Source organism: Aythya ferina, assembly GCF_964211825.1.
Source record: "Aythya ferina genome assembly, chromosome: Z".
NCBI classification, from domain to species: domain Eukaryota; kingdom Metazoa; phylum Chordata; class Aves; order Anseriformes; family Anatidae; genus Aythya; species Aythya ferina.
This window is the reverse complement of record NC_140299.1, coordinates 55,877,922-55,950,010: the sequence shown is the minus strand read 5'-3', so window position 1 is coordinate 55,950,010 and position 72,089 is coordinate 55,877,922. Positions and strand designations below refer to the sequence as shown.

The 72,089-nt window shown below is 36.5% G+C and overlaps 1 protein-coding gene across 3 annotated transcripts; it reads left to right on the top strand.

The window, feature by feature from the left end:
* Window positions 1–18,266: 18,266 nt before the first annotated feature.
* CHD1 (chromodomain helicase DNA binding protein 1) lies at window positions 18,267–70,283 on the top strand. Of its 3 annotated transcripts, none has more exons than XM_084503517.1 (37): window positions 18,267–18,726; window positions 20,514–20,718; window positions 34,844–35,048; window positions 36,162–36,266; window positions 37,472–37,539; window positions 39,639–39,788; window positions 40,080–40,348; window positions 41,832–42,057; window positions 42,890–42,990; window positions 43,229–43,407; window positions 44,494–44,621; window positions 45,172–45,388; window positions 46,004–46,093; window positions 46,922–47,112; window positions 47,956–48,144; window positions 48,466–48,628; window positions 49,916–50,068; window positions 50,471–50,542; window positions 51,802–51,951; window positions 52,503–52,651; window positions 52,923–53,019; window positions 53,108–53,203; window positions 54,169–54,345; window positions 54,509–54,669; window positions 56,037–56,078; window positions 56,794–56,924; window positions 57,355–57,493; window positions 58,258–58,408; window positions 59,416–59,538; window positions 59,883–60,020; window positions 62,171–62,434; window positions 62,848–62,988; window positions 64,301–64,479; window positions 66,156–66,252; window positions 67,223–67,280; window positions 68,308–68,518; window positions 68,735–70,283. In XM_084503517.1, the coding sequence occupies exons 2-37, from the start codon at window positions 20,666–20,668 to the stop codon at window positions 69,096–69,098; spliced, it is 5,427 nt and encodes a 1,808-aa protein (XP_084359643.1). In that variant the 5' UTR covers window positions 18,267–18,726; window positions 20,514–20,665; the 3' UTR covers window positions 69,099–70,283. The 3 variants fall into 3 exon arrangements, with proteins under 3 accessions (XP_084359643.1, XP_084359645.1, XP_084359644.1); XM_084503518.1 differs by lacking the exon at window positions 18,267–18,726 and adding an exon at window positions 19,424–19,698; XM_084503519.1 differs by lacking the exon at window positions 62,171–62,434 and having other exon boundaries at window positions 18,268–18,726.
* Window positions 70,284–72,089: the final 1,806 nt, after the last annotated feature.

Here is a 72,089-nt window from a genome sequence, read left to right as displayed (position 1 = left end):
GTCACTTAAATTAAATTAAATTGAAGTACAGTACTACAAACTTAAACATTTTCTTTTTTTTATACAGCTGAATACAATACAATACAATATCAGCCAATTTTGATAAATCCATACCTTGAATTCCATTCCCAGCTGAGCTTGTATTCTCATGTACACAGAACTATAAAGTTTTACATGAGGTTTTAATAAAAAAAAAAAAAAAAGAGGTTTAATTTCTTTGAATTTCTTATACAGTTCTTACAAGGTTGAAGGATTAATACTGTTTAACTGTGATGCAAAGTAACAAGGAGAAAGGAACGAAAGGTCATCTGTCACATTAGCAACTCTGTGTTTTCATTCAGCATTTAACTTAGCTCATAAATAAGTCTGATAAAGCCAAAGCTCTAGTTCATGTCTATTACCTTGTGTCTGGAAAGATCTCAATTCTGTGAACCTGCAGTAAGTATTCACAAGTCAGATCCATCTACTCTGTCAAAGTCTCATCAACAATAAATTTATGTATATGAAATTCCTGGAAGATTACGCAACATAGGGCAGAAGAGGCCATTCATAGCTCATGAAGCTGCTCAATGTGATTCATGCAACCTACCAAAGACAGTTAAATTTCCACTTTGATGCAAACAGTATATGCAACGATTCTGAAGCTTTCATCAAGGCTTGTGCCTGCCCTACATATGCACCTGCTATACCCAGTAAATATTGAGCTACTTGATTAACAAACACTTTTAAAATGATACATAGGATAGTTGTTGATTACTAAAAAGAAAGAATTTTTAAGACGATTAATCTGTTCTTGCCTAATAAAAGGCTGCATTGTCTCAATACTAAATCAGTTCTGAAGGTCACATTATTCACATAATAAATTGCAAAGAAATCTTTGCAAGCTGTTATATTATTGTATTTTTATACCATCATTTTGATTTGCAATTAAAATGACAATGTTTTCAACATAGGCTGATATTTAATACAGAATTTCTAATATGGTGAAAACCATTTGCTCTCATTCCCCTTTTTTCAAATTTGCTTTCCTTCCTCCCAGCTCTTATATATATGCAGAGAGAGAGAAATAGGGAGGGAGGTGGGGAAAAAGGGGAGAGGTCAGGGGAAGGGGGGGGGGAGAGAGAGAGAGAGAGAGTGAGAGAGAGAGAGAGGGAGGAAAAAAAAGGGTGGAGAAAGGGGGAGGGAGGGAGGGAGAGAAAATGTTTACCAGTGAAGCAGAATCATGCCAACTTAAGTGGCAGGAGCTAAAGAATGACACACTTGGGAAGTAAAAATAGATTAGAGTACAGAGGAGGGGGTTGGTGTTTATTTATCTTATACATCAACTTCTTCACATTTCTTCACATGAAAGAAATAAATGAATGATTCAGTAAAGCAATTTTCCTCATATTTTGCACAATTAAAAAAAAAAAAAAAAAAAAAAAAAAAGAAAAGAAAAGAGAAAAAGAAAGAAGGAAAGGAAAAGAAAAAAGAAAAACATTTTGAAAAATTTCTGTAGGAAATGTAGTATGATATGTGTATTTTTAACAAGTCATTAGCAAGCAAGTACTAACTAACAAATCCAGAATGAGTGAGGCAAGAAGAAATTTTATAGGTGCTAATAAATGTGAAACTTCTTGCTGAGTCTGACCTTGATTTCCAACATTCATTAAAACTACACCTCTTTTAATCTAGGGTCATAAATTGTAAGATTTTTTTTATTTTCCTCAGATAGATACAGAGAGGTTCAAATTTTCGTTGTTTCAATGGATTTTTTGATAGCTCTGTTTACATATACAAAGATTCTTAGTCCTCTAGACCCTCATTTATTACATGTACTTCACCAGTACTTAGTGTTTATTATTACTAAAGCAATACTTTCAAAAGACTGTATACTTCAGTTACAACAACAAAAGAACAAAGTTGAATATCTGATGGAGATTGTTTTTATTTTAGAGATTGCCAGAATACCTTTTGTCTAAGGCTTTCTTACTTGAGTTGCATACGATCATTCAGTCATAAGGTTAACCATAAGCAAGGCCTTTCACTATCACGTTTTTAAAAATGTATAATAGCAAGTACCAGCTATGTAGTTTACATTATTCCACTAGAAAAATGACTGCTTCAAACAAAATTGTTAACTTTGTTTTGGCACAGTTTTAAGTTTCAAATAATGCTTCAAAACATTATAATGATACTCCACCCAACACTGCATAACTTGTAAAGAATAAAAAGCATACAAAGACTTTCCATGTATAATTATTGATTTAATTTACACTGTTAATGCCAACAGCATTTTGACATATATCGTACTTTCCTATCATTGATCACAATTTTTACTAGTTTTCCTAACAGAAACATCATTTTCATAACATCATTCAGATAAAATCAAGCCTTCACACAACTTTGTAAACTCAAAATCAATATTTGATTTTGAAGAATATTTCTTCAATATTTGAAGAAGAGTTTTAAAACACAGAAATGCTGTCTAGCTGAAATTAGTTTCCAAGTAAATTTCTACTAAACAACCAGCTACCTCAACAAATTCAAAAGAAGGCTACCTAATAAAGAAACTTGTCTGCATTAGATAAGGCTGAGTTTTCATTTCAAAAAATCAATAATGAAAAATTTTTACTAATTCAATGAATCTACGTTTTGCTATTTTATTACTAACAATTGCATTTCATCTTGCACACACACAGAAGTGCAAGAATGCACTGAGTAGAAGTTTGCACAACAGATACACAATAATCAAGAATCCCTAAGTGAAGGATTATTATGTTTAATTTAACTACAGCTTCCCAAAGTGGAGCTGTTGCACAGTGGAATTTTTTTACCCCCATCTTCCCATCCCCACCAAAGAAAACAAAAAGCAACAGCAACTCCACTTCTGAATCAGATACAGAAAATAATTGAGTCAATATTTTAAGAGTCCATTGAGGATTCAAAATATAGATTTCCTATTTCTTCTGATGAATCTTACCTTTCCCTTTCTTACACAAAGAAATAATATCTATCTATCTATCTATCTATCTATCTATCTATCTATCATTTATCTATCTATCTAATCTATTTCCTGTAGCTGTCTCCCTAGCATTCTTTCTTCCAAAAAGAAGAAACTATGTCATTTTTTGGTTCATTTTTGGAGAAGACAGGCTTTATAAACACAGAGAAGAACCAGAGTTAATATAATCTTTTGTAAGCAACTTCCAGCAATGTTCCCTTTTGCACCATATATCGAATTTAAAATCCTGGATCCTTTAAAGACATGAAAGAATTAATGTGCATTGAAGGAAGAAACATTCACCTTGAACAAAGGTGAACAAAGAAACATTCTTCTTGAACAAAGATACATGCTATTTCTCTCATTCAAAAGCTGTGCATAGGCTCCTAAGCTTTTTTAAGGTGCTAATAACAATAATAATAATACACTGCAAAAGCAAATACTGCCTAGAGGCATAATGACTTTAAGGCATATTTATTTAGATTTACACAAGCATTTGTAACAAAGCAGTTCAGTTCTTCAGTTTGCTTGTTATAAAACAGTATCTTCATTTTCCAACATCAGTATTCTTGTTTTGGAATGATAAGTTGTAAGAAGCTTTCTTAACCTCACATGATTCTGGTATACCAAGTTGAAAAGATAAAGCAGTTTTAAGATATGTGATTTTATAGATCATAAATGATTTATATGAGAAATCCTAAATTGCATCTTTCTGAAGGTGAATCTTTGCTGTCAACCACAGGACGTCTCATACCATCAACGAAACATAATCCACCTCTATTCTTGTACTCAAGAAAAACTTGCTTAATTGACAGATTAGTCTAAGACAGCTGTGTGATCTCAAGCAATTCACAATCACTATCTTGCCACTTTCATAAATACAACTCAGGAATTTTCTCATAGCTACAGAATGTACCAAAGCAAGAGACATGCACATATTTCTCTCTATATCTTGAAGTACTCTGTCTTCCCTACAAGTCTTAACATTTATCTCATTTTGGAACTCAGGGATAAAATTTAACAATATGCAGAATACGTAAATAGTTTTCTCCCCTTGAACATTTGCTGCCTTAATACTATAAAAATCAGCATATATTTTAAATGACTTATCAAGTTGCTCAGGATACCATATGAAATGAAACTGAAGATAACACTCATTTTAAATAGTCATAATTCTTAATATTGTCTAATTATCATTTACAGCCAAAAAGGAATAAATTTAAAAGCACTATTGCAATATTGGACTTATATTTCCTGGACTGTTATAACAGTAATTATCATTTTATTCTGATCTCAGAGGTTTTTTTTTTTTCTTTTCTTCAATGAAGTTTAACATATCTACTTTGCCTACTGCAAATTCAATAGTACAATTCAATAGATTTTTTTAAGCAAACTTGGCATATAGAGAAGAGTCAGACCAGAATCTCTGTATTTAAAGTTTCTATGTACAGAAGCATGTGGTAGAACTCCTCATGTTCAAAAGTAACTTCTATCAATCAATAAACAAATTGAGTGAACGTGTAAAGTGAGCCGTCTCATTTAAACTTAATTTCAGTTTTTATATTTGTAATAATGGTGACAAGCGTCATGATACTATATGCTGCAGATAAAGATCAGGGTAATCAACTAATTGGGTACTAATGGTTTAACATCAGGGAGTGGATTTTTAAAGAAAGTAGTTAGTAGTTCACGCATTTAGTCATATTACTATATTCTCTACCTCTTCAATGGAAATATATGTGTATATATTTACATGAAAATAACTTACTTTAATAACAATTATCCCAAAACTGTGGATATACTTCAGTGGAATTTCTAATATATATATTTGTCTATGAATTTCTCAACTAAAAAATAACATTTAGGATATCTGTATATACTTGAATCTGATATCTTCTAAATTTAATTTATCAGTTACTCTAAATGATTATGAGTGCTTACAGACATATTCACATATTGAAATGACACAACACTGCTGCTTTACCCAGTATGGACAGGAATGTCTAGTATCTGCATTACTGAAAGCTCTCAATTCAAAAACATGTAACAGACAAATGTACAAATCAATATAAAAGTATTAATTTCCTGTGATACTTCTCTTTAAAAAACATATCTTCTTGTTTACTAAACTTAATTAAGTCAAGTCATATGCAAGATTAAGTGATCTTAGACAACCACTATGGCTTCACCAAGGTCAAATAGTGACTGACCGATGTGGTGGCCTTCTGTGATGGAGTGACTGCATTAGTTAACAAGGGAATACCAAACAAAGTAATCTACCTGGACTTCTGTAAGGCCTTTGACATGGTCCAACATGACATCCTGATCTCCAAAATGGAAAGATGCAGATTTAATAGGTGGACCATGCAGTAGATAAGGAATAGGCTTGAAGGTCACACCCAGAGAGTGGTGGTCAATGGCTCTATGTCCAGGTGGAGGCCAGTGACGAGTGATGTCCTTTAAGGGTCTGTCCTGGGACCAGTACTATTTAGTATCTTTATCAACAATATAGACATTGGGATCAAATGCACCTTCAGCAAATTTGCAGATGACACCTAGCTGAGAGGTGCAGTTGATACAACAGAAGGACATCCAAAGGGACCTGGACAAGCTTGAGAAGCGAGCCCACAAGAACTGCATGAGGTTCAACAACGCCAAATGTAAGGTGCTGCACCTGAGTTGGGGCAATCACAGACATAAAGACGGACTGGGAGACAAATTCATTGAGAGCAGCCCTGCAGAGAAAGATTTGGGAGTTCTAGTGGATGAAAGGCTTGACATGAGCCAGCAGTGCTTGCAGCCCAAAAGACTAACTGCATCCTGGGCTGCATCAACAGAGGGGTGGCCAGCAGGTCGAGGGAGGTGATTGTCTCCCTCTATTCTGTCCTTGTGAGGCCCCATTTGGAGTGGTGCCCCCAGGTCTGGGGCCCCCAGCAGAAGAAGGATGTAGATCTGTTAGAACAGCTCCAGAGAAGGGCCACAAATTTGATCAGTGGGCTGGAGCACTTCTCCTATGAAGAAAAGCTGAGAACTGGGGCTGTTTAGCCTAAAGAGAAGTCTCCAGGGTGACCTTATGTCAGCTTTTCAATACTTAAAGTTGTCTTATAAAAAAGAAGGAGGAAGACTCTTTTCTTGGGTAAATAATGATAGGACAATGGGGAATGGTCTTAAAGTAAAAGAAAGGAGATTTAGATTAGATGTTAGGAGGATTTTTTTCACTCAGAGGGCTGTGAGGCACTGGAACAAGTTGCCGAGAGAGGTTGTAGATGCTCCAGCCATGGAGCTGTTCAAGACCAGGTTGTATGAGGCCTTGGCCAAGCTGATCTAATGGGTGGCCTCCCTGCCTATGGCAGGGGGCTTGGGACTAGACGATCTTTAAGGTCCATTCCAACTGGGGGTTGGGAGGAGATGATCTTTAAGGTCCCTTTCAAACAGAGCCATTCTATGAATCTGTGATTCTATGATGTCTCTATGATGTATAACAATGCTTTTACTTCCATTTTATATCTGGAGACCCATACTGCAGAAAGTTGGATAAGATGTCCAGTATTTGCAAGCCTAATTTGAAAAACCCAGGATCTGATCTGTCAGCACCTGAACACATTAATTTAGTCTTGTTGTTTGAATATCATGCTATAAACAAGCACAAGTCCAGCCTTACAAAGGTATACGTTAAACCTTGCAGGGTCCCCTGCTGCCTTCTCTTTCGGGAAGGGTTTAATCACTGTTCAAATTTCAAACAGTGATTCTTATTCAGGTTTGAAACAGACTGAAAACCTTTTGCCAGATTCCTCCAAACCTTACATGCCTTAAGAAAGGACATGAAGTTCTGTCAGTTTTTGAGGGGCAAGTTGTTCCCAAACTCCTTTGGAACAGAGCACTGCTTGTGTTTACAGCCAGCTCCATACCTCCTGCTTTCTGCTTCTGCGCAGGTTTTTCTCTTTTACACAAGTGCAGTGTTATAACAGCATAGCTTCCTGCAGCACAATACAGAGTTCTTATTTCCAGTCATTGGATCCCTCAAAGTCTTGCCACACAGCTAGCAATTTACTAGGACTTCCTCAGGAAATGGAAGAGCATCTCACAAAATTACTTTGTTAGGGCCGTGAAAAGAGAAAGGTAATTGCTAAATCCCCATTGCATAACCTACATCTTGAAAACACATAACTCATGTCCCTCCGCAGGGCAAAAATCAGCCCTGTCGTATCTCTTGAGCTGTGCTTGGCAGAACTATCTAGAACTGGAAAAAGGACTATGCATTCCCTTGGAGGTGCAGGAGTGCAGCTATCACCTGGGTGAATACGCGTTGTCAACCACCAGAAAAAATTCAGTTCCGGGGTGCTGGAGCACTAGCTCTCCAGCAGCCTGAGCAGCTGAAGTTGGGGTTCAAGGTGAAACCTTTCTGAATTTCCAGAGTTCTGGTTACTGTGAAAGAGACCTAAGTGTATTGGGTCTACATGACAACGCGTCAGCAGCTGGGGCAACATGCAGGTCTCCTCTGGAAGGCAAGGCTGGGCCTGCCCTCTTCTGCATGCAGACAGTTCCAGCTGGCTCCCATGGTCCTGCCACAGGGCAAGGCTGGGCCCAGCAGCCAAAACGGTGGCACCTCAAGGAGGTGGATTTAAGAAAGGGTAAAAAATGCTGCACATTAGTTTGAGGAATGAGGGGAGAGGGAAGTTGAGAAACAGCCCTGTAAACACCAAAGCTAGAGGAGGTCAGAGGAGAAAAAGGGGGAAGAGGCACTCCATGGTGGAGCAGAGTTCCCCCTACAGCCTGTGGAGACACCATGGCAGAGCAGTTATCCACACTGACACATGTGGAGGGCACACAATGGAGCAGGTTTATCTTGAAAGAACATGAATGACCAATGCTTGTGCTGGCCTTGTATGGGCTGCTGCAGGGAAAGTTACCCAGCCAGACCCAGTAGAACTATACCCCATGGGAGGCCACAGGCTAGAACAGAGGGAAGAATGTGAGGAGGAAGGAGCAGCAGAGGGGACCTGTTATGAATTGAGCCCCCCTTCCCAATCCCCTCTGGGCTACTTGGGTTGGGAGGGTGAGGTAGAGGAATTGAGGACTGAAGTTGAGTGAGAGGGTGAGGGGAAGGTGTTCAGGTGTTGGCTTTTTCATTTGTTTTTTTTTGTTTTGTTTGTGGCATTGCTTCTCACCATCCAACTCTTTTCTAATTGGCAACAAATTGTATTATTTTTCCCCAGATCAATTATCTTTTTCTTGTGGTGGTATTAAGTTACCTCCCCATCTTTATCTCTGTGCATGAGCTTATCTTACTTTCTCCCCATCCTGCTGTGGGGAAGGGGAACACATAGAGCAGCTGCATGGTTGCTCTAGTGAGAAAATTATATTATTTTACTACGAAAGAGGCATAACATTCCACATTTTGGCTGATTACAGTAGGTGTACCAATGTAATATATTAGTTTGTTAAGACTGTTGAATAAGAGTCACCTTCCTGTAACTGAGTGGAATGTCCAATCATCTGCATTTGTAAATGTTTGTAGTGTAAACTCTATCAGTCTGGGATTTGATTAGGGGTGGTTTGTGACTGAAATAGCTATGAAAACAAAAGTTCCAGGTACAAATACAGTGTTTAACATAATGCCATATACATAGTGGCTTTACATCTCTTAACTTCCACTGAATTGCAACATGTAAGTCTACAGTGACACATTACAAAGAACAGACATTTTGTCCATAAGGTCATGTAATGATAGCATTTATCAAACAAGGAACAGGTTCCCAGTAACACGTGGTCACAGAGAAGGGCCTGTCATGCAGAAAATATCCTCTGTTAGGAGTTCACCAATCAGAAGTGTATATTCCCTGAAAGTTGCCCAGTTTTTTGCTGTGGCACACGTGATCTGACACATTCATCTTGTCAATACTCTACCAAACAGGCTAAATGTGGGAGGGGTGATCTTAAAAAAAAAAAAAAAAATGAAAAAGGGGACAGATGAACAAGACCTGTATGTTGTTTGTGCAGCATACCCTGAAGAATTAAATCTAAACTAGAAATAGTATAACAGCTCTCTAAAACAGCCTAACAGCCTTACAATAATTTAAGTCTACATGTAAGAGTTGACAGTTTTGGATTGTTCAAAGAATGTTTTAAGTAACTTCAGACTTAAATTTTCAGGTGGGCTTTGTAAGCAGACTGTATAGAATGTCCTTGAAAGACTGAGTAGCTTCTTTTCAGTGCTTTACTGGAACTTCTAGTACTGTTTTCTATGTATTTTGTTTTGTTTTGTTTTGTTTTGTTTTGTTTTATTTTATTTTATTTTATTTTATTTTATTTTATTTTATTTTATTTTTATTTTATTTTATTTTATTTTATTTTATTTTATTTTATTTATCTTATTTTATTTTATGTATATATACAAGTGCATTGTCTCAATTTACTTTTCCATTCCTCACCTTCTTTTGCAATAACTTTGAAGATCAGCTAGCAAGTTCAGCCAAATCTATCAAAAGTGCTGGGGCTCTGAATATATAGTCTGGAATTTTAAAGAGAAATCTAAAAGAATGCTTCTCCTTAGGAAAAGAGCTGTAGTTTGAGCTCATCTGGTATTTGGCAAAGCCTAATCTGCTGCCTCTTGCTTTCCTCTTCCTCACCTCACATTCTCAGGACAGTTAGCAGACATGACAACAAACCTGAGTTTTTGAAGACTGAGGAAGGTCGGGGAACATAACAGAGATTGTGATGGTGATATACAGGATACAGGTTTGCAGAAACAAAGTTCTCAGCTGTTCCCAAAACATTCTCCCCCCAACCCCGCTTATTTGAATTATTCAGAGACTGCCAGGTACAGTCTGAACATGTAACAAAGCTAGCTAATCTCACTCTGTAAACAATAAAAGGATATTTATTAGCTGTTGTGGTTATGGCTGAGTCTGCTCATGTCATCATGTTTTCTTTTCTAAAAATAACCAGCTCTGATTTTACATTCAAAGCCCATATGATTTTAAAATCAACATGCTCTTTTGAATTGAGATACTGATTTGCAAATCAATAGGTGAGAATCAAAATAGCTGTATCACACCTTGGAGCTGTATTATGTTTTGGATGCTGCTGCTGAACCCATACACTTTTTTTTTTCTGCATAACTGAAGCACTCAATAAACATTGCAAGAAAACACGACCTGTCTGGAAGGAAAAATAATGTGACAAATGGAGACATACTCTGAAGATGCTCCTGTTGCTCAGCAATGGCTTGCCACCCACATTGGAATTGCTCTGGAGTACAGCAACAGGAAACATAATCACAGCACTTGTACAGCTGCAGATGAGGAATTACCAGGCTGTTTACAGTGATGATTATCACATGCAAATTAGAGTAGCCTCAGTAAGGCTTGGAGCTTTCAATAGTCTGAGGTCATTTTTATCTAGCTGACTGTTGCTTCCCACCCTTCTTCAGCTTCTCTTGATTCCTTTGATCTAGGTCAAAAACTAGATATGCCAATGGCAAACTTATTAATCTTTAAATTATGAACTAATTTTCATCTAAAATTAGAACGAGAAAGTAAATTTAGAACACAAGAAAATTAGTTAATTGTGGATTGTATTGTTTTAGAAAATGACACAATTTGAAAACAAATAACATTAGATCTTCAAATTGTGAGTTAATATACTGGTGATATATTGGTCCATTTATAGAATTTCACTGTTACTTACCTACCTATGATCTTGATAACTAATATCAAGAAACAATGTATTTGGCTTCAGTATTAAATAGTACACCAGAAAGTCTACTAATTGAAGCAAAGGCTAATTTGAGCATACATCTTTACAGGGGCTTGTTCATTTCACCTGAGCATTTGCAGTATTTATTTTGTCCTTTAAAAGTTTTCTTTAACTTTAATTCACTATACACATGCATAATAATATACAACAATAAACCAGAACTCGGTAGAAATTTTTGTTAGAGCAGGTACAAACCAGAAGCCATACATAATGCCCTTCCCCTTCCAGACACACAAAAACTATATGAAACTTCCAGACACACAGAAACTATATGAAACTAAAGACTGGCAGTATCATTGCAGAATGATATCATCACAGAATCTCTACAAAATACTATCAAGAAAAACAGTCTTTTTTTTTTTTTTTTTTTTTTTTTCATTATCAGATTCTAAACCTAAATGAACAAAAACTCTTGAACTGCCTGATGACAAGATCCTCTTCTTCTCAGTATGAAAGTTCCTTGTTTATTTTGAATATCTGGAAGAATTAGTATGATCAGTCTGAATTTAAAGAAAAAAAAAAAGTATATATATATATAAGAATATAGCCATGTTTAAGACTATCACCTGACAATTATTTATACAAAGACTACTTATGACTTGAAGGATTATCACTGTAAGTTTTTTCTTCAGGCCAGGATTCTAGACTTATTCAAATAAAGTGCTTATTGTGATGAAATAAATCTTCAGGATTTCATTCCTTTCTGCTAGTCCAAAATATAGTTTAAAAGTGCCTAGTCTCTGCAGAAAGTAGTCATAGCTTTATCTTTGTTTTGAAAATACCAAGGGTGTCTAAGATTGAGGAGGATGAGAGACAATTACTTCAGTTCCAGTTTATACTTTGTCTAGCTAAGCATCAAGGTTAGGCTTATAAGGCAGTCAAGGTCTACACACTTCATCTGCTTTTAGAGAGAGTTAATCGCTCCAGTGAGTCAACAGTAATTTAGGAGCAGACCAAACTAAAAAGCAGTAAAAAGAAAAGTGTGAACTTTTCTCAACTGTCCTGGTGGATGCTAACTTTGAAGCTTCCTTATAGACACTGAAATTCCAATGCTATTATTACTACTTTGATCTGTTCAGCAAAATATTCAGCCAATACATTGATCCAATGTTGCTGTTCAGTAACTTATAAATAATCATTTACCTTAAACTGATGCACTTATATGTAAGGGATAGCAAAAATAATTTAAGAAGTTTATAAATATATTATTCAAAAACCTACACTTAGTTGGCCAAATTTAGCCATTTTGATTATCTAGCCAGTAGGATTCTGTTATGATTTCTTCCATATTTCCAGTTTCCCTGCTCTGTAATTAACAAATCTGCATGCATTTGAAGTATTTACAGGATAATGACATTTAAGCCTAACAAAAACTTGTATATTACTATAATGTAAGTAGACATGAAAATGTTTAGAAATTAATATTTCTAATCAGCTGTTTGTGAAGAGCTAAGTGAGTAGCAGATGCAAACTAAACTTTTCTAGCAGGAGTAATTTACAAGTGACCCACAGGCCAAACTTTTAAGAAATTTAGACTAGATTTTCCTCCTATAAACAAGAAGTGATTTTGTTTTTTCAACTTTTTGAAACAGAGAAACACTATCGAATCCTATTCTTTGTTCTTACTGATTTTACTTTGATAGATCCCATAGCAATTTTTATAAAAACAGGTATTTTTGTCACCTTTGTTTTCTACTAAACCTTAGTCACCCTAATCCTCAGCATTGTGCAGTTGGCTGGTTGATGAGGCCCAAGTAGGGGAGGTGAGGTAAGTGAGAAGAGGTTTTGAGTGTGGTGAATGAAAAAGCTAGAAGGAGGGAAGGAACAGGCAAGAAAGCTGTAGTAGTTAAGTGGCAGGATGATGATTTTTTTACCAATATCATTGGATGATTAATTATTATTGAGGATCTCATAGTAAACATTTTAAATGTAGAAGGAAGAATATAAAATTAAGTGAAGTAACAGGGGTAACAAGTGAAAAGCAGGCAAATTAGGCTATCCCTGCTCTGCATGTAAGCTCTACTAAACTCTACTTTTTTTTCGTTTTTTTTTTCTTTTTTTTTTTTTTCCTCCTATAGTTTTGTGGTATTTGAGCTTTTCAGGAAATGTTTTAGAATTAATTGAAGAGTGAAAGGATTAAAATTGAAGCACTAAGTAGGACAGGGAAGTTGTTTAGAAAGCAAATAAGAAAGAGGATACAAAACACTAAGTATGTAATTAAGTACCAAGTTAAATATTGAGGATATTTCATGTGTATATCTTACATCACTAAAGACTGATAGACGCAGTACTTAAGGCTTCACAGATTTAAAATGGAAAGAGTTATTTGCTCAGAAGAACTATATGTTAAAAACAAAACAATGAAGATTTTTTTTTCTTTAATGTAAAGATACCGCAATAAACTTTAGTCCCCACTACTAGTGTGTGTGGGGTGGGGAGTTAAGATGAATGACCTGAAAATGTAGTCATTGAAATGGATTGTATTAAATACTTAGCAGTGCACCTAACTTGGATTGTGTATTGATTATATTGTTTACAAGCACAAATACAGTTTGAGAATAGCCAGAGGTTAGCAGTAGTTAAATCAGTGACACTTTAGGCATGATATTCTTACCTACATCTTGGAGGCATGCTTAGATGCCAGAAACCTGTAATACACAGTCAGGAAAAAAAAAAAAAAAAAAAAAAAGGCAGCTTATTCCCATAGGTGTTAGCTTTCCTGTCATAATAAAAAGCTTCATGCAACTGTCCTTAGAACATTGTGTGTCACGTGTATTTGTTGCCTGATACAGACTAGAAGATATGTTTAACAGAAGTCAATATTACTTATGGTGTGAAAAGCTGCTAAGATAGGAAGGTCGTGCATACTTTATTGTGCCATCTGGGCAAGAAGGAGTTGACGGAGTTGTAATACAAACAAATTCTAAGGTGAAAGAGAAATCCATTTCTCTCAGCGGGTGTGGAGAAAAATCTCCTGGTTGTTGTGGCAATTTCTAATCACTGTAAATCACAATTGCTGCTGATATATTACACATGGATCATTGCATGTGCAGCTGTGTGGTGACCAAGTTCAGAAAGTCAAAATGTCCAGAAAGCAATTATTTTTTAATGGGGTTAATCTCTGAATGGCATGGAAAAAGAGAGGATGGGATCACAGCAGCTCTAACTCTAGTTCATTTAAACCATTGTGAAACCATACCTTGGTTCCAAGGAAAGCCAGGATGTCAATTTCTCATGTACCTTAGAAGTACTCTTTGAACCAAAAGGCTTGCTTTAGCTAGAGATTGTTGAGGAGGTGAGCAGGGTATGTGACTTCATGAATTGTAATGCAAGCTACAGAAAACTGAGAAATTCTACTGAAAGGATTTAGGTGAAGGAAGCTAGGAAGCTAGGAAGCCTATTACGCAAAACATGAAGCAAAATGGAGACTTCTAGGTTCTGTAATTAGGAGTCTGATTAATGTCTTGCTGAAACAGAAATTTGTTCTGCTTGAATCTTAATCTTGCCTAGTATTGCAGTGATACCAGGTGAAGTTAGAAAATATGAGGCACTTTCATTTCATAAACACAAATGAAAGGGTATGTGCAAGTACACATCCTAGAGAACTGCACATGTGTAAAAGGCATAGGAAATGGAGATTATCTCCTCAGTTGCAAAGTGTAGACTAGGATTTCTAAGTGTTGTGTTCAATAAACAATTTCTATTAGTGAAAGCACAGGTTAGTTTGACAGAAAGCAGGAAGACTTCTCACAGTTCTAATTAAAATACAGAACTGTTCAAACAAGCTAAAGATTGATTCTCATTTGAAAGGATGTAGGTTTAAACTTATTAATTTGAATGCTATAACTGCTGGTGTTGAACTCCTGGTAATAAAAGGACAGTTTATAGCACACTCTCCAATAGTAACAGATTATGGTAAAGACTACATGTAAATGCCTTGCAGGCAAATAGGTATTTGTGGCAGCTGCAAGTATGTGCATTATTGCTTAATTAGTCTAAAACAGCATTGTCCACTCCAGAACCTTTTAGCAACCACAGGGCAGCTCTCCATGACATCTGGTATGCTGGGCTGGATTTAACTGTAAAGCTGGTAGAGGTGCTGTGAACCTGTAAATGCACCAGAAATAGGATGTTACAATCCTGACAGTACTGTTGGTAGAATTCATTAGCATTCACACCGTTTATTAATTTCTGCTAATACTCATTCTATCATCTATCAGTGTTACTTTTGATAGCTAAAATAAACTATTGCAAATGCAATTAATTTAAGTACAGTCAGATCTTCTTATTGTGTAGTTAATCTCAAAGAGTACGCCCATCTTCTTAATGAAACGAAGGCCCAAAGCACACAGAGAATGCCAGAAAACTGTGCATGTATTAAAAATTTTTGCTGATTCAGGGTATTATCCTTCAAGGGAAACTGTGCATGTGCAGTGTGATCAATGACATCTAAATGTAGGATCTGTCACCAGAGGGACTCTAACCATTCAAAAGAAAAATTAGTAGTTGTCATGTGAAATGGGAAAATTCATTAAAACGTAAATAAATAAATACAATCAAACAAACAACAAACAAAATAATAAATAAATAAACTTGGACATTCGGCCTTGACTTTTAACCTGAAAGAAGAGAGCTTTCTTTGTTAACTCCTGTACTAATGACTAAAGCAACATATGGACTCATGGGAATAGTACTTGACTTTCACTTATCAACAGGAGTTGATTAGAATCACAGCATCATTGCATATCCTGAGTTGGAAGGAACCCACAAGAGTCATTGAGTCCAACTACACACAAAACCACCCCAAAATCAAACCATATGCCTGAGAGTGTTGTCCAAATGCTTCTTGAACTCTGGCAGGCTCAGTGCCATGACCACTGCCCTGGGCAGCCTGTCCCACTGCCTGACCACCCTCTGTGTGCAGAACTTTTCCCTATCCCTCAGCCTGACCCCCTCCTCTCCCAGCTCCATGCCGTTCGCTCAGGTCCTGTCGCTGTCCCCAGAGAGCAGAGCTCAGCGCCTGCCCCTCTGCTCCCCTGGTGAGGGAGCTGCAGGCCGCCATGAGGCCTGCCCTCAGCCTGCTCTGCTCTGGGCTGAGCAAACCAAGGGACCTCAGCTGCTCCTCATATGTCTTTTCCTCTAGGGAACATTACTGTTGTTGACAGATTAAAAATCAACATATATCAAAATGAATTTATGCACACAACTCTAAACAGCAGCCTGGGAAGATATTTTTTAACTGAATAAAACTATTTTCTTTACGTGGCTTCTTACAAATGAGTAAGAAGGAAGGGAAATGAAGAAAAGGGAAGGATGAAAAAGAAAGACTATCTCTGTGAGTAATTAGGATCTTGAAGAGAGGAAGTTGGAAGCAAAAATAGAGGAATTTGACTAACATCTGCCCCCTTTAACGATGTTTAGGTTTTTAGATAGTTAATAAGAATTGAGTGCATTCTGTAGCTAAGCAACTAGAATTGCTGGAATGTATTTGATGTTCTCTTTTGTTTTGTTCCCCTACATCCTTTCTTACCTGAGCACTTTTAATATATCTCCAGCTAGGCAATGTGTAGCAGTTTGTATGGCAGATTCTGTAAACGGAAAGGGATGCTAAATTCATGTATTCCTTTTACGTCTATTTAGGTGTGGTTTCATTATTAGAGGTTTTACTGATTCTGTGGATCATATTGATATCATACAGGCAAGTTATCTATTTATGTATCTATATTGACCTACAAAAGTTTTGCAACCAGCTCTAAGGACACCCTCTGAAAACTATTATGACTATTGTTCATCACCTATATATGATTCAGATTATTCATCAGTGTAAGCCACATAAGTTGTGTACCTAACACATAGCATGTTTCAAAATTCTTATCAATTTTGTCCTATCTCCTGCTTGCTGCAGGTAACTGCTTTATTCCAGAATTTCTGTGTAAGGTCTGTAACTGCCGGTTGAACAAAGTTGATATGGTTTTCTATGGTTTTCCTTAAAATTAACAAATCCAGAAAAGTAATAAAAATCCTTCAACTATTAGGATTAGAATCATCCTTGCTAAAGGTTTGTTCTTGTTGTTGTTGCTGTTTTAATTAATTACCTTGATTTAAAATTTATTTCCATTCTGACACTTGAACTGAAACTTCAGTCCATTGATCTTGCAGCATTCTTGTCTGTCACAAAAATATTCTTCTTTCAGCTGACTTAGGCAGACGTAAATGCTTCAATGAGCAAAAGAGTCTGATATAGCCTTTTTGTAGACCTGGAAGACATTTTATTGACCCGGCAGTTCCTGGTGCATCTTTTAAGATGCAGATCTAGGGGTGAAAAACACACACACACACACACACACATATATATATGAATATATATATATATATACGTATATACATGTATATGCATGTATATATATATGCATATATATATGTGTATGTATTCTGCCTTTAGCCCCTGAGATTTTGGTGTACTGTCCTAAGCTGCTTGAAAGACGGGCTGGTGGATATGCTTCATCTAGCCTTTGCTGCTTCTCAGAGTTGGTGCATGTGGCACAATCCATGTGGTGAGCTGAAGGAGCAGGTCCAGGAAACCACAGCCATCCAGCTGAAGGGGCTGCAGGAGCACTGGCAGTCCACCCTCCAGCAAGCACAGAGGCGCGTGGCTTTGCTCACCCTTGAAGGGCAACCATGAGGTAAGCCATGGGCCCAAGAGGTCTCCAGCTGACTGACTGTGGCTCAGATGTTGGCCCTTGGCCAACACAGCGCTTCAAGCTTGACTTAGCTCGACAGCTACTGGAACCACCTTGCTCTACTGCAACCAGGCAGCCAGAATCTTTCTTTCTAGTCTTCCCTCTCTTGATGGGCCAGCTGTGTTTTCGTGTTAACCTTGACTTCTTTTGCAGGGCGTTGAAGAAATGCCCGGCTCTGGCACCGGCAGCAGCAGCAGCCCCGCAGAGGTGTGGCGGCGTGGAGGCGCAAGGCGTGTAGCCGAGGCGCGGAGGGGAGGTGAGCCGCTCCGCTTCCTCATTCCAGCGGGTGCCCGGCCTCGGAGGGAGCCCTGCTGCTGCCTGCGGCGCAGCGCCCGCCCGGCGGCCCTTCGTCGCCCCTGCCCTGAACCCCGCAGGACTTCCACGATTGTTATTTGTTATTATTTATTTATTTATTTGTTTATTTTTATGAAGGAACACGAGCGGCTCCCCGACGAGACCGCGGGCGCCAGGGCGGGAGGGAGGTCTTGCCTCCAGCCAAGCCTGCCCAAGGACGCCCCGACACCGCCGGTGACTGCGCAGGCTGAGCGAGAAGCGCGCCCGGGGGCTCCCGGGCCGCGACTTTCACAGCAAAAAACCTGGCGCGAACACAAAAATAAAAAAATAAAATAAAATAAAATAAAATAAAAAATAATAATAAAACCATGGCGTCCCTCCGGGCCGGGCCCCGCGTCCTGCGGCGGCCCCGTCCCCGTCCCCCGTCCGAGGAGGGGAGGCGCTGCGGCGGCCCCGGTGGCGGTGCTCAGGCCCTCCCGGCCGGGACTCCTCCTCCCCGCCTTCCTCCCGCTCCTCCTCCTCCTCCTCCTCCTCCTCCTCCTCCCGCTCGCTCCCAGGGCGCAGGGCTGACATCACGCCCGGGGTTTCCATCCGACCGCGGGAGGGGGAGGCTGAGCGGAGCGGCGGCGTGATGGCGGCGGTCGGCAGGACCTGAGGAGCGGAGCCGCAGCCGGAGCCGAGCCGCAGCCGGAGCCGAGCCGGAGCCGGAGCCGGAGCGGCGCCCAGCCCCGCTTCTCCCCGCGCCCCTCCCTGCCCGCTGCCGGGCCCCATTGTTCAGCCGGCCCAGGGCGGCCAGCGGGAGGAGCGGCGGCGGCGGCGCAGGCCCCGCCGCGGCCGCGGGAGCGGCTGGGACCCAGGGCTGCGGCGCGGAGCCGAGCTCCCCGCGGGGCGTAGCGCAGGCTCGGGCCGTGGCGAGGCCTGGCCTGGCCGCGCCGTGCCGGCTGCACGCAGGTAGGCAGCGGCCCCGCCATGGCTCCTCCGCACCCCCCCCCCCGGTGTCCGGAGCGGGGTCGCGCGGGGGCAGCGGGTGGCTGCCGGCCGCGGGGCCCGCGGGCTGCCTCCCGCCGGCCGAGGGAGCGGGCAGGCCGGGCCGGGCGGCTCGGGGTCGAGCGGCGCTCGCAGGTTCCTGCGGGGGGAGCCCGTGCCGAGCCGGCCGGGCGGGCGGCGGAGCGCGGCCCTGGCGCTCCTGCGGCCATGGGGGGCGCCGGGGGAAGCGTGGAGGGGAGGGCAGCGGCGGCGGCCTCGGAGACGCCGCCGGGACCGGCAGCCGCCGCCGCCGGCAGCGGCGCCCGCGCAGGCCGCGCCGCCGGCCCCGGGGCCGGGAGGGCAGCGCCGGTGGAGCCGGGCGCGGGGCGGCCCCGCGGCGAGCGGCGGAGCCCCCGCGGGAAGCCGCTGGCGGCGCCTCCCGGCAGCGCCGGGCCCGCGGGCGGCGGGGAGCGAGGCCTCCTGCGGGAGCAGCCGGCAGCGGGGCCCCGGCGCCGCTGCGGGGGTCCCCGGGCCCCTTCCCGAGCGTTCTGGGTCCGTCACCGCCTTTGTTCGGTGGCCCCGGGTGGCTGCGGCGGTGCTGCGTGAGCCCGGGGAATTTCCCGGCCCGCAGCGAGGCTGCCCCAACGCCCCCCCCCCCCTCCCCGCTCCCTCCTTCCCTCCCCGCCTCGCCCCCGTGAGCGGGGCCCCGAGGTGGGGCTGGGGCAGGCCGAGGAGGGCGCCGCGGGGCAGGGAGCCCGCAGGCGAGCCCCTGGTGGCTTCCACGCCGCCGGAGCCGAGAGGTGCTGCGCTTTATCTGGCGGTCCCCGGCAGTTGTGTGCGCGCAGCCGGCGCACCGTGAAGCCTAAACTTTCGCCGGGTGCCTCTGATGCTGCAGCGATCGGATTATTTAAGGCGATCTCGCATGTGCCGTCTGTGGGAGCTGGCTGGTTTGATTTAGTTCAGTCTTTTTTATTATTTTTATATTTTATTTTTTGTTTTTAACAGGGCAGTATTCATCTTCCTGCCTCTTCCCCCCCGCTGGATGTAAACATTATGTGTGTGTGTGTGTGTATCTGGAAGTGCTTCCACTGCGGTTGTTGCCTGCACTAAATGCATCTTACTGATCAGATCTCAGCAGATCGTTTAACGTCTCTATTCTTTACCTGTATGTTTAGGGAGGCAGCTTTCCACAACAATTTACATCGAGTTTTTCCTGAAGTCAGAACTATGGCAAAAGTTATGCCACAAGGTGTGGTGCAGACACAACAGTAAACCATTCTTCTTGCCCTACAATGCTGAAGAGAGGTTCATTTCCATAACATTTCATGCTCTGCAGCTGGTGGTTCAGCAGAGCTGTCATCTTTATAGTAATGTCAATGAGAAGTTACATAAAGGCACATAAGGGCCTGTATGCTGGGATCTGACTGCAGTTGGGCAAAAAAAGAGACAGGTCTTTCCTTTTGTGCATTTTGTGTATCTTGGTTCTTTCTGTATTTTTTTTAATTAAGTGCAGCTGACAAAAAGACCTGTTGAGAAGAATCATTTCTAATTTTCATAGACATCAGGAAAGATTTTCTTTTCAGATGAGAAATGGTGATAAACAACTAGGAATGAGTAACACAAAAAGCTATTTTTCGGTTAAAAAGATATAATATCAAATGTGATAGATGCTCCCTTTCAGTATTAGCATGGCACAGCAAGTTGTTTTTGATATTTTTTTCAGTTGAAAACCTCATTTCAAATTTTGTTAATATTTTTCTTTACCATTTTAGGTATTTGGGGAAAAAAATCTCGACTATTTGCAGAGAACAGTAGACCATACATATCACCCGGAAAACGTACAGTACCAGGAAGTGGATTCTTGACATCCACCTTGTAACCTGAGTGGACTTTTATTTATCTTTTAAACTTCTTAATATTTACAATGAATGGGCACAGTGATGAAGAAAGTGTAAGAAACAGCAGTGGAGAGTCAAGGTAAGCACTCCTTTCAGTTATTCTTGGATGTGTACTCTCGTGTATTTTGTTTACTAAAACTGATTTACATTTGAACTTTGTGCCAAAGCTTCCTGGTTAGCAAGCAGACCAGACTTAGGAGGACTGGCCACACTTAATCTGCATGTTATGTTCACATTGCTGCAACTACTAATTGTAATGATTATGCTGATAACTTATACAATAAAACTTAAGTAGAAAAAAAAAGCAGCGTCAGCATCCAACAGAACAGCCTTACGCTTTTAAGGGAACAAAATGTTTAAAGTGTCAAAAGCTGAAACAGGATTGGACAGATAAAGTAAAGCTGGAGTCTGTGAAAGTGCAAGGAGCATATACATAATCTGTGTTGCATAAAACTTTAGCTAGACTGTCTCTAAATCAGGAGTAGTAAGCTGTTATTTTAGCTTTTGAGATGTATTACTTCCTGAGGCTTCCTTTTCCATGGTGTTGTCAAAGTGTAACTACAGAAAATGTGGACTATGTATTTGTTTTCCAAAGTGGAAGTCCAATTTTCCAGCTGTTTTTTTAATCTGGAAAAAACAAACACACACAAACAATCAAAAAAGCCAGGCTTCTAATACGGAGTGATACTGAATAGTAGTCCTCTAGCATGTGTGGAATGTTCACTTGGTTGGAATACCCTAGTTAGAACTTCCCTGTCACTGTGCAGGATGGCAGACAGTTTGTAGGGGTGGAATTAAAAGTTCTCTTACTAGAACAATGTAAAGTTTAACAAGAGTCTCCTGCACTAAGAAGTTCAGATTTCTAAAACTGGAAATGTGGTAAACGCTGGAGTTTTAAGACAACAAGGCAAACTTGATAATAAAAAGTGTTTTTAGACTTCTCTTCTACAAGATGGTTGTGACCTTGCTGTTAGCCTCGCCATTTGTGATTCTGCCCCTCTTTCTGATCACAGCCTGTTAGTTGATTCCATAAGTCAAAGGTCATAAAGAAAACTGAGTTCTGTGGACATTATGGAAACATCCATTCAGGTAGGAGACAGAAATCTGAATTATTGCTTCAGGTGAAGGAATGCAAGAAGGAGGTAATTGCCCACTGTCAGCACTGGCTGGCCATTAAGCTTGCACACACCACAGTGAGTGGTGGAGTGGAAAGCAAGGGAAGAGAGAAGTGTTCAGGTGACATTCAGCAGACACCTATGATCAGTAAAACTAGACAAACATCAATAACTTCTGGGTATTTTTGTTTCAAGCTTTCTGTTGCATGAAGTAATGTTCTAGAAAGATGATAGCCTTTCTATGCTGTGAATAATTTGTACTCTTTAATACGTAGTTCTTGAAGATTTGTGCTTCTAGTAAAGATGATACTGTTCTAGTTAGTGGATTAATTTGTAGTTTCTTCTAGTATGTGGCAAAATAATGCTGGTTACTTTGAAGAATAAAATAAAACGAGCCTTGTCAGATGAGAAGGGGAACACAAACAAAAAAGATGGTGTGAGCAAGGTTGGTCTTCTGAGCTCTAAGACCTCAAACATTAATTTATCGGAGACGACTCTGATGAATTTTTGTGTAATTTGTTTACTATATGAAGCAGGCAGGCCACCTTGCCAAGGATAAGTAGGAAAACTACTTTATATTAAACTTTGCCTATAAATACCAAGGCTATTTAAAATCTGTAGCAATTCATAAGACTAAAACAAGTAACAGTCATAAAAACCTCCCAGCAACTTTGTTGCAAGTAAATATCAGGAACATTCCTGGTACTTGAAACCTGGTCGTTACAAGACTTAGTTTTTCAAGTTAAAGTTGCTACTGAATCCATCTTTAAAAATGGATTTTTTTTTTTTTGTGAAAACTTTTTTTGTTGTTGTTGCTAGACTTGTATCAATTATTAATACTTCAGCCTGTTTCATGGGCATGTATTGGAAAGCCTAATCACGTTTGCTATGTATCATCAGGAAACTCTTGTTTTTGTAAATGAAAGATGAAAACTTTCAATTTTAAGTGATGGAGCCCTTTTCTTTCTTCCCTATTTCCATTATTAAAATAATTATTGCAAAAGGAGTTTGCCACTTATGGGATAGCTTAAGCTGACTTCCCTCTGTTGTTTAGTCTTTTTTTGTGTGTGTGTGTTGTTTTCTTTTTGTCATCTTCATAACTTTCCAGAGTTCTAAATATTTTTATTTTTGTAATAGAAAGGAAAATGCCTAAGTCAACTGCAACCTACTGCAAACAAATGCCCATCTGTAATCAGGGAAGTGTTGCTGTCTTTAACTTTTAAATCTGGAAGTGTGAATTCTACAGAATGGAAGATCAGTGGTAAAATAGTACAGGGCTTAGTGCGTTTTCCTTAACTAAACTAGGGAGAGAAGCAAAATGAGAAAGCAATTGAGAGTTGCTTCTGTGAAGAAACTGCAAAGATCAAAGTTTCAAGAATAGGTAGAAAGGAAGATGTGGAGGTGAATATAGTGATAATCCAAGCAGTAGCATTGGTGATAACTAACAAATGTTTAAAAGTTGTTTCAGTTTACAAATATGATACATACTATACTTGTAAAGTCCATTTTCCCCTCTTTGATGTCTCCTGTAAACTTGCGTAGCTGTCATTCTGGTGTGACAACCCTGGTCACTGAAATACAGCCTGATCTGTGGGAGCCGCCAGCACTGCTTTGCAAAGTTAAGAACTGCACTGGATCCAGACTATTAACAAAGACACACAGGCCTCATGGATTTGGCTTGATACTGTTTTAAGGAAATACCTTGATTTGCAGAAAGTGTGGAAAGCCTGTAGAACTGTCAGTATTAGGAGGGCTGGAGAAAGGACCAGCCATAAGCCTTATACATGTATTTCATACGTTGCCAGCATCGTGGTAAGGAATGGTAGCTGTCTTCTGCTCCATGCGACTGGCAGTAAAGAGGATGCATTTCTGAAGCGGGTGAAAGAAACGGCTGATTTGCTGTTCTCCTTCCCACTGCTGTGTATATTCATCTGGCAGATGAGCAGAACACTTTCCGTTGTCGTAGGTACTGAGCCTGAATTTCTGTTTTGCTACAGGTGGCAAAGTGCATCTCTCGTGTTTTCATGGTTGAATAAGTTGGGCACTGTTTGGATTTTCCTTGCCTACGTTAGCAACCTGTGAAGCTATAAATCAGTTTCAGTTCTAGTACCACATGTGATCGAGGTTGAGACTAAGATAAACACTATCGTTTAATCTTATTGCTTGATGTTCTGATTTCTGTGTGATAATCACAGTAGAGTCTACTCTCCAGCTTCTTCTTCACTTGAAATCGCTACTATGGAATATTTTAAGTAGCTCAAGGTAAAATACTACAGGTACTGTTCATTCAGTTAGCAGGTGAGTTTAGATGTAAAAACTTAATGGCAATTCTCTGAGAAGCTGAGTCTTAAAGTTAGGCAATGCATTTTTTTGTGTAGTGTTCTTGAAAGCATTCTCATTGCAAACTTGAATACAAGTAAATGCATACTAGTTACCCAGTAATAAGAAAGCTTAATCAGCAAGGAAGGGCAGTTATACCTGAACAGCAAGACAAGCTCCAGGTAGAACAGGGACTGCGAAAGTGAAACATCGGTGTTAATTGAATAGTAATCTGATTTCCCGTCTCTTTGCTCTTCCTATGTTTCCTGTAGAACAAGGTATGGAGGACTTGGGCAGACCTTACTTCTTTGTAGGCTGAAAGTGATGTGCTCAGGGCAGCTTATCTGGAAGGTGGCTGGCTGGTGTGCAGTCCAGTAACCAGCTGCTTACACCAAAGAATTTTACCATTCTTTACACATTTGAAAGCTTATGTTAACAGGAGATAGGGATTTCTGTTGGTTTAATTAGTTTCATGCATGTAGTAGTTTGTGGACCACAAAAGATCTGTAAGTAAAGACTAAAGACTTTGCCAACAGGTTTCAGATTGCTGTATAAATTCATACCTTAAAAACCACTGTTCCAGATTCTTACTTTTAAGAAATATAAGTTGGAGTTAAACAGATAGTCCTCAGATGTGTTTGGAGAGATTTTTCCCCCTCTTGCTCCTTTCCCTTTTTGTAGAAGTTTAATAGGTAGTATTAAGGAAAATGTGTGTGTATAGCAAGACAGAGTTTGTAACTGCATGTAAAGATATACTTTAGTGCAGGAAAATTCTGAGATCAACAAAAATTCTCGAATGATAAGCAAACTATTTGTAGAATTAATTGTGAAGGGCAAGCAGTAAGTGCTTCTCTTCTATTACCAGTAATATGCTCTTTGATTAGTAAGTTGCCATTCTATCAAGAATTATCTTTTGTGGAATAAAGCATACTAAAGCATGATAAGGTATCCCAATCTAAGTTAAACACCTTTTTTTTTTTTTTTTTTTTTTGCTTATCTTAAAAAGTTCAGACAGAATATATATCAAATACAAAGTGTTTGTTTTTTTTTTTTTTCTTTTTTCTGGAAACCTTTCCAGTTTAAAGAAGAAATTCTAAATTCACAGTACAGCTTTCACTGTGTATGTGGTGTAGAGTTGACATTAAGACCCCTGCAGAGCTTACTATGTCGCAGTCATTGTCTAACCTAACTGGCCTGGAGAACCACTGATAGCTCCTCCTGCCTGTGAGGCATTCCCAGAAATCCTTTGTGCTCTTAATATTTCTGACTTGTGGCTCTAAGAGAAAGGCTTGTGATGTGGTTCACGGAGGTGAAAGTTGGTGGATGGAGAATACAATTTTGATACCTTTACTTTGGGGAAAGTTTATAGTAGTGGCATGAGAGAGGCTATGGGACTATGTACAAATAAAACGTATCTTTTATTATCCTTTGAGTTGTTGGCATTTGTCAGGAAATACAGTTGAGTTCGGGCTTCCTAGTGGCTGAGGACAGGAAATAATGTTTGATTGATTGAACCTTGTACTTATTGTCCCTTTTGCTTTCTACTGGTATTGATGAATAAGGTAATTCTTCTTTATGCATCTAAATCAAATTGAGTACAAGTGGTTTTGTGGTTGTTGTTTTGTTTTATTTTTTTAAATCTCTTAGATAACATTTCCCTGAAGAAACTTAAATGTGAACTTTAAGTTTTAAAACTTTGGCATTTAACATTACTTTTGCTCATTCTGATTGGGCTTTTTATATCTAATTGCTTGTCTTCCTTCAACTTCTGGTTTATATAAATAAAAAAAATAATTGTCCACCATCATCTCACATGTTTTTGGTAGACCCTGCAGAAATTCACTGAACTTTTTCAATGAATTCACTGAATTCACTGAACTTTTATTTTGCTTAAATTGATACTCTGTTTCCTGATGTTTATAAAACAGAAGACTCTCTTAAGGAAGCTTAACCTAATGAGTGCACTCTAAATCAGCAGTGATAAATTGTTGTCTCTTGGGTCCATTGTTAACCTAGCCCTCACACAGAGGTCTGAATGCTCAGATAGTTCTTTTGCAGCATAATTTGTGTTGCTTTTCATCACAGGGCTTCCAAGTGCTGTTTGTGAATTAGCAGTCTTTGTTTCTCACTGTGCATTCATATCAGATGGACCTTGTTTTAAGGGGTAAGCTACTGAAGCTAAATGTAAGGGTATTGAAAAGATCTAATGACTCTGTGACGCAATACTTGGTTTTATTCTGTTTTGGTGTTAACGATTTGTCTTTTTAGGCCTGTTATCTCTCCAAAGCGTTCTCTAGTTTCATTTCACAGATATTTATGGGGTGGTTGAAAAATTAGCCGGTAAAAAACACGTGCAAAAATTACTCAGTCTTGTACTTTGAGTAAGCTGTGTTGTTTTTTCTTGCAAAGTAGTTTGAAAATAAATAACTGCATTTAGGGATGCATTTTTGCTTAAATATATTGGATGTACCTAGAGACAGTGTGTTTTGTTTTCGTTCATTTGTTTGTTGTTTGCTTGTTTAGTGTTTTTAGAAACAAACAAAAATGTCACAGTGTCAGACTTCCACACCAAATCAGATATGACATTGATACTATACAAATGCAGTTAGTTGACTCAAGGACGAGGGGTGAGAGAGGCTTCTTGACTATATACTTTGAAAAGTACACTTTATAAACTTGACCTCATTTTGTCAGCATGCATGAAACTATACTTTTTCACACAGAAATTCTATCGTGAGAATACACTGTTCATTTTTAATGTATACAATTGCTACTGCAGGTTATTGCTATGTGTTCACTTTGTCGTCATTGCTGTGATTTGTTTGCATAGTAGAGAAGGAGTCTCACTCAAGCAATACCAAAAAGAACGCCATTATTGCTTTATTTATCACACCTGCTTCTATTTCATATTCCTGTGATGCTCCAGTAACTGTTTTGTGCAACCCTGTGTATTGCTGTCTTTGTTTATTATTTTTTTTTTTTCAGTAGAACAAAGTACAGTGTATGTAATGAATGATTTCTTACTAAGGAATACCTTTTATCACATGATGCTGTTTTCATTTTACTGTTGCCCCTACTCATCTATCATCAAGTAATACCTATAATTTGCTTGGAGCAAGGGGTAGAAGACTCTTAAATTTAAAAAAGAGATTTACAAAAGCAGGAATTCGGTTTTAAGTAGCGGAGCTAAGTGCCTGGAAGAGCACAAATGCTCTTCTGCAGTTAAAGTTAATGAATATTGTCTTTAGAGATTACATTAACAGAACCTCTGTTCTGTAGCTTCTGTTGCCTAACCCTGTTATTTTCCATGAGCATATTATATTCTAGTCTTGATAGTGTTTTTAATTTCTGTTGATGTTTGTAGCTTGGAAGCGCCTTCCTGAGTAAAGAAGGTAGGAAAAAAAAAACAAGTTAGACCACAGGATAGAGTTGGTTAGGAGGTCAGCAGTGCAAGACCAGAGCAAAGGGAAGTAGCATGTAGAGTGGGTTAGGGTAAACTGACAAACCCAGAAGAAAGTCAACTGAGAGTCAACCCTTGTATGCTGCCTCTTTCACTGATTATGTGTAAGGTATGGATGATTTTTCTGTGGAAAGAGTTGAAAGAAGAAAGCAGGCTATGACTCTGGATTGTCCAGCACAGTCTCTGTCTTGACCATATTCAGAAAGGGTAAGGAAAAGTCATTAGTGTTCTAATTTACGCTAGGTGCAAGATAGCAGAGATTTCCTCCTATTTTCTAGTTTCATTTAGGATTTTTTGGAAGAGGGGAAAAAAAGGATACAGGTGCACATGCAAAAAGCTGGTTGTGTTGTACCCAAACCCTTCTTTTATGCTACTTCAGGTGTCTACAGCATGGTGAGTATGGCGTTGTCTTTTGCCTTTTGCTGAACTGTTTCCAATAAAAGCATATTAAGCAAAGGCAATGACCCTGGGCTGTACAGGAAGAAAAGGGGGCGAGAGAGAGGGCACTTGTGTTTCTTTTCAAGCAAGGGGAGTGCTGATGAGCAGAAAACCAGAGCTGCTGTTTGAGATATTATTTGCATAACAGCATTAGGTAACAGGTAATTATAACAGTATTCTGAGTTGAGGAAATATTTCAGTGTTAATGTGTTAATGATCCTTGTGTCCTATTCCTAGGGATTTGATACCAGAATCTCAGTAGTTAATGGTGTCAGTTCAGGTGATGAATTTTGTGGAGGTCAGCAGTGCTACTTTGCACTAATGAGCATTACTGATTGTGAGAAAAAATTAGAAAAATTATGGACACTGCTTAGACTACATCAGATAATATTTCACGCTCTTTAGTTAGAAGGAATTGGTAGTAGACCATGCCACAAGAAATGCAGGGAAAATTAAAGAAGCCCACAAATGTGGAAAGGAAGGTGACAAAGGTGTTATGAGTACCTGACAGCTACTATCTGTCAGAACTTATATTTTAACATCCTTATTATAGAACCTAGGTCCTGTTTCTTTAGTGCAATTAAACTGGCTGTCATACAGTTTTTTTTTTTTTTTTTTTTAATGTAGCATCAAATTTAAAGTCAAATTTAAAAGCAAAGAGAGTGAAATGCTTCTCAGTTGTTACTTGTTAACTTCTGATGTTTTACAGAAAGTAAACATATTTTCTTTTTAGATTGTGTCGCCTCTCAGCCTTCTCTTCTCCAGGCTGAAGAGGCCCAGCTCTCAGCCTTTCCTTGTAAGAGAGATGCTCTGGTCTCCTAATCATCGTTAGAGTCCTCCACTGGACTGTCTCCAGCAGCTCCATGTCTGTCTTGTACTGGGGAGCTCAGAACTCGACAGACTCCAGATGTGGCCTCACCAGGGCTGAGTAGAGTGGGAGGATTACGTCTCTCTAACTGCTGGCAACAGCCTTCCTAATGCACCCCACTATATCATCACATAATAATGGAAACATTTTGAGACGTTTGTATTCAAAATGCTCTCTATAGCATCAATTCCTTTCAAAAAGCAGCTGCTTTTTCACTTACTGTTAGAATTTCACCTTTACCCTGAAGGGATACACAAGTGTTACATTCTTCAAAGATTTTGCTTGTTAGCATAGTACTGGTGACCGCTCATTATGCAACAAACTAGCCTAAATTCATCACACTTAAGCACTTTCCCATCAGCTAGTGAAGCTTTCTGTGATGCAAAAGATTTTTTATGGTCAGTTCCCACCTCATTACAAAGTGTTGTAATGTCTTGTTTTCATTGAATTAACCACATTAATGGCATCCTTCAGCACTTTGTGCAGTTCTAGCTCCAAATTCTTTGTTGTGATGGCTTGCCTGTAGTTGATAAAGGGGATGATTTTCATGTATGGTACTATCTCTATAACCCTTATACCAAATCCTTGTTTTATTCCAGTCAAAGCAGCCACTCCGTCAGTGGTTACATTAGCACAGTTTTTCCATTATTTTTATTAAGGAGTTCATTTACTTTTGAGAAGTAAGTAGTAGTTCCGTTGGTAGTTCTCAAAAAAAGTAGTTAATGTATTTCATCACTGAAACAGAATCCATGAGATGAGATGTTAGAAACATCTATACTTTCATCCAGACATCTAGCAAACTTGCACTCTGTATAATTCATTCCAGTGTTTGTGTCTTCAAATCTTCATGATTATTTTCTATGCATCTTTCAGCAGTATCTACTGACAAAGGAATGCGTGTTAGTTTGTCACCATATTGCTTTCTGTGCATTATTTCAGCAATTTTTACAGCAGCAGGAAGTAAATGACCCAATAGTCTGTGGCTTTTAGTATTTCACTGTTAAACAAGGAACCTTAAAAGAGGCCTTCTGAATGTTTATCATGAGATTTAGTGAAATTATGTGAAGTACAGGGTTGAGAATGGAATCACAGAGTCATAGAATGGTTTGGGTTGGAAGGGACCTTAAAGAGCACCTGGTTCCAAACCTCTGCCATGGACAGGGACACCTCCCACTAGACCAGGCTGTTCAAAGCCCCGTCCAGCCTGGCCCCTCTTTCCTCCATGGTTTTGTCCCATGGTTCTCTAGCAAGCATGTCTCATCGCTTTTCAAGTATTGCGTCACTTGAAAAATGACTGAAAAAGTCACGGAGGTTTGTTCTGGTAGTTTTTTGCTCTAGTAGTTTTTAAACATCTTGCTAATTGTGATGGCTTCACAATATCATTAGGTAATATCTCAAGACGTTCTATAAACTTGTGGTGACGTTTGTTGTTAATGATAGTTGACGTAAATACATATTTGAGATAGTTTTCTTGATAATTTTGTCTTTTCCTTTTGGCTAACTTCTGGTCAAATCTGATTAGACTGTCATTGTTTTTTACCTTGCAATGTGATTGACTTAAAGAAGTGTTGTCTCTGTCATTTTCTTCTTGTTCACTTGTCCTTACAGTATTATCTATCATCAGTCCATTATTCTTTTGCAGGAACTCTTAAGTCACTTCTTCATTTTGTAAGGCTTGGTTTGGTTAGAACTGTGTAATATAATCCATAAATCCACTTAAACAGGTGCACGTAGACTGCATTACGTGCATACACAGAAGGCAAATGAAAGTGAAGGCCACTTCTGTCATCCCTCTGTATCGTGGAGCACGTACTCTTCCTCAGGACACCAGTGTATGTGACCCTCTGACATACAGACTTAGTGAAGTCAGTGAACCAGTGGCAATCTATATATTAAATATTTGTAAAACTTAAATATTTTTTCTTTCTTTAGATGAAAAAGAAGTAGGAGTTCTAGCATTTTCTTTGTGTTTTCCCATGGATTGTCTTGAGCACCCCTTGGGTTGTGTATGCACTTCTTTGGAGGCCACTGCCTCAGTGTGCTTCTAGTTATATTTTGACAGCGTAGTGTCATCATGGTTTATCTTCATTGCATATGCAATTCTACTTAATGCAGAACTTACTCGTGTATTACGCCATTCCCTACCTCCTTTGCAAAAGAGAACTTGATGGGTTTCGGTTATTGTACTGTCTTCATAGAGGTTCATAGAGGCACCTCCAAGTCAAAATTATACTGAAGCTCAGGGTTGAAATGGATAATCTTTTGCAGTGAGAGTATGAGATGAAATGAATGTTTATTGATAGCCTTCAGAGCCTACCATTTATACCTGTCCTGTGGCTAGTAAACAGTTTAAGTTCTCTGTACATCGGTAGAAAAAAAAGTCACATCTATTCATCTCACCCTTTTTTTTTTTTTTTTTTTTTAATGTGTGGTAGTTGCATCACGACCTCTGGGAATATATGGTGCACGTGAGGTTTTGTTATAGTGTATTTTCACACATCTGCATTAATTTGGATGACTAGAGTTGAAGTAAACTCTGAAGCTCTGCACACTATACCCTAGTCTTACGTACTTGAACTCCCATAGTGCTTTTTACTAGTCAATCCAGAACTTTTTAAAAAATGTGTATGAATACTTCCATACCATTTTAAGATTTGATAAATGCTTTACCAAGTCATTACTAGTTTTAAAAGAGCAAATTGCAATCTTTTCCGTAATTTAAAATTACTTGCTGGTAGTCACTTTGTCTTTTCCCATCTCCTTGTTGTATTGTCTTAATTTTTTTATTTTTATTCCACTGTGTTTAATAAAATGCTACAGCCTTTTATCTTATATTACTGTTTTTCTCTGTTCTATGTACCAATGAGTCACTGGTGATCCTGCATTGTCATTCGTGCAAGGTATCATTAGCAAAGCTCCAAATCAGTTGTTACGAACCTTATTATTTGTTCTTCTTTCTTGTAACCTCCTTTCTTCTTCTACCCATCCTTTTGTTTCAAGCTGTAAATCTCTTACTGTCATATATTATTAGTAAATGGGTTGAATATTGACTTAAAGATTTTTACTCATCAGGTAGTTACTATTGCAACTGAGTCATACTACGTTGCTCATGTCAGTATCAAATCAGTTTATTGTGAGAGGCAGGGTTTATGAGAGAACTCTTACTCTGCCGGTCCTGCTAATAAGCTTCAATGGAATTCGTTCTTAGACAACTCTGGAACCTGTTGATGTTTTTTTTTAACTTAACAGAGAGCTTAAGTGATATTTAGTTGATCCTTTCATAAGGAAACAATTTGGATTTTTTTTTAATATCTCACTACAGAGCAACTAGCAGTATCTGTGAGACTTTTTTTATTCTCACAGTCCCTTTGTTTTTGAACTTGCCACGTGCTTATCACAGAGAACATCAAATTACTTAAAATTTCCCATCAGCTGTGAATCTGACTGACATAATTTTTTCTTACTTATCTAAATCAACTGGAAATACATTTTTCCTTTGACCTCTCCACTGTTATAACGTGTAGTGGAATTACACATTTTTCACAATGTTGGCAAGTTGTTTGGCCTTAGATGGCTTATTCTAGAAACAAATTCCTCCATGGAACCTTAGAATAGAGGTACATTATTTTGATTGCCTTTGGCTCTATGTGCTTTCGAACCTGTGGCTAGAACTTTGTTACTTTGTATGATATATTTTACCACTCTTTGGAAAGCTGACTTGATTGTCATCCGTGTGGCACAGTGTTTTGCATCTTTCTTAAATAGGATAATCTGCCTTACTATTGCTCTCCATGTGAAAATTGTGAGCAAGCTTTGTCCTGCATTGAGGTATTTGATTTCCTTCCTCTCTTCCAAGACTATCTAGAATTTGCACATTTTTGTTGGCTTTTTGTCATGTACTTGTCTGTCTGGTATTTACTTGTCTCTCAACGTTTCTGTTTTCTCTATTTTCTTCTTTTTCTCTTCATTTGTAGTTAGTGCTAATGTCTGCAGTTCTTGTTACGTGTACTTACAGCATCTCACTACACTGTTGTTTTACAATCATAGAATCATGGAATGGTTTTGATTGGAAGGAACCTTAAAGACCACCTAGTTTCAACCCCTCTGCCATGGGCAGGGACACTTCCCACCAGACCAGGTTGCCCAAAGCCCCATCTAGCCTGGCCTTGAGCACCTCCAGGGATGGGGCATCCACAGCTTCTCTGGGCAACCTGTGCCAGTGCCTCACCACCCTTCGAGTGAAGAATTTCTTCTTGATATCTAATCCAAACCTGTTATCTTTTTAGTTTATAAACATTACTCCTTGTCCTGTCACTACACCCCCTGACAAATGAGTCCCTCCTCAGCATTCCTGAGGGACACCCTTTAGGTACTGGGAGGCCACTCTAAGGTCTCCCCAGAGCTTTCTCTTCTCCTGGCTGAACAACCCCAACTCTCTCTGCATCTTTTCATAGGAGAGGTGCTCCAGCCCTTTGATCATCCTTGTGGCCCTCCTCTGGACCTGCTCTAACAGGTCGAGGATACAATGCTGCAGAAGTTTGTAATAAAATAGCATGCTTGTAATACTGTAATTTAATGTAATTTAACCAGCATTAGAGGTAAGATAATATTTGTGTACAAGAACACTATTTTATTTAAACTCTCTTCAGTAAATCATGGCGGACTGCCCTTAATTTCTGGTAAACAGTTTAAACTCTGGTCATCTTCTGTAGAGGCAGCCTTGCTTTATTTTGCAGGTCAGGTTAGAATTGAAGCACCATCCTGGAAATCCACTTTCTATGATAGGAAAGGGAAGTTTGGAAGCAGCTTTGTAGCTTCATAGTTTTCTCCTCCACAAGTGTGAGGAAGCCCAGAAGCATTGGATTTCTCCATATCCAACCCCCTTTTCAGAACCAGGAAGCTTCACCATGGTTTGTTTCTTTCTTTTTGTTTCAAAGCGGGTAGGTGCAGATGGCTGTTTGAGGTATACCCATTCCCAGCTGACTGTCAGCCAGGTAAATTGCGCTGACAGAGGTAGGGGTAGATTGTGATACCGGCTTTAATCATTTTGGATTTTGGCAATGTCATTACAGTGCTTTTCCAATGCTTGCAGTTAATGTGTACATAAAATGAAATAATTTTCTCTGTGGTGATATGATTACAATATTTTTCCTCATGATATCCTTTAAATACAGTAATATTAACCTGATTAAAGTTTTAGCTTGGCACCTTTATGAAGTTGTTAAAAAAAAAAGTTTTTATGTTTTGGAATGGTCATAAAATAAATATTGAAATATTGTGATTTCAAAGTATGTTAAATCTGGTGTAAACTGCAGGTGGAAAAATTAGGTGGAATAATTTGGAGGCTCAAAAATAAAGAAAGTGCTTCAGCACTTTAAGTTTTGAGTCTTATAATCAGTGACAAATCCAGGTTTGTCCGCAAAGGGAATTGTACTTTTCTTATTTTTAACAAAATAAGATTGTAGCATTTGTTTTAAAGAGATGTGTTCTCCTTTAAATAAACAAATAAATAAGGGGGGCTGCTGATCTGTAAAAAATCAAGAATTCTTTATATTTTAGTTAGACAGGTAAAGACCTGTGAAGTATACTTACCGTTCAAAGGTGTATATGTGTGTGTGTGTGTGTGTGTGTGTGTGTGTATTTATATATAAATTGATAGATCTAAACAAGCATTTTTTGGATGTGGGGGTGGAAAGTGTGAGTAGGTGAGAAACATGGGTATCACCTTTATTTCTCTCACTTGACTCTGCATGTTAATCAGAATATTCTTGTTTTAATCCTTGCTTTTTTAGGTTTCAGAAAAAAATATCTGATTAAACTCTGAATTCTTGTTTCTTATTTATTTTAACCTTTATCCATCTCATCTTATTCAAGCAACTCCGTATTTTTGTGTGCTACCCATGTATCTGGTCTAATGTAATAGCTGGTTTGTAGGTGAAGTCAAAGTAACTTGTTTTTAGGTACCTTATCCACTTTGTCATGTCCCCCTGTCTTGTAATTGCAGTCGATCAGATGATGATTCTGGGTCAGCATCAGGTTCTGGATCTGGTTCAAGCTCTGGAAGCAGTAGCGATGGAAGTAGCAGCCAGTCAGGGAGCAGTGACTCTGACTCTGGTTCAGAGTCAGGCAGTCAATCAGAATCGGAGTCTGACACATCTAGAGAGAAGAAACAAGTACAAGCTAAACCACCAAAAGTTGATGGAACTGAGGTAAAACAAAATATACAAATGAAGTCTTTGTGGGGAAAAAAGCATTGTTCTTGTTTCAGAGAGATGTTAATTTAAAATGAAAAATGTTTAGATTTTAATTTAATTGGTTATTAATTGCATGTACTGCAGCTGTCTTAAATACTGGTCTCAGTTTCTTATGACAAGTACTTGAATTGATGTTCTTAAATTCTCACTTGTGTAGGTATTTTGGATCAGATGCCTACGTAAATTTTGTTATGCAGAAGCACTAACTTACTTAAACCTTACCAAAGGCAAAGTCAGATGAAATGTTGCCATTTCTGAAATTCTATTTTTATATTGTTCCAGTAATACTTAGTTTCCTTGTATCAATAAATAGTCATACAAAAAATTAAAGCTTACATAGAGATGGCTTTTTGTATCAAAAAGTTTGCTATGTTTAGGAAAAAGTGATGTTTTGCCCTCCTAAATCAAGTGGGCCAAAATTACCTGCACTCTCCTCTGTTGTATGGATTTGTTTAGGTGATAAGCACCTATATACATATACATATATATACATATACATATATATATACATATACATATATATACATATACATATATATATACATATACATATATATACATATACATATATATACATATACATATATATACATATACATATATACATTATGTTTTGTAGTATTATGTTATTATAGTACTATACGTATATAATACTATAGATACGAAAGGCAATAATATAATCATTGTATAAAACTCTAAGACTGTTATGGATTGTCTTTTATATTTTTATTTGTGTATTTCACTATTCCCATATGAAACAAAAACATACCAGGTAAATAGTCTGAACAGTTTTATCTGGATCAGCTTAAAAATTTTCTTTATAAATGTTTTACATTAACAATGCCTACACAACTATTGTTAAACTTACTGAAGGAACTATCTCAAGAATTCTTACATAATTTTCTGTTTTCAGGAAATCTCACTGCTTTAAAATGGTATCCAATATTATTAGTGTCTGCAGTATTTTGTAGTGGTATAAATAATGTTAATAAAATTGAGATTAGTCGTAATAATGATCATCTTGAGTTTCAGTATGTTTAACTGACTTATATGTCAATTCCTACTCAGTTTTGGAAGTCCAGTCCAAGTATACTTGCTGTACAGAGATCAGCAGTGCTCAAGAAGCAACAGCAACAGCAAAAGGCAGTATCATCAGACAGTGTTTCTGAAGAGGTGAATAATATACATTAGTTTTATTTACCATGTAAACATGCCTGTTCTATTGTCTTATATGATAGGCAACATTTTTTTTTGAGCCAAGCTGTATTCTGTAAGTGCGTGTTATAGTCCTAGCCTGTAAAAGTAATGTTCAAATAACTGACCTTTTTATAAGGAAAGGTAAAAATAGTTCTAGTTACTTGTCTTCAGATGAGTTATGCCAAAATTATAGCAGCCTAGATTTATGAGTATTTTCAAGTAGATATTCTGTGATGTATGGACAAAATTTTCAAGCCACACTGTACTGCCTTGTATTGTATTTTTGGCTTATTGCATTTCTTAAAGATAATTAAAAATGCTAGAAAATTGTTCAACTATTTTTTCAGTGGAAATGTAGCTGCTATATTTTTCAAAAACTCAGTATGGAATATAAAACTACATATTTTTGTACAGTTACTACAAAATAATTCTTGTATTCTAAGAACCACACCTGAATTCTAGATATTTTAATACCTAAGCCATTGGCTAAACTTGACTTTGAGCAGTAGGAATATCTTCTAAGGAGGCTAGTGACAGTGAAATGGTACTTACAAATCAGGTTTTTCTCCTTCATTGGAAATATTACACTGGTCACACTTATTTGGCTAGATCTGTTTTTGTCTGGTTTAGCAACTCATTGTTAACTTAATCTCACATCAATAAAACATTAATTTACAGCTGTATGATCTAAAGTTTGTTCCTATGAAATTTTTTTTGAAAATCTAATTTTTAGAAGATTCTTTTTTTTCTTTTTCTGAGAGTAGAGAGAAGAACAAACACATTTTCAGATTTTTCTTAAAATGGAGTTTAAATGTGAAAGATTATAGAAGGTGGGAGAGCTCTGAAAGGTTAGGAGGTTTTGTTATTTTTTTGGTAGAACCATCAAATTGATGAACTTGGAGCATCTGAAGCCATGGCTTTATTTTATGTAGGCACAATAGTTATTTTTTAAGGCTTTTCTTCATGATGTTCCGTAGAGCTCTGCTGGCACAATATATTCATAGATAGTTAGATACTACAACAACAGCAGTCCTTATCTTAGTCTTCTATATTAGTCCCTTTGGGGGATGAAGACAGGGGGATGAACAATATGATGTCAACTTGAATGTGGGAACTGAATACTAGAAGTATTTCGTTCTTGTCATTGTCATTAATGGTATATTTTTTTTCTTCATCTGCAGGAGTCATCCAGTAGTGAAGATTCTGCTGATGACTCATCCAGTGAAACCAAGAAGAAAAAACATAAAGAGTAAGATATTTTCATAAGTAATACCACATAATTGTTTGTCAGTGATGTGTACTCATAACTGATGCCTTATTTTCCACACTGAAAATGCTTAAGTTCTTTTTCTAATTCTTGTTCTTGTGTTTCTCAGTTTTGATTGACATTTTGGAATATTAAAAAAAAAACACAGACTTTTAAAGAAATATCTATATCATATTCATTTCTGAGCAAAAGTGTCTGCAGTATTGTTCAAAAACATTCATTAGTGCTTTTATTTTTAAAATAATTTGTTGCAACATATTTTTGAGTTTAAGGCCCTCCTTAAAAGTTTTTGTAGGAATTGGAATCTACTTAGGTTGTCTCATAAAATTAAAGATGGAATCTCCTAATCAGTGCCAACTTTTTCTATTTTTTTTTCCTCTGAAAAGTTCAACAGTTATTATATTTCTGACAGTAATTAGCTTTATTGACTGGAAAACAAAGTTTCATTGAAATTGTTCTGCCAGATCAGTTAAGTAGATCAAAAATTTGTGAGAAGGATTATACTATGGCATATAGCAATGAGAAGTGAATAGGCATAGTGACCTGTGGTTTTTATGAATGCTGTGTAGAAAATGAACTGTTGTATCATTCTTCTTCTCACAATTAATGAATCATTGCACTTCCCATGGTTGCTGCTATATTGTCTTCATGAAATGGTAGTTGAAGAAAAAGGGCAAAAAAACTATGCAAAATAGTACTTTTCTAATGATGAGTTGTTATTCATAGTCTTCTGCTATTTAAAAATTTGAGTGCACCTAATAACAACCTCCATTACAAGAAGCATATTTATGTTTAAGAACAAATAACCAAATCCGTCATATATTTAGTGCTTTGATTTTGCCCTACGATTCTCCTGAACAAGTATGTCTGCAGTTGCTAGATGTCGTGCAGATCAGAGATTTCTCAATATGTAACTTGATCAAGGCCAAGAGGATTGTGTTTTATATCTGTGGTCTGTATTTCCAAATAGACGTATGTTTTGGACTTCTCTCTCTCCCTCTTTTTTTTTTTTTTTTTTAACCTACTGCTTGCAGAAAAAGTATAAGTCATGATTTCTTGCCATTGCCCTTGTACCATCTGTACGATATGCTTACATATGTAAGTCTTTGATGACCAGAACAATGGGACTGTAGTTTCTGCCAGGACCTAATGCATATCGAAGTGAGAGAGAGGTCAAAGCACTGATTCCTAGGCTTCCTTACTGGAATTTTATGGATGAGATTTTTATGGTAATATTTCAGCTTTGATGAACATCAGTACTGCTCTAGCACTTTGGTCAAAGAAACCTAAACCTGATGTTAGATTTAGCAACCTTTCCACAATGCATACCATTTTTTTTTTTCTTCTCTATGAAGATACTGAGATTAATTTGCCTATATTCAGTTAGAGTCTGAGGCAATGTACATGTACTATTCATTATCTTCTCTATTGCAAAGTTGATCACAGCTAAGCAGGAACAAGGAGATGCTGCTGCTCAGAGTCACAAGTGACTTATTCATAGTATGTTGTCTGGTTGTGAAGTTCTGATTTAGGAACTCAGTGGGAGCTTTTGGGAGCCAGTGCCTCTCACAGGTGCTGTGGTTCAAATCTTTTGGCATGTTTCTCAAATCCGCTTTTGCATTATCTTCTGTTTTTTGTGCCAAAGCTGCTGATTATTCCCGAGGCACAGGGAACATAGGTATTAGAAAATGCAGGACTCTCCAGAATGTACATGACAAGGTTTTATGATTTGAGCATGCGTAAGTTCCAATAAACATTTATCTTTCTAGTTAGACTTACTAAGTTTCTTAATGTCATTCTTAACTCATTACTTCAAGCTGAAATTTATGTAGAAATCCAGATTTTTCTGTTTTGAATTTTACTGCTACCTCTTGGTAATGGAAGACTTATTTCAATTCCCTTTGAAGCCATTGGGCATTTTTGTTTATCATTTATGACAATAATTTTTACAACTTTCTGTCCATTGGCTAAAATAGCTTTTATTTCTGTGAAGAATGCTTGAATTACAATAGATGATTATGGTTGAATATCTGTTTTTAAAAAAACAAAGTGAGTTACTCTTTTCTCTTTCGATTTTACAGCGAAGACTGGCAAATGTCAGGGTCAGGATCAGTATCAGGAACTGGTTCTGATTCTGAATCAGAGGAAGATGGGGATAAAAGTAGTTGTGAAGAAAGTGAATCTGACTATGAGCCAAAAAACAAGGTCAAAAGCCGGAAACCTCCAAGCAGGTAAGAAGTCCTTTCTTCTCTGGTACTATGTCTAACAAGTAGTTAAGTATTGTACCGCTAATACATATGCAAATGAAATCATTAATGTATATTTAAAAATTATGTATTTTTAAGCTATTAAAGATATTACTAATACCAGTAGTTTGTATTGAATGCCTTTTCCTGTCTGCTGTAACTAAAAGTGTTGTAACTGTGCATTCGAGAAACACATGTATTCAGAAAGTATCACAGAAGACTTTTGGTTGTCCAATTTGATATGCCACTGTTGTGTTGTATCTTACTGTCTTGAAGAATTAAGCCAAAAAGTGGGAAAAAGACTGCAGGACAGAAAAAGAGGCAACTTGATTCATCTGAGGATGATGATGATGAGGAGGAGGATTATGATAAGAGAGGATCTCGTCGCCAGGCAACAGTCAACATTAGTTACAAAGAAGCTGAAGAAACCAAGACAGATTCTGATGATTTGCTGGAAGTTTGTGGAGAAGATGTCCCACAAACTGAAGAAGATGAATTTGAAACTATAGAAAAGTTTATGGATAGTCGAGTTGGCCGAAAAGGAGGTAATTTTTAACAGTGTTCTTAAGATACTGGAGTGCATTGTAGTGCAACTTCAGCATTCTTAGCTGTAGGTCTCTGCTGTTTAAAAACAGCAATCATTTTAAAACGCCAGAGAGTCATCTTCTTTTGTTTCTCACATTCATAAAGATGTTCCTTTTTAAAGCCTCTTCTAAGCATTTCAAAGTAAAATGTAGAAGAAAGTCTAAGCAGAAGGAAAAATAAATAAAAAGAAGAGAGCTTCATATTGTATAAATATGCATCATATTTTTACACCACTGTTTGTACAGTTCAGTGGTAATTGATTTGTATAAATTGTATTTACTGGAGTGGAGAAAGCAGACAAGACAGACAAGTCTGCTGACCAGTAGCCTGAGCTCTGAGCTCTGAAAGACTGTTAGGAAGGATGAACCACTGAGATTGTGATTTCAGTTATTGCTGTACAAATTGTCTCAATACAATGCAATACACGGAATCACTACAAAATAGATATAAAATTTATTGCACGTGAAGTTCTAGATGTATTTTTATCAAAGGTAGTAGGCATGTTGTATTTCCATCAGTTGCTGTCATGTATTGTCCAGCAGTTCTGTTTTGAGTTTGAGGCTGCAAAACAGACTAATTATCTATATAAGTAAATAATTAAATAAAAATATATAAAATGGTCCCCTTGCACTTCAGAGCTTCTTTTCTCCATTAGTTATACCCAGTCACTAAATTACTGACCCGTCTCAGAGCTTGCACTTTCCTCTCAACTCTTCTCCCATGCTGTCCTAAATTCTAGCATATACTGCCCCAATGCCAGGAGTGCGTAGTGTTGCTGCTGTGTTCAAAGTCTTCTGGACTAAGCTTCTTATATTCTACCTGCCCACATGCTGTTGCTGCTTGTGCTTTATATTGTTGTTGCCACTTTGTTGCTTTATCTGGTCACTGCAGCTTGCTGGGCTCATTTCCTTACTTGGCTATCCTCACAGAAATTAGCCTGTTTCCTGCTGCTAGGATGGTTTGGTTGTGATACAGACTGTACTTAATAATTTTCCCAGGTAAGATTCCAAAGCCAGAAAATGGAGTAGAACACATTTATGGAGAAATAGATTCATAGTATCATAAGCAATAGGTTACTGATGTCTCAAGTGCCTTTTATAGGCTCAGTGATGAGAATAACGTAGCAGAGAAGACAACAAGCAGTATTAGTGGAGCATTCCCTGGCGATCATTTTGATTTAAGTAGGAATTCAAAGAAAATTCTCATGAGAAATGATTAGATGTCATAGATTACATACAGAAGTTTGGATTGTTTTTTTCCCGATTCTGACTACTGTGCATGTATTAACATATCTATGTAATTATTCAAATAAATGTAATAACGTAAGAACTGTAGATATTAGTCCAGTTACATGCTTATATAAAAGCATCAGTAATTGCTGTCTTACTGGTTAACTTATGACTGCACACTTAATTAAGCATTCTGGTATGGTTTCTTTTTCAGCCACTGGTGCCGCAACCACTATCTACGCAGTTGAGGCAGATGGTGACCCAAATGCTGGGTTTGAAAAGTCAAAGGAGCCAGGAGAAATACAGTATCTTATTAAATGGAAAGGCTGGTCACACATCCATAACACTTGGGAAACTGAGGAAACACTGAAGCAACAAAATGTTAAAGGAATGAAGAAACTGGACAACTACAAGAAAAAAGATCAGGAAACAAAACGATGGTGAATATTTTTATGAGGACTTCTATGCTGTATATTTTGTAACAATGTGGCTGTTCCATAACAATTGTTTTGTAACAGTTATGTTTCTGAGACTTGTTACCTCTTCATGAGGGCAAGGTTGCAAATGTCTGTACAACAGGAAGACAAAAACTTTGAAAGCTGAAGCCTCCTTAACCTGATCCCATTAGATAATCTTCTGAACCTGATTTTAATGTATCTCTTATAAGTTAAGTTTTAACAAGATGGGTAGTGTTTAATAATAATAATGAATTTGTTATTGAACTTTGTTCAGTTATGCAGGTTTCTTGCCTTAGAGATAGATTAATTTTTTCTTGGTGTCTTAGCCATTTCATATTGTTTTTAAGAATTTAATTTTCTTGGCTTGAATCTCTGTTCAAGTCTGAGAAATTCAAGAATTGAAGAAATCCATACATTTCTGTGTCATCTTTCTAGTATTCAACTTATTACAACACTTAATATATTTTCAGCAACCTTAAGTGAGATGGATTCTTACAGAATAAGCTACCCTCAATACGGTTCCTTGAAAATACCCTATAAAGTATACTACTTGCTGTTGAGGACAGGTATTCTGAATTATCAGATTGTGATTGAATTTGTGTCTTTCGACAACCATCCTTGGTCATTAATGTTGAGGCACCTTGGCCAGATGCAACATTTCTGTAGTAGGAACGTCTGAGCTGTAGCCCCTTTCAAAGAAATGCTCAAAGCAGTATTCCTGTGGTGGTTACACTCAGAGGTTTATTGTTGCTAGATTTTCATAGTTTTAGAGCCACACAATGTAATAATTGCTGTAAATAAATTCCTATTGCAGGCTGAAAAATGCTTCTCCAGAAGACGTGGAATATTATAACTGCCAGCAGGAGCTTACAGATGATCTACATAAGCAGTATCAGATAGTGGAAAGAATAATTGGTATGTTACAAACCTGCAGAAAGCAACGTTGAGAATATTTTATGTTCATTGCTTGTGTGTTGCATTTGTAGTTAAAAATGTGGACTGTTACTAACTTATTTTTTAATTCAAAACAAATTTTGGGTAAAGAGAAGTTGTGCTATGAAGCTAATTTATGTTGTCTTATCACCTAAAATGAGTGTATTCTTAAAATACAGAAGTAAAATATTAATTTGGTATCTCTAATACGTTTCTACAGCTCATTCAAATCAAAAGTCAGCAGCTGGTTATCCAGACTACTATTGCAAATGGCAGGGTCTACCTTATTCAGAATGTAGCTGGGAAGATGGTGCTCTCATTGCCAAAAAGTTTCAGACACGCATTGATGAGTATTTTAGCAGAAATCAATCCAAAACCACTCCTTTTAAGGACTGCAAGGTGAGTATGTAAATGCAATGGATTTATAATAAGTTGTACTGGCTCTGGCTGTGATAAAGTTAGAATAGAATAGTTTAGTTGGAACAGGCCTACAAAGGTGTCGGTCCCACCTTGCTGGGAAGCCTCTTCCAGTGTTTGACCAATCTTACAGTAAACAAATTCTTCTTAATGTAGAAAAGGTACAATTGTTTGGTCTGTTGCTGAACAGTGTTTGCACAGTGTTCATGCCTTCTTTGTTTTTCGCTGTGCCCTTCTCCATCCAGAAGCAGGCCAGGGGTGGGCAGGTGTTTGAGAGGGAACATATATAGCCAAGATGGAACAGGTGACCCAAACTGGTCAAAGATATACCCTGTGGCATGTAATGTCATGCTTGTCATTAAAACTGAGGGGGAAAAATCAGAGGTTCAATGGTGACCATTGCTTGGAGACTTAATGGGTCTGTTGGTTGGAGGTCATGTGTGGTTGGTTATTGTTTTTTTTTTGTTGTTGTTGTTTCTCTTTTATATTTATATTTTCTTTTATATTTTTTTTCTTCACCTAGTAAACTGTCTTTGTCATGATCGACAATTTTTTTCTCACTTTTGCCATTTCAGTTTTTTCTGCCATCCTCGTTCAAAACAAACTGCATAGTGATAAAAAAAAAAAAGTGAAAGTTTCTTATGCATCAAGAGTATTTTACATATTACAAAATGTTCTTGAAGGTTGTTTGAGAACAGTAGTGATGGTAGATACATAGCAATATATGTACAAACATCTACTACTAAGAATGGCTTTTCATAGATTAATCCCCTGTTTTTTTTACTGGCTTTCAAATGGCTTGTTTAGTATTTTAGTTTGTGTGAAAGGTAAGCTGAGTGAATAATGGGTTAACATAATTCCCATTGTTGAATTTAGATGACCATTCAAACTGAATTCAGTTTGCAAATTTTTGTTTTTTAAATTACTCATTTTCACATGGCCTAGTTTTTGGTGGTGGATGAAGACGACTTGGTGATCCCACAGATGCCTACTACTACATTTTCTATAGAAAGCCAGTCTGGTAACTGCAGTCAGCAGTAAAACTGATGTTTAGTTTGCTGTTGACAGGTTCTAAAACAGAGACCAAGATTTGTTGCACTAAAGAAGCAACCATCTTACATTGGAGGACAGGAAAGTTTGGAGTTAAGAGATTATCAGTTAAATGGATTGAATTGGCTTGCTCATTCGTGGTGCAAGTAAGTATAGTTTGTTTGTAAATTCTAAGCATTCATAAAAACGTAAACGTTATTCTTTTCTATATTTATGGAGGCTAGATGTCTTACTACAGTAAGCTGAAAGTAGAGTCCTGAGAGGACTGTTTTTGCTCAAAGAAATACTAAAGCTACTGAAGTTAATTACATGGTTGGTTTCAAAAAACAATTAAACTCTGCTGTTGGTACTCCCACTTTCTGTGTAGAAGTCATGTTTTTAAAAAGCAATTGGAAAAAAATAACTAAGACTACAAAACTGAAAGAATCAAAGCAAAATCTTATGAAATGCCAACGTTAGTGTTACACTTATAAGATAGACCCCTTAAGAATACTTCCAAGCTTTTTGTTAATTTTGTTAATTTAAGGAACTAGTATCTTCATAAACTTCTTCAAGATGTATAGTTACAAAATCTTGAAAACTTGTACAAGTAGTTTCTATACTCAAGATAATAATGTCTTCTTGTCCATTCCCTTCCTCTCTCTTCATCCCCCTCTTCCTCATTCTTTTTTGTTTGTGTGTTTTTGTTTTTTTTAGAGGGAATAGTTGTATTCTTGCAGATGAAATGGGTCTGGGTAAAACAATACAAACAATTTCTTTTCTGAACTACCTGTTTCATGAACATCAACTGTATGGGCCTTTCCTGCTGGTTGTGCCACTTTCTACTTTGACATCTTGGCAAAGAGAGATTCAAACTTGGGCTCCTCAGATGAATGCTGTAGTTTACTTAGGAGATATAACCAGCAGAAATATGGTGAGTATTTCCCTTCATCATTAGAAAAGCTTATTTGTAAACCACATTCGTTTCATATTCCTATCCTCCACTAATTTCCAATATTTTGGTTGGGAGTGAGCAAATAATTGCTGAAACACTTAAGATGCAAATTGAAAGGTCAGATTATGATTCTATATAAATGTGCATGAAATATTTCCATCCGTCTTAATAATAAACAGGATTAAAAATGTAGTCTTGCACCTGAAAACAAATTGTCATCTGCCATGTAATTATTTATGCAGATAAAATAAAAATAGTATGTATGCAAGCCAACCACAATCTTAATTTATTTTCTGAAAAGTTCTTTTTTTTTTTTCCTTAAGCGGTCTTCTGAATGTTAGTAATCTTGTTTATTAAAGCAAAAAACGTTTCGTAGAAATTCTCTGCTGTTTATTCAGAGGCTAACAAAGTGGTTTGGAGTGCTTAGACAGCTTGGAAGTTCAGTCTTGTGGAAATTCAGTTCATGTGTTGTGCTTCTGTTTTGTGATCAGATTATTGAACATCTTTAAACATTTATATTGCTGTAGTGCTTATGTCTCATTGATTGGTACAATTTTTTTTCCTAGCTTACTGTTTACTTAATTGTTTTTGTAGATAAGAACTCATGAATGGATGCATCCACAGACCAAACGACTGAAGTTTAACATACTTCTGACAACATACGAAATTTTGCTGAAGGATAAGGTAATTTCACTAGCTTTCTCAGGGAGATGAAACCATTGCCCAGTGTAGAACTCTTGTTCGACTTGCACATTTGGGTTTTTAGTCATTAAATGGATGTAGAGTGTGATGGATTTTACTTTTGGACAGTGTATATATTTTAAGCACTTCTTGCCTTTCTGTATGTGTGATGAGGCTTTCAGCCTTCTTCCATTTCATCAAGCAGGTAATGCTTCTAGTTTGCTTGAGCTTCGCATTACTGTAATGATCTCCTCCCATCAGGAGCTATACTTTCCTTGTATCATCAAAGAGCTGAAAAAGAATCCAGCCCATTACACAAACATCTTTGAAACAAAACTTTGAAATCCAAAATGACTTTTCTTCATTATTATGCATACAGTAGGGTATTACTACTGTGTCCAGGACAGTAGTACACAGGGTTATCGTTAGTCCTTTTAAGAGTATATGAAAATTTTTATAGACAATGAGAAGAACATTTTGACTGGATTTGTTTGGGAAGAAGAGGTCTATAGCTTCTGTGGTTGGTAGTTTGTTGTTGTTCTTGTTGTTGTTTTTATTTTTTGTTTTGTTTTGTTTTTCTGTTATGAAAATTAATGTGGATCAGACTGTGCGCCCTTTTCTCATCTTCTAACTTGATTTTTACTTTCTTGGGATGTTTGCATATGCTTTCTTTGAACCTGGCTAATATAAAAGCAATGATTAGCACTAAAGACATACAGCTGTCCGTATTTTATTAAAATAATAAAAAAAGAAAATGATGGTTATAAAACGTGAGAAATTGCATACTATGTTTACCTGTGTAATGTTCACCCGGTTGTCCATTTCTTTAAGTCTTTCCTTGGCGGTCTGAATTGGGCATTCATAGGGGTTGATGAAGCTCATCGTTTAAAAAATGACGACTCTCTTCTGTACAAGACTTTAATAGACTTTAAGTCTAACCATCGGCTTCTTATTACTGGAACTCCTCTGCAAAACTCCCTCAAAGAACTTTGGTCTTTGTTGCACTTCATCATGCCAGAAAAGTAAGGAAGAGTTTTGCATTGTTCTTGTAAACATTTTGTTAAGTTTCATAATATGAAATAGTGTAATGATTTGTAGACATGATGGTATAATAATGAAGGTAGACAATAATACTGTGAGATTGTTTAAATATTCTGTACAATGTAGATGTATGGTCCTGTTGCTGGTCCGGTTGCTGATTAACCCCAGTAGTAGTTGCTTCACCGTTAGAGCAGTCCACAAGAATGATGGATTGAGGTGTACTGGTAAGAGCCCAGAAGAAAAAAGGCTTACTCTTAATGTAAGAGGAAAACTGTATAGCTTTACTATGGGGAAATAGGGTGAGATTAGGGATATCTTCTTGTCTTGTCTAACAGTACTAATTAGTGCTGTTAATGGAAGCAAGTTTGTACCAAGCTGCCTGATACCCTGTATTTCAGTCAGGTGGCTATTTTTCCCATTTATTTTAAATACAGTGAGCTTCCTGTATTGATCTCATTTTTTATTGACCTCTGTTTGTACCTAGATTAAATGAGATCTAGTGTTAAATGAGGACTAGTGTAGAGCTCACATTCCTATCAGATATGTTGTAAATGCCAAGCAATATTCCATTGTCTTGCAATCAAAGCCAATGTAATCTTTCATTTAGTAATTTATTTCTAAATATAATTTTGTAAAAGTGTTTGGGAATTTCCATTCTTCTATTTACATACAAAGTATTTGGAATTTCTTGAAAGACCAACATTCAGAAATTGGTTAAATTAAACAAAGGAGGGGGAAGAAATCAAATTGGAATGCTTATACTTTTTTTTTTTTAAAATTTTGTTAGCATTCTTCTTAAATATTACTACTTTTTTATATTGTAGATTTTCCTCCTGGGAAGATTTTGAAGAGGAGCATGGCAAAGGAAGAGAGTATGGTTATGCAAGTCTTCACAAAGAGCTTGAACCGTTTTTGCTGAGAAGAGTTAAAAAAGATGTAGAAAAGTCTTTACCTGCAAAAGTTGAGCAAATTCTGAGGATGGAAATGAGTGCATTGCAGAAACAATATTACAAGTAACAATTTTCTTTAAATTTCATTGTTTTAATGATATGTCTACATGCAAATTACTGGTTTAATATTTTTCATAATGCAGTCTGAATTTAGGGCAAAACAGTAAAAATCAAGCACCTTTTTAGGATTTCACAACAGTAATGTTCTGTGAAGCAGAGGTTTATTGGTCTTATCTGTTTATTTTGCTTCTGTTGTTTGGCATATTTGTATATTTTCACTAGGAGCTGCTTTTTTTTTTTTTTTTTTTTTTTTTAGTTTGTTTATATTTTGAGAGCTTTTCTTGCTTCCACAAATGGTTATTTACACCATGTCTTACATTATAGGTGGATTTTAACAAGGAATTATAAAGCCCTCAGTAAAGGTTCAAAAGGCAGTACCTCTGGCTTTCTGAACATTATGATGGAACTCAAAAAGTGTTGTAACCATTGCTACCTCATTAAACCACCAGATGATAATGAATTCTATAATAAACAGGAGGCCTTACAGGTAATGTCATTTTGTTTTTAATTCGGGGAATTTATTTTTGTAATGTGCGCACTGTAATTTTATAGTGTTCTGGCAATTTTTTAGTTCTTAATATTAGGAAAGAGCAAGATCTCTAAAAACATGTATCCTGGACTTTACTGGTAAGTGAATTGATTTTTGTTTCTTTATTGGAACTGAACACTAGACAGATCTCTACTAAATAAAATATCTTTGAATTTTTAATTGCACTCAGCACAAAAAAGATATAGTTTGAAACAGTCTATGCATCTTCACACAAAATGAATTTAAGACCTATTTTAAACCCAGGAAAAATAAAGCAGCTAAACAGATGAAAGCTAAACAGGTAAATGGAAACGCAGGTGACTGGCACGAGCAATCTGTATGAAAGCATGAAGCAATCTGCAGAATGTTTTTAAGCTTTTTGTATAACCAGATATGCCTGCAAACAACCAAACTGAAAGGAAATGAAAGTAATGGTCATTGAAATCTGTCTGATTTTTTTTGCTGTTGTTCTTGTTCCAGATGAAAACAATTATCATTACTACCAGAGATGGGCTGTAATGTTTGTTTTTAGTAAATGTTAATTAATATTTGTACCAAAACTGCTCAGAAGCACAACAACAGATAAAAAAAAATAAATAATTATCAATGATGCTATTTATATCAACATAATTTTTTCTACAGATTTTTTTTTTCTTCTGTAAGCTTCTGGTAACTTAAACATTTTTCCCCAAAATATTAGTTTGTGCAGTGACAATTGTAATTACAAGATAGCTTGCAATATGAAACCTTTTTTAAAGCTAAAGGAAGTGTCATTTATAAATTGACACACTCTACATCTACCTCATACAAAATTAAATTCCTTATAACTGCTCGAACATTATTTCTATTAATTGCAGACTTTTAACAACTACTTCTTTGGTCCGCTTTAATAAGTTCTGTTAGCTCTTAATTATGAATGAACACATTCTCCAAAATTCTTTCTCAACCTAAAGAGGCCTAATGTTTAAAACAATAAATCCTGCATTTGCTTTCTGTTCCAGTTATTCCTAAAGGAACCAAGAAGTCTTGATAATGTAACCCACCTAAAGTCTGTTAGGCACCACAAATAACAGTCCTATCATGCATATTTTAAAGTATGTATATTATAAGGAGTGACAAATGTTTTTGTTTTTCTCCCACATCAGTAGACAGGAAGACAAACCTTAAAAGAATGTCTGACCACCTGCAGCACTTACTAGTATCGAGGTGAACTGTTTTTGTAATCCATATTTCTTCTTTTGATAGCATTTGATACGTAGCAGCGGGAAACTAATCCTTCTTGACAAGCTACTGATTCGTCTGAGAGAACGTGGCAACAGAGTTCTGATTTTCTCTCAGATGGTGAGGATGCTGGACATCCTAGCAGAGTACCTAAAGTATCGTCAGTTTCCCTTCCAGGTAACAAGCCTTAGTAGTCTTAATCCTGAATTTAAGAAAAATCTTTTCTTTTCTCGGAGTGTGACAGAGCAGTGGAGCAAGTTGTCTAGAGGTTGTGAAATCTCTTTTCTCCATGATAATTAAAAGAGAAGTGGACATGATCCTGGGCAACCTGCTCTAGTGGACCCTGTCTGAGCAGAGGTGTTAGACAAGATGTCCTTGCCAACCTCAGCCTCTCTGCCATTATCTGATCTTTACCACTTTGCTTAATAAAGGAGTGTCCTTGAATTAAGAAGATGACATGAAGCATTAACATTCCTTTTTTTCCTTCACATTACTGTTTTGGCTGTTGAGAATTCAAGTTGCTCTGATGAGAATATAGCATAAGAATTACTTTTAAACTGTAGTATTCAATCTCTTTAGAGACTTGATGGATCAATAAAAGGGGAATTGAGGAAACAAGCACTGGATCATTTTAACGCAGAAGGATCAGAGGTATGGTAATTTTTTTCCTGTTTTATATTTTCCCAAGAAATATGAGAAGTGTTCTGTAAAAATGACTGTTGAGAAAAATGAGAAATGCATCAAGTTTGAAAATCCAATGTTCATGGCTAGAGTGAAAGGTCTACTTTTTTAGATTTTAGCTTTAATGCAAAGCACAGAACTAAGTTGTGTGTCTTTGATGAACAGCGAAAAACTGATTTCTGAAGATTCTTTGTGTGACTTGTGAATTTATAAGGGTCTCTGCAGCTTTTTTTTTTTTAAAGCTTAGAGGATTTATAGCTTATATAACATTACAAATACACAAGCCGTTCCATTTGATCAAGTTAAATCGTTCTCCTTTTTTGGGGGCACAGGGAGTAATTGTTTTTCTTGGTAATAGGATTGCATTTCTCAGTTGCTGCTGAGCTTCTGTTTCTGCTACAGTTGAAGAGGAAGGACTTAACTCCATGAAGTAAACTTAAGAAATATATTAAATACAGAAGTTAATTCTGTTTTAAATCCCTAGTATAGACATCATTGCCTTTTTCTGCTTTGCAGTTATACTGTACATTTTTTGAGGAACCTAAACTTCACGTGGTATTTAACGGTGAAGGCAAACTTAATATTTGTGCAGCAACCAAATTATGTTCTTTGCTTTATCTTCTATTTCTTTCCTAAAAGTTTATAATGTTTCATACATTTTTGGCCATTAATGAGCAAAGATGTTAATGGAAATATTTTACATAATTCCCAGGACTCATTCCTAAGAGTCATGGTTTTCTGTTCTCTGTCACTATAGGAAAAATAATTACTATTTTACTTCCTCTTGAATTTCATATGTTGTTTTATTGCATGTCTCAAGCTTGTTTATAAATATATTAAACAGCAGTGACCCTTGAAGAATTCTGCCTCCTGTCTCGCAACTGGTCATATGTAGTCTCAGTATCTCTCCTAGTATGCCATGGCTGCTTAGGTTTCTTAAGTGGGTAGGTGAAGGAAGACTTTGGTCCAGTCTTCTGCTTGTCTGGTGTTTTGGTTGGTATCTAGTATGCTACAGCCTTTAAACCACAAAGGAATGAGCATCAATGTCTATTGAAAATAGTTATGAATGTTAGCTTTATACATAAAGAAACTTTCCCTAGAGAACGATTACAGAATTGACAGTGTATGACTCTAATGTTTACCATGGAATGCATAAATAAGTGTCATAGTGGTTCATTTAAGGATATCAGAACTGCTAAATATAAAACGGTTTCATTTTATATTTTCAGGACTTTTGCTTTTTACTGTCTACCAGAGCTGGAGGATTAGGTATAAACTTGGCATCTGCTGACACTGTAGTTATATTTGATTCTGACTGGAATCCACAGAATGATCTGCAAGCACAAGCTAGAGCTCATAGGATTGGGCAGAAGAAACAGGTACATTCAGCTGTAACCTCCAAACCTGAGGGACAGCTCTCTAGAGGAGCTGTCAACTGACTGGGCCATTGCAGTATTCGTGTATTTTGAGAATAATTAGTACTTGGCTGGATGTGTTAAAAATGTTAATAATGCTCTATTTATATTTATTTTTTTTTACTTTAAAATCTTCTTAAAACACAGTATGGCAGCTGTGGTATTATGGATGGGGAGGGAGAAGAGTTGCGGGCTTGTCTGTCCCATCTTTGTTGGCATCATGTCATTCTGGAAAATAACTCCATCAGCCACATTCCCCTTAAGTATTTTGTAGTTCTCTTTGGGTTTCTTTATCATTTGGGGTAATAATCAGAAATAGAAGAGTTTTGTTTGTGGCTAATCACTGAAGCTTAAAAAAGACACGTCTTAAAAATTTATTTCTCTATTTGTAAACTGCTTATGTAAGACCATAGTAAGAAATTTGAACTAGTATTTATTAAAATAAATAAAAATCAGATAATGTGCAGACAAGACTGACATTTCTTCTTGTTGTTGCTCACTTATTTAAAATATAGGTTAATATTTATCGTCTAGTCACAAAAGGGTCAGTAGAAGAAGATATTCTTGAAAGAGCCAAGAAGAAGATGGTTCTAGATCATCTAGTAATTCAGAGAATGGACACTACAGGAAAAACTGTACTACATACAGGTTCTACTCCTTCAAGGTATATTTTTATTATCTTATATGCCAATTTGTATTTAATTATATTTGGCAGGTAAGTAAAATCGCCAGTAATTTCATTTTGTTAATGAAAGGCAAACCAAAGGTAAATAAATAAAAACTGCAAAGTGTTTTTGTCTGTGTAGATTTTTGTTTCCATATCAAATATAGCTTTTACTTGACAGTAAAAAGAAATCTTAACTGGCTAGTGGTTATAGAGAATTCTTTCAGTCTACTAAAATAAAATGTTTTTCCTGAAACATCCTGTATTTCAGCTCAACACCTTTTAATAAAGAAGAATTATCAGCAATTTTAAAGTTTGGTGCAGAGGAACTTTTTAAAGAACCTGAAGGGGAAGAACAGGAACCCCAGGTAAGTAATGTTTCTAGACTTGAAATATAAAACAACCCAAAGTATGTATGAATTATTTCATTATAAAGGCAAATTCAATCTTTTTCAGGAAATGGATATAGATGAAATCTTGAAGAGAGCTGAAACTCGGGAAAATGAGCCAGGTCCATTAACTGTAGGAGATGAGTTGCTTTCACAGTTCAAGGTATTGCTCTGTCGTCTCCCTCCTGTCATAATTACTTTCCCTTATTAAAAACTTCTATTTTTTCTTTTATGTACTTATCTCCTTCATTCTTACAAAAGAGATGCCACAATAAGTTAATTGTCTCTTTCTAATAATTTTCTTTTCACTATACCCTCAGTACAAACTTTAAAAAATATTTATAATGTATTTTATGAATAAAATAAGACATTTATGAACATGTTCATGAGGAGAGGTTTGGGTACTGTTTGGGTACTAAAGGCATGAATGCCTTTAATGTTAAGCACTTGTGGTACTTCTGAACACAAAACATAATGTCTGGATTTCTTAATTGATTACTTTTAGAAATTGCTTTCAGCACTGAAGTAAACTTGAATTACAGAAACAAAAACAGAAAGTGTTACCAGCTAGACATATTATCATGTGGCTGATTTTTTTTTTTTTTTTTTATTTAAAATATATGGTGTGATAAGTGTTTAGATCAGTAGGCTATTAAATCACTATTCTGCTGATGGTTCATGTACAATCTTTTTTGATTCCTACGATGTACTGTTTGGATAGTTTTATATTACTACAGTCTCAAATGAACTGATGCATTCAAATGTCATTAGACTTATTCTGAAGGAAGTTAACTGTCATACAGCTACTGTGGAGTGTGTCTCATTATGCTCTACGTTAGTCAACTTCTAAAAGAAGAAGAATTTTCATTTTTTCTGAGCCCATATTGCATGTAGTACATCTGTATCATAAATGAGCAAAAATATCTTCATTAGAGACAGTGTTTCTTGAAACATATGTATAGATTTTATGTGTATTATTAAGCAGTAATAAATACAAATGCATGAAGAATATAGATGCATAAAATATGTCATCAAGAACTTAGGTTTCCTAAAATATCTTTTGCTAAGTTTTGTTTAAATTAAGTCATTTATTTAAGTGATGAAAATACATACGTTCTGATGTATAAGGTGGCCAACTTTTCCAATATGGATGAAGACGATATTGAGTTGGAGCCAGAAAGAAACTCAAGAAACTGGGAAGAAATAATCCCAGAAGTCCAGAGGCGAAGAATAGAAGAGGAGGAAAGACAAAAAGAACTTGAAGAAATATATATGCTCCCAAGGATGAGAAACTGTGCAAAACAGGTACCTCTGGGTTTTAACTGACTTATATTTTTGTTTTTCTATTTTCTTTTTCTATTTTTTTTTTTTTTTCCTTCTCTGAATTCATATTTTTGACAGGCTAGGTAAAAGTTTATTTTGTTTGTATTAAGAATGTAGTTTTGAACTGCTTATTCTGAAATTCCAGATCAGCTTTAATGGAAGTGAAGGAAGACGCAGTAGGAGCAGAAGATACTCTGGATCTGATAGTGACTCTATCACAGAAAGAAAACGTCCAAAAAAGCGTGGAAGACCACGAACTATTCCTCGAGAAAATATTAAAGGATTTAGTGATGCAGAGATCAGGCGGTAAGATATGGGATGAAGTGCATGTTTAAAGGGATAAAACAGTTATGTTTTTTTTTTTTTTAATAATTATAGAGTTCAAAAAATACTAAAGACGGTCTATTTGTGTGAAATTATTTGAAAATTTTCTTTCTATTTAGTGTTTTACCTTGAAAAGGTACAAAAGCAGTTTTTGTACTTTCTCGTGTTGACATAGTTGAACTGTTTGCCAGCATTTGAACCCATTTGGTAAGGGATAGAATTAGCTTGGAAAATGATTCTTGACTGTTTTTCACTTGATTATCATTACTCTAAATTCCTGCATCCCCTGAGAACAGTGATTTCAAAAAAGATTTGATAAGTGCGTGAACTTATTTTTTTAACATACGAAAAATAATTTACTTCCCATGATTCTATGTGAAAGTTGCAGAAAGAACAGCTTTCTGGTGAATACCAGCTTTTTGGTGATAACTACAAAAAAGTTGATTGGGTTTTTGTTTTGTTGTAAGCTTCTTGAAACTGTAATTGAATTAATTTCATAATTTTGCCTTTTTAAGCTAAAATATACAAAATCTGGTGCTGAAGTATTTTTGGCAGGAAGAAGAATTGCCTTTACTTTGACTTTGTGGCTTTGTGAAATGCTACTCTGCTTCTGAAATTTAGGTGTTCACATTTCTCTAAAATATTTAGATCTTTCGAAATACTTTTTATTACAATAATAATCCTTTAATAATCCTTTAATAATCCTTTAATAATCCTTTAATAATCCTTAATAATCCTTTAAATATTATTGTTGCCTTTCTGTTTCATCTAACAAAGTGGATTGCATATTCTTTCAAGTGTATTCAAATGCTTGTGCTAGCAACCTGAATCTTTGATTGTTCTAGAAATTTATTTTTTTCCTTTATTTTTATTTCATTCCCTCCTTATCTTGCTGCTTCTAATTTCTTTCCATCAGTTATTTATCCCCAAAACATTAACATTCCTTTATCTTCTGTGTTATGTTTTCTGAAATCTTAAAATCACCTGTATTGATTTTCAGATTGCTCCTTATGTTACGCTCAGACATAACATAATGTCTGAATTCTCTATTTACAACAAATTCACATTTTATTTTTGATTAAACACATCTAGTTGCTGTATTTTGTCATGTGAAAGTAAAAGAAGTTTGTTTTTTTTTAATTAAAAAAATATTGTACCTTCTGTCATTTTATTTATATCTGTTCATAAACCAAATATAGCTATGACTCTGTGCAGGTTATCGTGATATACATCAAGCTGTGGGTTTTAAAATATTAATAGGATTTCAATGCAATTCTTTATGGACAATTAAAAAGTAATGTAGTTAGTTAAGCATACATTTAAACTGCAAAATTATTTTCTGTTATTAGGTTTATCAAGAGTTACAAGAAATTTGGTGGTCCTCTTGAAAGGTAAACTTATAATTGTGTAGCAACTTTATACCTTGTTTTCATAAAAATTAGAACAATATACTAAGAAACCTTAGACTTAGAGAGAAAATAATATGCTTGGTCTTTTAACTTGACTAACGTGTCTCTGGGATAGTATTTCAGTTTTGCTGGACTGCTTGTTTTTTTTTCTTTATATTTTACCTATTGTCTTGTTTAATCTGCATTGGTGATAGGCATGCTGTTGTCTTGTTTGATAGCTTGTTGAAAGACCATCAGTTTATCCACTCTGGCTGTTATCCAATGTTCAAGTTACTTTTGCCACTTCATTTTTAAGATATGGAATAAGGCAAAAAGCTTAAGAAAAGCTTGGCATCCTTATTTTCCTTGAGAATATTTATATTCGATATGATTGTGTCATAAGTAATGGTTCCTATTCATTTTTTTTATTTTATTTTTTTAAATATTACTGCATTCTACCTCAAAACTGTAGAGTTAGGACCCTATAAAGTAATTGTTATATTGTCTTCTGATATCTGAATCACTTTTATTTTTTCCTTTTTGTAACTATTATATTCTTTTATTTAATTGTTTTTAACTGCATGGGTAACAAGTGCAGGTGACTGATAACTTAGATGATCATTTTTCTAGTTTCAAAATCTGAAGGAGGCATATGCAATTGCTAAACTTGCAGAGCAATAAAAATGTGGGTTTTTTTTTAATTATTTTTTTATTACAGGTTAGATGCTGTAGCTAGGGATGCTGAGCTGGTCGATAAATCTGAAACAGACCTTAGACGTTTGGGAGAGCTTGTGCATAATGGATGCATTAAAGCTTTAAAGGACAATTCATGTGGACAAGAAAGAGCAGGTACAGTGTGTTTGGAGGTGTCTGTGTGTGTGAGGGGGTATAAAAAGTGTTAAGAAGTCTGAAGTATTCTTGCAGTCTGATCATAATAGGAAACAATTCTTAGGGGAAAAAACAAATGTTATCATTCTGGGCGATTTTGAAAAAGGGTTATACTAAGACAACAACTTCTTTCCTTTATTTTTTTTTTTAATGGTCACTGCAGAGTGCAGTTTGTTTTTGCATTACTGTGAAATTTAGAAATGTTCTGTTACTATCTGAAAGACCTTGAGATTTTGGAGCTTAATTAGACTATTTTGTTAAGACAAAGTCATATAGTATAGCTATAGCAGTGAACTTGCTTGTTTTCTTTTTTCTTTTTTTTTTTTTTTTTTTTTTTTTATAAGATACATGTAACAGCTAACATTTTAATATTTCCATCATTTATTTTAAGGAGGTAGACTTGGGAAAGTTAAAGGCCCAACATTTAGAATCTCAGGAGTGCAGGTGAATGCAAAGCTAGTCATCTCTCATGAAGAAGAGTTGGCACCATTGCACAAATCCATTCCTTCGGATCCAGAAGAAAGGAAAAGGTATTTTTTTTTTTTTTTCCTAAAGGAAGTTATAATTTAGAAAACGGTTCAGGCTTTATTTGCTTTATTCAGAAAACCCAGACTCAAAGGACACTGTCACAGCCTTGTCCCTCCATTCTCTATAAGGACTGGCAGCAGCAAACTGCTTCAAATTTGTTTTTCATTATTTCTTCCTCCTTCAGGGAAGGAAGAGGTCAGTATCAGCTTTGGCTTCTGAACTGTACTCACTGTGGACTGTGTTCAGTTACTCATAGTACTACATCCAGACTAAAGGTCATGCTTGCTGAGTTGTTCTGTGTGTCATATCTGCTTGAGAGAAAGCAGTATATGTCAAACTGCAGTAGATGGCAACTGTTGGTGGTAGTTACCACCCTCTGAACTTCTTTTCCTTGTGCATCACAATCTTTACATGATCCGCATATTCAGTTAGGAGTTTCATTTGGATGATGTTTTATACAGAAGTATAAAACAAGAGAACTTCACAACTAGCCAACCCTGTGACACCACCAAGGGCCACAGACAGGTATCCTTTGTCTATCATGATCGATGTAATCTTGATCAGCTTTAAAACATATTTCAGTGTTGATTTCAACAAATATTTTCTGGAAATGTTAAGAATGTATAGTGGTAGATACTTGGATTACTTTCCTAAACATAACAGCATCATAGTGATGTAACTAGATGTGTTTTTTCATTCTTAGTATGTCAGCCTTCTCTTTCCTAAGCTTCAGAAATAATTTGTCATTGTAATTTATTTCTGTTAGATATGTAATCCCATGCCACACCAAGGCTGCTCATTTTGATATAGACTGGGGTAAAGAAGATGATTCCAATCTGTTAGTAGGCATCTATGAATATGGTTATGGCAGCTGGGAAATGATAAAAATGGATCCTGATCTCAGTTTGACACAGAAGGTATGTCATCTAAAATGTTTTATCAAGAACTTTTTTTGTTTCAATAATAATGCTAGTGACAGTTACTGAAAGAGCATATGTATCATAAGTGAAATTGCATAGGTTTTACATACCTATAGTACTTCCACGTATCTATCCTTTGTGTAGCGTGTCATTAGATTTGGAGTCTTTGGTATTCAACTGAAGTCTGCCTTCTTATGATCAGTTATGCTTCCCTATTTCTGTGGGCCTCAGTCATTTGAATTCTTTCTTTTCTATCTTTTTTGCTATTTTAGATGTTTGAGATGGGTTTGTTTTGTTCTTGAGTTTTTTGAAGGGAGTTTGTTGTAGGCATTTGTCTTGGTTTCTCCATCACCACTTAATCCCAAGGTTCTTCAGGTGATGGACAATCATGACATGAAAATAGTCTGGTCAGACTGAAGTACTGCAAGAGCTGATTAGCAATAGTGAGCAACACATTTAGGAAAAAGCTAGGACGAGGCAAACTTCGTGACAGTGTGAACAACCTGTAGCTTTGGGATTTAAGGAGGCTGGGTTTTGTCCAAATTTGTTTAGTAATGATCTATATGTCTTCAATTCATTTTCTTTTTTATCAGACCACCCATTTTTGTTTCTGGCATCTGCAATATACTATAATAATGAGTTCTTCATTTAGTTCTTTTGCATGAGGCAGAATTGGGAGTTCTGTGAATGACTGATAGGGTAGCCCAGAATTTCTTAGATGAACTATCAGAATCGGAACAGAAATCTGATTCTAGTTTGTTCTAAATTTTGTGAGGCAATTTCCAAGATTTAGCATTTGCTGTTTTTAGGGAAATTAAAACAATAAATTTTCCATTGTTTACAAGCATGCTGTTATATTTGCTAGATACAGTTGAAGTGGAAGGACCCACCTTTTTTTTTTTTTTTTTTTTTTTGAAACTTTTTCGCTTCTGAGTGCTCTAGGCTAATACCTTTGAAATCTGATAATGCGTACTCATAGTTCATACTACCAACATTTTCCTCAGATTTTACCTGATGATCCAGATAAGAAACCCCAGGCAAAGCAGTTACAGACCCGTGCAGACTACCTCATAAAATTACTGAATAAAGACCTTGCAAGAAAGGAAGCACAAAGGCTTGCTGGTGCAGTAAGTAAAATTTGGCATTCAGTAGCAAGATAAAATAATATCCATTTGGTGTTAGATCCTTTTCCTTTTTTCGTTCTCCTTTTTTATTTTGTGGAATATTGGTAATCGTACTACATGAGATGAACTTAACAAATGAATCACAAATATCACATCGTATTAATCTTTCCTATTTAGTATTCTCTACTGTTGAACTGTACTCCCTCCGGTCCTGAGAACAGTGGTGGTCATTACTGTCAATAAATAAAATGAAATCCCTATTTCATATAAAACCAAAACTTTTTCCTGCAACTCTGGTGAGGAGATGCTTGCCAGTTGCTGTATTAAAGGTACTAATTTGCGTTCAGGGCAATTCAAAGAGGAGGAAAACAAGAACTAAGAAGAATAAGATAAAGGCTTCAAAAATAAAAGAAGAAGTAAAAAGTGATTCATCACCACAGCCCTCAGAAAAATCTGATGAAGATGATGATGAGGAGGATAACAAGGTAAATATCTTTCATATGGTGAAGGTGACTGCTAGAAATTTCCATTTTGTATTCTGTTTGACCTAGTAAAATTGAAGCAACTGAACGGTGTCTTCTTCCTGTGGCTGCTACTGTTAATATTCCATTAGCACAATTGCATGGACTATCTATTGTGATTTGATGCTAACCTAGGAGCTGAGGAATTACAAGTAGTTTTCCAAATTTTATTATTAAATAATGTTGTAGTCTAATTAAAAGTGTCATTGATCAATTTCAATGTTATTTAAAGACTTCAGCATTGTATCTATTAGAAATGTAAACAGTGTTGCTACAGTAGTAGCAACTGGTTCTTAAGGTATTTTTTAGTTCAGGACCAGCAGAAAAAAAAAGTCAAACCCAATTAGAAGGAGCAGCGTGAATAAATGATGTTTCAAGATGTGCAAGTGAAAGTTTCTGCATATGTCATGACTTTAATTATGTAAAAAGACTACTTAGCCTCATTATGTTGTGTTACTTCAGAAGTACTCTGTTAGGCCTTTGCTTTTGTTGGATCTATTTCTTGTATCTATTACACAGCAGAAACCACTAGAGAGAACAACATAATATTTAGGGTTGTGTCATACATAATTTTATAATTTTGAAATGGTTTAAATAAGTAATTGCAAATCTGTAAATATCATTAAAATCATTCCTACTTGGTTTAACATAAACCAAATTATGTAAGTGTCTTTTGTAACCATTTAAAACTATTTCAGGCCATTGTAATTGTCAACTTTTTCTGTAAAGATAAAACACTAATTGAAATATATAGTTGAAATAGATTAAGTCTGAGAAGAACTATGATGCAGTTTACAGAAAAGTTTAAAAAAAAAAAGTTTTAACTGAAGCCTTTCTATATGTTATTCAGGTTGTTTTACAAAGTATAAATATTAATTCGTACCAATAAATGAATAAACAACAAAAAAATAACCTTTCTTTGTAGACTGGCTTGTTTTGTAGATACGATAACTTGAATGATAATTGTTCAGAATGTAAGACCAAGAAGTGTTTTCACAGTTCCCAGTAAATTGATAATTGGCAACTGAATGATAAAACAACATAAATTCAGACTACTTAAAAAAAATTAATAAAAAAGTGTCAGACTTCATTCAAAATAGAAGACACTGCCAGTCTGTTGATTGACTGTTCTGTTTGGGAGAGAGCCTAAAATGCTTTTGTGTACATGTGTTTAGTAATGGTTATGCATTACTTGAATTCTTTTGGGCAGAGACAAATAATTTCACTTCTGAAGAAAAAAAAAAAAAAAGACTAGATCCCAAAGTAAGCTTTAAACACCCAAATGATTGGCTCTAACTATATAACTGCCAGAGTGCTAATAACTTGATGCCTAATCTAAGTAATGAGTTGTAATTCATGTACTAGGTTTCTTTACATCTGTTTTTTTGCAAATTGTCCAGGATTATCTTTTAAATTGATTAAAAGATTATGATGATTCTTGCACTTGTGCAATATTACTTTTGTTACTTAATAGTATTCTTCTGTCTGAAAGGATATGAGTTTCCATCTCTGACCTCATTAACCAATATTACAAACACTTGATGTATTTTTCATCATCAAATAATTAAATAGGTTTCTATTAGTTCGTAAGTAAGGCTTTTTATTTGAGCATAGTAAAAAGAACAGCTCCAAAAGAATGGAAGATAGGACTCTGCTTCTCCTGTGAACGTTTAATGTGGGATCAGTAAAAAGTTACTGAGACAAAGCTAACTAGAGCAGAGGTCTTCTAACATTTATCACCTGAGTGTCCTGAACAATCAGCTCAGTTTTCAAGACGTACTTCCTTAGTGTCTTTAGTGCTTTAGAGCTTTTTACAGGGGCAGACTTCTTTTGGCATACAAAAATTGAAGTGACTTAATTTTTCACTCCCTTCTTCCACCCACTTGCCAAATCAGTACTTGTTTTGTGTCACATCAAGGAAATGAGTAAATAGCCCTCATTTTTCTTTACAACTATATCTATTTCTATTTGATAGATGTTAAATCTATGTAAAAAAAAAAAAAAGAAAAAAAAAAAGAAATGCACAGATAAAAAATATGTTTTAATCTGATGGTTGCAAAACTTGTATAGCTAGAAACACAGTTTGATGTGACATATATGCTTGCATATTGCAGGATGAGATTGTTTCAGTGAAACATCTACATAAAAAAATAAAAGCAGAAAAAGAAAATGAAGAAAAGCCTGAGCCAGATATTGGTATAAAGAAGGAAGCTGAAGAAAAAAGAGAGACAAAAGAAAAGGAAAATAAGAGGGATTTGAAAAGGGAGAAAAAAGAAAAAGAGGATAAGAAAGAATTAAAAGAAAAAGATATTAAAGAAAAGAGAGAAAACAAAGTAAAAGAATCCACACAGAAAGAAAAAGAAGTAAAGGAAGAGAAGGTAACTAGGTTTATTTATCTTATACAGCATCAGAAAAGGCCACTAGGTTTTTGTGAATGATTTTGAGTTAAAAAGGTATTTTGGATCTGATCAGTTGTCATTTCATTGAAATCTTTTTACATCATTTGAAGTTATATTTTTACCACTTGCAACCATGGAGACAGGCATATGAAATGGGGAATTACTTCCTTAATTATATGTATCTTCATTGGATTGTGAGTATGCGTGGGTGCAAGAAAAGAAACTTACTCCTTTTCCATTCTCCTTTTCCATCCCACAGAGAAAGTAAAATATACCATCTTAGTTTTTCTTCCTGTTATTGAAGAGTATGCAAGAGTTATGGTTATTGTCATGCATTACAGGATAATTTCAGACCCAAAATATACTCAAACATTTTCATATTTTGTTCTTAGGTAAATGAAATCAAATCAGAAAATAAAGAAAAAAATAAAAAAATTCCATTGTTGGATACTCCAGTTCACATTACTGCAACGAGTGAACCAGTTCCTATATCAGAAGAATCTGAAGAACTAGATCAGAAGACGTTTAGTGTGGTAAGTCCCTTTTTGATAACCTGATTTACAAGTTTACACTTGATATTCTAAAAAATGGAAGTTTCTGATTCTTTATTCATTATTAGACATAGTACCAGACAATCTCTTGCTAGTAAAGTCTTAGATCAATGGATGATATTGATACTATACTGAAGTTATTTTTGTCTTCAGGCCAGAAGTTTTATTCTGTTGTTTGTTGCAGGTATGCAGTATAGTAAGAAAACTTACCTAGCAGTCTGTATACTGAATAGATTTTAAATATACTCTTTAAAGATCTATCCTCAACAAAAAGTTATGTATACTGCTTCTTCAAGAGCAGAATACATAATGCAGTTGATGGAGTCTCTGGCTTCACTTTATCATAAATGCTTTTACTCTTAGTAAGATAAAAAGAGAAATTAAGTTTCAGCACTTCCCTCCTGCAGTATCACAGACATAAATTATTAGATACAGGAATGAACAAATTCTAAAGCCTTTAGAAATACCTGGCCAGAGTAATCTCGTTGACACCAAAAGAATTTCATTTAAATTACTACTTGTCTAAAAACAGAATCAATATTAGAGAAAAAAAAAGAGTATGTAGACGCAAGATATGTAGAGTTGTATAGGTCAACTGCAGCCTTTGGAAAGGTACCAATGAGTTCTTTTTAGCAATCGTAAGCTCTTCTATGTGTTTTATCAGACAGATTTCAACGATTATCTGTTTCTGCTGGTCAGGTTTAGTGGATTTATTGTGGTGCTGGCTGTGACATGCAAATTAGATTCTCATGAGTATGTCATTGACTCGTCTTTGTATATTTTTAAACTAAATATTCCAAGTGACTTACCTGTGATTCCCAAGATGAGCCTCAAGTGATTCAGGTGGATGTGTGGATAGCTTTGTGACAGGAAATCATTTGATTTCTCTGTACACTTAGATTTTTCCGATCACTTCTAGGTTTAAGCAGTGATCTCTGCAAGGTATCTAATTTAAGCTGTGGCTAAATCAGTATGTATTGCAGCTGATTAATTGCTTAGTGTTATGAACTAGCAATGGAACTCTCTTCCTTGAACTCTTCAGGAATGGGGCATCATGACTTCTCTGTTCTCAAGGAACAGCTTCTTTGATTTTTCTCCACAGATGTTGACACATTGATTGTGGTATTCTTCAGTGTGTTCCTCTCACCCTGTGAGCAAGGTCTTGTGTTTTGTTTTGCTTGTAACAATGCTGTCTTGCCTGTATAGATATCACAGTAATGGGTGGGGTCATGTTCTAATTTTTTTTAAATTTATATATAAACATATATATAAATATGTTTCCTGCGTTTTACAGTGCAAAGAAAGAATGAGGCCTGTCAAAGCAGCATTGAAACAGTTGGATAGACCAGAGAAGGGTCTTTCTGAAAGGGAGCAGCTGGAACATACTAGACAGTGTCTAATCAAAATTGGGGATCATATTACTGAATGCCTAAAGGAGTACACAAATCCAGAACAAATTAAACAGTGGAGGAAGTAAGTTTTTCTGCATGATTTTTTGTTTTGGAAAAGGAAAATATTTAATTGCTAGTATTAAGGATAATAGTTTTCGGTTATTTCTCTTGTTTCTTACCCTCTTTTTCTTGTATTTTTCTGCTGTCTTAAGTAAGTGTTATACAAGATGATTATAAATGGTTCTGGCTTTTAATAGATTGACTTCTTCATACTGTATAGCAATGCACTTTATCCAGTAGGTGGCGTAATCTCACTTCTTACAACCTAAAGTAAACACTAGATAACTTTTATGTAGTGTTAAATATTTATTGGGAAAGAGTTCTTATCTTTAAGGATCCGTTTCTTCAGCTTTGAGGATTTTTTTAATTCATGCTAAAAACAGGAAATTCAGACGTGTGTGCTGAACTTTGATTTTTGTTTGTAGAATATTTATTTTTTTTAAATATACTCAAATAATATATGACACAATAAAATTATTTATAACATACTTAGATGTGTTTTAAAACAAAGAGTTCTTAAATGTCTTTACCCATCATTATATTACACTTAAAAGTAACTGAAATTGCATTAAGAATTTATCAGAATGTGCAGTTAAGTCTTGAAAATACATCCTACAGCTTGGGCTGAGAATATATCCTACACTTCCGTATGCAAGTCAGTTAAGCATTATAATTTCCTTACAGACTGTTGCTACTGTAGAATGCTTCAGCTGTTTTTACTTGCTTTACTTGAAAATTTTAAAGATGGTCTGAAATATAAAAATAAGACCCGTCTAACACATAATGTAACGTAATTTTTTTTTTTTAAGTGGAAATGCATAACAGAGCTAGTATTCACAATAATACTGCAGTACCATTTGGTTAAATGTTGAAATAAGATAAAATGAGACTTAAGTAGTCGGAGTGAAGAATCAGACTGATGCTTCCTGAGCCTGAAAAATTCAAATGTTTCTAGATTGTAGTATTTGGTAGTCTTGATAGAATTTTAGACTTCAGTTTAGTTATCTGTAATCTTAGAAACAAACATTTTCTTTCAGGTTTTGGCATCTATACTTGACCTAGTGTTGTTCTTTGCTCCTCCATAGGACAGATTAGGCTTGAAGCTGCAACCATGTCACTTCTGTCATTTTTTCAGATTGATTTGTTTTCAAATCTTTGACCAGGATTTGGAATTGTGGATGAATTCTCTGACATTTCCAGGAAATAAGTCTTGTTAGTCAAATGCCTTCCCCTGCAGGAAACTTCAATTTTGGAAGAAGTTTTACTTACTGTACCTTACTTGCATTTTTAGTTACTGAGTAGCGAATATTGAAAATTTCTGTTAGAATTCTAACAATCTTTCAAAAGGCATGCATAAACTGAAAGCAACATTTCTAAGCATTTCCACAAATTATTGCATTAATGAAATTGATAATAATTGTACTGTTCATGCACTTCAAACTCTAAAGTAGTGATGATAAATAATGCAAAGTGTCAAATTGTCACAGGAGTTAATTTGTCAGATGTTTGATGTACAGCTAAATAATATTTGCTGTGCAGCTAGGCACTACTCTGTGTAACAGATTTTAGTGTTTCTTTTTACTGAGGTTAATGAATTAATTTCAGTTAAATCTATGTTGTTTTGTGTGATACAAAAAATATATATATATGAATATATATATATGTAAGAACTACAACATCTCTTTTCTTCTTCCTCAGAAATTTGTGGATTTTTGTCTCTAAGTTTACAGAATTTGATGCCAGAAAGTTGCACAAACTGTATAAGCATGCAATCAAAAAGCGCCAAGAGTCTCAGGTAATTTAAGACCCTCTCTAAATATAAAAATGTTCAAGTGTTATAACTCATTTAGATTTAAAGGATTATCAGAAACACAGCAAGGCACACACACTTTAAATAAGTATTTGCTTTGTGTTTGTAGTAGTCTCCTTTGATAGGCACTTAGCCATGTTGAACCTCATTGAGTGGCTAAGTGCACTTTGGTCAGAAAAACCACGTGCAATGCTACAGGGTTGGGGCAGAGTGGCAGGAAAGCTGTGCGGCGGACAAGTATCTGGGGGTGTTGGTTGATGCTTGCCTGAGCATGAGCCAGCAGTGTGCCCAGGTGGCCAAGAAGGCCAACGGCATCCTGGCTTGTATCAGAAATAGTGTAGCCAGCAGGACCAGAGAGATGATCGTCCCCCTGTACTCAGCTCTGATGAGGCCACACCTTGAGTACTGTGTTCAACCTTGGGCCCCTCGCTACAAGAAGAACATTGAGACCCCGAAGCGTGTCCAGAGAAGGACTACAAAGCTGGTGAAGGGCCTGGAGCACAAGTCCTATGAGGAGCGGCTGAGGGAACTGTGGTTGTTTAGCCTGGATAAGAGGAGGCTCAGGGGAGCTACCTGCAAGGAAGGTGTGGGGAGCTATTGGTCGGTCAGTCCCTTCTTGCAGGTAACTAGCGATAGAACTAGAGGGAATAGCCCCAAGTTGCACCAGTGGAGTTTTAGGTTGGAAATTAGGAGACATTTCTTTTCAGAAAGAATAGTCAGTCATTGGAACAGGTTGCCCAGGGAAGTGCTGGAGTCATTGTCTCTGGGGATGTTTAAGGAAAGGTTGGACATGGTGCTTATGGACATGGTTTAGTGGGTGATATTGGTAGTATGGGGGTGGTTAGACTAGATGATCTTGGAGGTTTTTTCCAACCCTAATGATTCTATGATATTTTTCTAAAGTATTCGGATAAACTGAGATTTATCAGTAAGTTCATGTACTTGTTTCTTTCAGCAACACAATGACCAGAATATTAGCAGCAATGTGAATACACATGTAATCAGAAATCCAGGTAAGAAATCTTAAATGTAATCTTGTGCTAGATATCTTATTTTTTTAGTATATTTCATTTCACATACCCTTATCTATCACCTAGATCTCTGTCCTATACTGTATAATATGGTAGAGATGGGCACACTAGTATAAATAAAGTAGTTTGAAGAAATTCAGCAGAGCACAGACTGAGCCTGGTAGGTACTGGGTTGAGCAGCAAGTTAGTTGAACATCCTTTAAAAATAACTAATTGGAAACCTACATTTTGTATTTTATTTTGAGGAGGTAGAGAAGTCTACTCAAACCTTTAAACTTCATAGAAATTCTTTGCCCATTTGTAAGCCATTGTAGAGTCAAAAAAAAAAAAAAGCCTTAGAGGAGAAAAATAAAATAAAAAACCAGCATTATTGTCAAAAATAAAATATATCCCATATAACTAATTGCAAACTGTGACTTCAATTGTGACTTCAAGATACCATTTCCTATATTCCCACACCTGCATTTTTGTAATACTTTTATGTAATATTTTGGTTATATTATCATGTGTTTAAAATCAATGTAACATTTTTAGAACAGTATAGGAATACTAGTAATGCTTGTAATGCTATAGTAATAATAATTGCTAGTAGTAAATTGCTAAAAGTAAAATACTATGGTAATGCTACTAGTTCATACATTTAAAATACTGTCTTGTTGCTGGGGACCTTTCCTACTTAGAGAAGAAGTTGCAGCCATTCTGTCTACAGTTGCTCTACCAAAGACATTTCTACTCACTCCTTACTTGGACCGCATTTAGCCTGTCCATTCAGTTTGTAAGGTTGAGAAGCTCAGTTTCTGAGCCCTACATATTACTTTTCTAGATTGCTTCCCTCTTACATCATCCACAGTAGTGCATTTGTCTTTGAGCTACTAAGATCATATTTCTACCAAATTATAATGTTGTCGTATTCTTTTGAATCTGATAAGTAGAAGTACTGTTTGAATTAGGTGAAGAAGAGAATTTATAGTGTATGAGACTTCCTCATAACCTTTGATTTATTAAACAGATGTAGAAAGACTGAAAGAGACTACAAATCATGATGACAGTAGCAGAGACAGTTACTCTTCTGAAAGACATCTGTCACAGTACCATGATCATCACAAAGACAGGCATCAGGGAGATGCTTACAAGAAAAGTGACTCTAGGAAAAGGCCATATTCAGCCTTCAGCAATGGGAAAGATCACAGAGACTGGGATCACTACAAACAAGACAGCAGGTGAGTTTCTCCAGCAATTGTAAAATCTCTTCAGAATTCCCTTCCTGTTCTTATAGTATGCTCATAGGAATCACCAAAGTATGTATTTTGAGTAATGCAAAATTACAAAGAGAATACATGTATATCTCTAAGGCAGTTCTGTTGAATTGATGTAACTGTAGTTACTATTGTGTGTTCAGTTAACATTAATCTAATATAAAAATTTGTATTTTTTAGATACTACAGTGATAGTAAACATAGGAAGTTAGATGACCACAGGAGCAGAGACCACAGGTCAAACCTGGAAGGAAATCTAAAAGACAGCCGGCCTCATTCAGATCACCGTTCGCATTCAGACCACAGGATACATTCAGATCACCGTTCTGCTTCAGAGTACAGCCATCATAAATCTTCCAGAGATTATAGGTACCACTCAGACTGGCAAATGGACCACAGAGCTTCTGGTAGTGGCCCAAGGTCACCACTAGATCAGAGGTCTCCTTATGGTTCAAGATCTCCCCTGGGACACAGGTCTCCATTTGAACACTCATCAGATCACAAAAGTACACCTGAACATACATGGAGTAGCCGGAAGACATAACAAAGACTGACATTTTCTGGACCTTCTTTTAGCCATATACAGTAAACTAACACAGTAATTGCCTTACATGACTTGAAAGATATGGACTGGATATTCTATCAGTAGCAGTATTGTTACTTCTTTCCAGGATGCAAGGTCTATTATCCCAACAGAAGAAAAATATTTTTGTATTTAAAGTTTATGCTGCACTGTGCTGCAAATGTTGTGGCACTTTTTTTTAAGAAATGGAAGATGTTTACTTTTACAGGGACCTCAACACTGCCCCTTTCAGACTGGATCTTACTATAAAACTCTTCATGTCAAAGTGGTTTTAGGCTGAACACAGTTTAAATTATGTTTGTAAATGAACTTTTAAACACTGACCTGTGCTCATGTTTCAGGAAGGAATGAGGAGTTTATTTTGTTTTGTTTCTTAGTAAAGAACTCTCAAGGACTTTGTTCACTTTCCAAAGCTACTTGTTTACATTGTACACTGCGACCACCTTGCCGCTTTTCATCACAAGCTTGAATATTTAAATTCTGTATCTATAACTGTAAGATAGCCAGGATTTCTCCTGTTTGTGATCAGCTATAATGCCTTTTTATGAAACAAACAAAAAATTAAAAAACATCAACACCAACAAATGGCTGTAAATTATTGTAAATTAATTAAATGAGCTTTTTCCCCACTCAGGCTTTTTTTGACTGTTCCTTTCCCCACCAACTCAGGCCTTCTTGTCACAAGTATGAAAGAAAGTCAGTGTACTTAAATGTTTTAATAAAGTATCTTGATGGAATCAGAATGTAAAAAATGGGGAAAGGGAATATTTTATTCCATTTAGTGTTCCTTTTTTATTGGATACTTTAGATACTTTTTTTTTTTTTCTATTAAACTGTCAGTGTTGTGATTGTTGTAATGAAATCGTGAGAAATATCCAGCTAAACTGTGCTCTGGAAAGCTTTTCAGGTGCATTGGTTTTAAAGAAGGAGTGTTCAATATCTGAACACTTCATAACCCAAATCAGCCAAAATTTGTTGTAAATCCATTTGTTTTCCCTCTTTAACATGGGCAATAATGTCAAATGTGCTATGCAGCCAGTTAATATTTTAGAAGATTTGAATGACTTTATTAACAGAATTGTTACAATGCACACTGATTGTACATAGATAACTTCTATCTGAAAAATTAAATTTAAACTAAAAGGATATGTGGGCTCTTGTAGTTTTCTGCAGTGTTTTGCTGTACAGCATACCTTTTCCTGTTTTAACCATAAAAATATTAATCTCTTAAATACTAAATTTCAATACATAACATGATAACTTGGGAAGATACCTAGCCTGACATCATGTGGTTGAATCCATATCTGTTCCTCCAATTTCTTTTGCAATGTTGAGCATTGTTTCCAATTAACCGGATCTATATGAACACATTAATAAAGAACCAAAATCTGTCCACCCAGTATCTTGGGATCATATTGTAGGTACAGTTGCTGCCCACTAGGTTGATAACATTTAAACTAATTTAAAGTAGGCTGGGACTCGATTAATGGTTCTTCATATCTTAGCTTTTTATCTTCCCAGGTCTGGGAGGATTTTGCGTTTTTCTGCTTTTAGGCTTAATTGCTGAAGCAGTGTTCAGCCAGTGATGCCTTGTAAGGCTATGCATTTCTGTCATTCATTTTCAACATCCAATGGCAAAAATCTAAAATATGGAGTATCTCAAACCACTGCCTAATTCTTACTGCTTGGGTAGTGAAAATGAATCATGAACCTATTAATAGTGCATGGAGAGCAGTCCCACCAAATCTGGTTTGCTATCAGTGTAGCTACCTTATGGCATTGTGATTCATCATGCCTAACGTGATATGATTAGTCTATGTCTGCTTTTGTTTAAGGCATCTCAGGTCTGTCTGAAATAAGCAAGACAACACAACTGGTGGCTTTGATTGTCAGGATCTTTGGTAATTTGTCTGTTTAGCCTGGTTTTATACGAATGCATTTAGAGATTTACAAATCACATTTACAATGGTTTAAATTTTCCCATGCTTATTCCAATTTAGTCTTAAGTATGAATTTTGGTGGTGGAGATGACCTCCATTACTTAGGAGGCTGACTGTTAATGGTGTATACCTACCTGTTTAGTAGAATCCCATATCCTCCTCAGATAAGCCATTTAGGATTCATTTTCTATGCACTCAGTTTTAACCTTTATTTTGTAATGAAAGGCCTTTGTTCATTTGTAATGAAAGATCTTTGAGAAATGTGACCAGTTCTGAAGCATCCATTTTACGTTAGCCTTTTGCTTCAGATCTTGGTGTTGCTTATCTGTAAGATGTGTAGGAAAGCAAGAATTCTCTTGGCTGGAAGAGAACTCCTGGTATGGCTGTTGATAAAGATTCAGTTGTTTCATCCACCATGCATGGAGGCTTAAGATTTCCATCTTAATCATGTACATATATCTAATATAACTTTCCCAATACTACCTAAGAAAATGAGATTGATGGTCAGCCAGGGAGAGGGGGGGTGGGTGGGTGGGAAGGCATGGTAAAAAATGCATTGCTGCTGTTAGTTTTCATGACAGAAATGCATTATATGACTGGTTAATGTTAGTTCATCTGCTGTTGTGTTGGCATCACCATTTACCAGTCACCATGTTTTCCCTATTTTGATCTTAATGCAGGTGCCCTGTCATCTGAGCAACACTCAAAGAGCCTGTGGTTTCTGAGAGAGACTTTCACTACTATCAAATAGAGGACTTGCAGGCTCAAATACCAACCACAAAAGGATGGCAGTTTCTGCAGAAACCCGGCACTCCCACAAAAAGGAGTGTGTCCTTACTGCTGTCTGAGACCAGGATAGCACAGTAACAGAGAGGGCTGCCTCCCTAGGCTGGGTAAATTTGATGACATTTGCCTTCCTTATTTTTAGAGCTTGGTTTTGTCCTTGCACTATCCTCTGTCAACAACAAAGGAGTCTCAGTGGTATTAGTTACTTCCACAGATGTTACCATTT

Excerpts from the sequence above, each read along its gene's own strand:
- CHD1 (XM_084503517.1), top strand. The coding sequence starts at position 20,666 with ATGAATGGGCACAGTGATGAAGAAAGTGTAAGAAACAGCAGTGGAGAG. Across the intron at positions 40,349-41,831 it reads TCGAGTTGGCCGAAAAGGAG|CCACTGGTGCCGCAACCACT; the intron begins GTAATTTTTAAC and ends TTTCTTTTTCAG. Across the intron at positions 42,991-43,228 it reads GATAGTGGAAAGAATAATTG|CTCATTCAAATCAAAAGTCA; the intron begins GTATGTTACAAA and ends ACGTTTCTACAG.